General features: G+C 37.7%; 5 protein-coding genes and 1 long non-coding RNA gene across 7 annotated transcripts; 4 read left to right on the top strand and 2 right to left on the bottom strand.

Annotated features, from left to right (window-relative positions):
• Positions 1 to 505: 505 nt before the first annotated feature.
• LOC116181398 lies at positions 506 to 1,507 on the bottom strand. Its single transcript, XM_031501761.1, has 3 exons — positions 1,348 to 1,507; positions 1,105 to 1,298; positions 506 to 1,062 (listed from the first exon to the last, which is right to left on the bottom strand). Exons 1-3 carry the CDS (start codon positions 1,409 to 1,411, stop codon positions 778 to 780), a joined length of 543 nt encoding a protein of 180 aa, XP_031357621.1. The 5' UTR covers positions 1,412 to 1,507; the 3' UTR covers positions 506 to 777.
• A 26,372-nt stretch (positions 1,508 to 27,879) lies between these two features.
• Positions 27,880 to 29,992, bottom strand: LOC116181181 (probable cytochrome P450 6a14). The gene is made up of 3 exons (XM_031501462.1): positions 28,843 to 29,992; positions 28,556 to 28,801; positions 27,880 to 28,506 (listed from the first exon to the last, which is right to left on the bottom strand). Exons 1-3 carry the CDS (start codon positions 29,927 to 29,929, stop codon positions 28,343 to 28,345), a joined length of 1,497 nt encoding a protein of 498 aa, XP_031357322.1. The 5' UTR covers positions 29,930 to 29,992; the 3' UTR covers positions 27,880 to 28,342.
• Positions 29,993 to 34,243: 4,251 nt separating this feature from the next.
• LOC116180683 (mitochondrial import inner membrane translocase subunit Tim10) lies at positions 34,244 to 34,744 on the top strand. The gene has a single exon (XM_031500794.1). It carries the CDS (start codon positions 34,379 to 34,381, stop codon positions 34,634 to 34,636), a length of 258 nt encoding a protein of 85 aa, XP_031356654.1. The 5' UTR covers positions 34,244 to 34,378; the 3' UTR covers positions 34,637 to 34,744.
• Positions 34,745 to 48,743: 13,999 nt separating this feature from the next.
• Positions 48,744 to 51,247, top strand: LOC116181138 (zinc finger protein 808-like). Its single transcript, XM_031501415.1, has 2 exons — positions 48,744 to 49,105; positions 49,160 to 51,247. The coding sequence occupies exons 1-2, from the start codon at positions 48,868 to 48,870 to the stop codon at positions 50,998 to 51,000; spliced, it is 2,079 nt and encodes a 692-aa protein (XP_031357275.1). The 5' UTR covers positions 48,744 to 48,867; the 3' UTR covers positions 51,001 to 51,247.
• Positions 51,248 to 52,663: 1,416 nt separating this feature from the next.
• Positions 52,664 to 55,128, top strand: LOC116181394 (zinc finger autosomal protein-like). 2 transcript variants are annotated; one of them, XM_031501752.1, is made up of 2 exons: positions 52,664 to 53,352; positions 53,410 to 55,128. In XM_031501752.1, the coding sequence occupies exon 2, from the start codon at positions 53,418 to 53,420 to the stop codon at positions 54,948 to 54,950; it is 1,533 nt and encodes a 510-aa protein (XP_031357612.1). In that variant the 5' UTR covers positions 52,664 to 53,352; positions 53,410 to 53,417; the 3' UTR covers positions 54,951 to 55,128. The 2 variants fall into 2 exon arrangements, with proteins under 2 accessions (XP_031357612.1, XP_031357613.1); XM_031501753.1 differs by having other exon boundaries at positions 53,335 to 53,364.
• Positions 55,129 to 56,328: 1,200 nt separating this feature from the next.
• LOC116181281 lies at positions 56,329 to 57,229 on the top strand. The gene is made up of 3 exons (XR_004147228.1): positions 56,329 to 56,812; positions 56,858 to 57,124; positions 57,170 to 57,229. It is a non-coding gene; the product is annotated as an uncharacterized LOC116181281 (long non-coding RNA).
• The last annotated feature ends 4,264 nt before the right edge of the window (positions 57,230 to 61,493 follow it).

Here is a 61,493-nt window from a genome sequence, read left to right as displayed (position 1 = left end):
TAACCCTCAAAGTTCGAGGATCAAAACGCAAGACTCAAGGTTTCAGGTACATTTTTATGGTTCAGTGTTTTCAAAACGCAATTCCTAAGGTTTAAGGTGCAATCTCGGGTGCAATGCTGACATTTTATGGGTCAAGACACGCACAACTGTGATTAAGAATCAGGGTTTAAGGCCCAAAGCACATTATTTAATTATTAGAATGATTCAATCAGTTTCGGCTGGTCAAGAATAGAAACCCACAATTCAAGGTTTAAGAAGAAGGGTTCAATGTAAGCAAGCCTTACAGTTAAAATAAAATAAAATAGAAAAGTCGCAGTTCAATCCACCTGTACCCCTTATGAAACTTTATTTTTTTGAATTTTTTTAAGTTGAATTTCGTTAGGGTAGGGCTGCTTATTTTTTTAATGCAACAAACTACAGATTTTCACAGGGAAACCATCGATTGAAAAAAACGACACAATTAAGGTAAAGTAATTTTTTGATTTGTATAAAAAATAACGATCGGTTCTTTTTGAGAATTTTATAGAAATTAATCAGAAAAATTCTTATTGTAGATTGACTTAATGGCACAAACTAACTATGAAATCAATTACAAAGTTTTGCATTTTTTGGCTTTTGAAATTGTATTATCAGTTTAAAAGAGAATATTCCTATAAAAGTGTCCAATTCTGTTAGGTATAAGAGAATGCTCTTTGATGTAACATTGTAATTGAAGTATTTTAGATAAATTTGTACTAGTTGGAGTGGTTGGGAAATTGCGGATATTCTTAAATTGCGTTAAACAATGTCGTTCGTCGTATCCAAATTAAAGGATAGCACTTCGAACTTTGTGCTATGATGCGTCGCCTGATTTTTAGTCACATATAAACCAGCGTGAACGGGTAAATTGTCGGCGAGCGCCTTTCCCACCAGCACTTCTCCATCCTTTCTAATCCTCCCTATATAAGTGGTACATCCAGGTTCATACCCGCCCTTCACCAGGTATTTGCCAGTGATGCTATTGATCGCTTCGTTACTCGTACTGATCCATTCGAAGAGTTCCGGATGTTCCGTACACAGGATCTGCAAGGTGACCGTTATACAAGGCCAATCCAATGCCATTACCTTAATGTTTTGTTTTACGCCGTACTCTTTACCGCCATATTCGTAGTAGGCCGTGTTGTCGTTATAGTAAAGTTTGGCAGGAATCAAGAATCTATCGTATACTTGCGCGATGTATATCGGTCTGCTGTTGATGTCTATGCCACCGGCGTAGGCGTCTGGCGGAATGCTTCCATCGAAATCTCTCCAGTAATACCCTGAAACAGAACCGTTTGGTGAAGAGTATTGGGAGCAAGATTCGATTACCAGGAGAAGCCCCTTGCGCCACAAAAGTGCTAACGCACAGAAGAACGGCTGTTACGAGGAGCATGGTTGTAGAGTAAGGATAAACGACTGCTACTAAAGTAGTTTTGGTTTGACCTTTACGTATTTATGCATATCTGTTTGTTTATACCGTACTAGCAGATAAGGTTATAAAGCAATATGTGTCTCATTATTAATGTGACCTTATATAGTCAGAAGTAGTGTATTTGACGTCATAGCGACATACTCTGCGGTGATCTTTTCGGTTTGGATAGATCTGACTCAAACGGATCTTCAAAAGGGCTGTTTGAATCGCTCGGAAGATTCCTTTTAATGAAAGTTAGTCAGGGGCGACGTGTTCTGGTAGAGATTGGTTTGAATCAGCAGTGATTTGGTGGCCCAAGTACCTCGTTGCAGTTCTCGAGGTACCCTTTTTTTTTAGTCGATGAGAGTTTGCCGTCTTGTTAGGATTGCCACTAGAGCTAAACCCTTTGATTCAGTTGGTCAGCTTTGCTTCGACTTTCTGGGCAATGGTAATGACTACCAGTAACGGTATGGCGGCAGTCGGAATGGGGTGGTATAGCGAAGCCGAATGTGATAGGCCGTTGGAGCGATTGTAGAGGGTGCGCCACCATCTATGAAGGTGCAGGCGAATATGATCAGTAGTCGGAGCCAGAGACCTGCTGGGAATCCTTGGTGGTTGTTGGTCAGTCGAAGGGATCTGGTGTCTTTGTGAAGAGTGACCACTAGTTCGGTCGTCGTGTTGATGACGACGAATGCTGCGGACGGTGGCGTAGAAAGTGGTACGTCGATCGGGGCGTTTGTCGTTCTTGTTGTAAGGAAAATCTATAACGTAAACACCTGTAATAAGTGTTCCTACGTTAGATGTCTCATAAAGTGAACTTTTTTTATATCCCCTCTATTTTGTGTTCCTCCTTGTCTCTTATAAATGACTGAATTTGTATTTCACCGAAACACTTTTTCCCGAGGTTACTAACCGACCAGCAACTCGCCAGATCTATTAATTTTGAGGTACTATCCGTCCATTCTGGTAGGTTAAATAAACCTGCGGTTTCCACGGTGAATAGTGCTCTGGGGTTTGTGCTTTAGGTCGGTGGACCTGATGCAAGCACAACAATTGTCATCGTCCTCCGTTGGGATTCAACTGGCTCCCTAATACCGGGTTGTTTGAGGTATGAGTAGAATTCTTTTATGAGCGTGTGGCAGGACAATGATAGCCGGTTTTATTTAGAAACAGGGCTCTTTTCATGGTAAACCAGAGATGTAACAAACCCGACGACGCAACCAGCCATCATAGTCATGAACCGCGGATGCAACTAACGTTGCCTATATTGTCGTATATTCCTAAATAATTAAACTACTTATAAGTATTACATCTAATGACCTCTGACCGGCCAGCTTGAGTTTCCCTGGAGGCAATACCGCAAGCACACCTTACAAATGGCGCCCGAGCTAGTTATTTTTGTTTCTTTTTATTTTATCCTCTGAAAGAATCTCTGTTAGTTATAGAGTTGTTCGTACGCTACTTTCCGTGAGTTCCACCGACATAACATTAGGACCTAGTGACACCGAAGTCCGAATAGGATGAGTGTACTAGCTGAAAAAATCAGAACTTACAACGTCATTAAAATAGTTGAAATTAGACAGTGAGATCAACTTACACGACTTACTCTGCTGTAAATGAGCGTAAGTCTATTGCCGAGAACAAGAGGAACAAATAAATAAATACATAAATACATAAATACATAAATACATAAATACATAAATACATAAATACATAAATACATAAATACATAAATACATAAATACATAAATGCATAAATACATAAATACATAAATATATAAATACGTAAATACGTAAATACGTAAATAAATAAATAAATAAATAAATGACGATTTAAACACAAATCTCTGGAAGATCTTTTTAGAGTAATGGCGATCTTTAAAAACAGTTAAAGGCTCTTAAAGGATTAGCTCTGAGAGATACTTCAAGGACAATAAAAGCATCATATGGATAACATTTAAAAGGATGCGGAGGTTACGCCCAGACCTGTCAATTTTTATTTAGTTTATCTGACTGAAACACAATTTTCACAGCCCTCCGTCACTGCCGAAAGGTTCAAATGGATCTTCAAAAAGGTTGTTTGGATCGCTCGGAAGATTCCTTTGAGGGAAAGCTGCCAAGTAAATCCTAGGCTACGTTGGAAAACCAGAAGGGCATTATAACAGTAGTCGCGCAGCCAGTTACTCAACCCCAACACGCAGGCCTGGTATTGTGCTGAGGGCGGCGACGTGTTCCGGTAGGCTGGTTTCAATCGGCGGTGATTTGGTGGCCTGTCATTGTAGTTCTCAAGGTACACTTTCCGGTGGTCCTAATGTACCACAATGTCGTCTGATTGATCCGAGCAACAGCTGGATCATCAACTTCTGGAAGATCGCCGGGGCGTTCCTTAATCCAAACGGCATAGCTCGAATTTTGTAGTTCGCTCCGTCGGAAGTAAAGAAAACGGTGAGTGCTTTTGACTCCGGCAAAACCGGCAACAGACTGTGTGGGCTTCAAATCCACGGTCAAAAACACCGTTCCGAACTCACGAGCCCTGTAAAATGTCGTTCGTGTCGTCTCGGACTCTTTGGAGAGTGACGACTAGTTCGTCCATCGTGTTGATGACGACGAAAGCTGCGGTGGCGTGGAAAGTGGTACGTCGATCGGCGCTACGACGTTTATCGTTCCGGTTGTAAGAAAAATCTATAACGCCGACCTGCGTAGCTCAGATGAGTTTATTAGTAGCTCTAACTTTGGCTACAAGGCTCCTGGGCTCGAATCCTAGGAAGGCATGGTTGTATGTAATTGTATAGCGGGTTGAGTGGGAAGAGTAGCTAATTAGGCAACACTCCGCCCACTATAAAATAAAATTTAAAAACATAAATACCTGTAATAAGTGTTCCTACGTTAGATATCGCATGCTACCGTCCCATAAAGTGAAAGTGACATCCCTTGACACACATACAATAATTGTCATCGTCCTCCGTAGTTACTGAGGTATTCAACTGGCTCCCGGTAGCTCAGTGATACTCCCCTGGGTCGGAAAAATAAGCTAACGTGAAAGCATCCTTGTATTCCCATCCATCTAGAGTGTACGGTAAATATTTATTTAATTACAGCCGATTACTTGGGCAACCCCACCATGCTCAACCCTATAAGCTTAAATCACCAGAAAAATAAAGCCCGTGAACGGCTTATATTATTTAACTGCTACATTATCCGTCCTTTACGTCTTTTAACCTTTGACCAGCCGGCTTGAGTTTTCCCGAAGGCAATACCAAAAACACACCTTACAAATGGCGCCCGAGCTCTCTATTTAATTGTTAGAATTCATTTTATTCTGTTTATTTTAGCAACTGAAAGAATTTCTTTTAGTATAGTTATTCGTGGGAATGGTATCCGTAGATGAGATTTGGGACAGTTATAAAATGGGGCATGCTAACGATCCTATGGCTTCCCTAAAAGAGTAGACAAACTGCGAGAATGAAATGAGTTACGGGGACTGATGTGCGAGTGGTGGTGTTTGATGTAGACAAAAGTATTCGCTTGACACACTCAACTAGCTTGCTGTAACTCAAGCATTCTACTTTACCTACCATCATAAACTGACGAAGATTTTTACAACCCTTTAATTTGAAATGTTTTCAAGACTACATAGTTTATGAAGTTTATGAAACCTCATTGGATACAACACTGGAATCCATAGCAAGAGTCCTATCAGCTGTTTTGTTTCAAGATCTTGTGGTAGAGGTTTCCGTGTCAGATCTGGCAAGGTGTGGTTTTCCTATTATCATGTAGTATCTAAAAAGGAAGCAAGTTGTTAAAAATTAAGTCAACGTAATTACCTTCTCTTCAACTGCTTCCATACGTTGCGCTTAAACACAAACAAGAAAAAAATCAACACTCCATACACGGCGTTGCAAAAATCCGTTAAGTACCAAACGGACGGTGGTACATGAGCCACTTGCCAGTTGACTAACCACGACACAAATTCTGTGGTCCAATTCACTCCCATTGCCAGCATTAGTTTTAGAAACAAGTGGAATCTACAAACGACACCTAATAACAATCTCCCAACCGCTGGAAGTGAAAACAAACTTTTGTTTATCATTTTCGTAGCTCTTGTCCTCTTTCCTCAACACGGCCGTGTCCCTTTGGACACGTTTAATTTTGAAAGCAGTGACTGCGAACAGTACAACATTGGCTATAATGATCGCCGCCAATGGCACGTAAATATATAAACATTGTGCCATCTCCCCCTTGAACCAGCACTGGTTTTTGCCAAATCCAGGGTAATACCATGCCTTTTGGTCTACGTCGCCCACTGTTAAACCGACCACTATGGAAATCAGTAGAAATGAAGCGCCGCACGCGTATCCGCAGTATAAAAAGAAATGTTTCCTTTCCGATTCTTTGCGTGAGCCGGAGAGTCTTCGCAAACCGCTGCAAATGAGATTTGTTATTTTTTTGCGTCTTTGATGTGTGCACATAAAAGCTCTTAGAAACTCTTGGCGACAACTGAAAACTGTAACAGGTGGTCACTTTAGCAAATAAATGTCAAAACGGCACAGTGTTGCCACGATCTCACAGACGTACGTACGTCGAGATTTGTATTGGTTGAGAGGGCACGCTTTCCACAAGAGTTGCGTTCAGGGAAAGGTCGGTCGTTTCGCATCCGGCGTGGTATTTAAGTAAAAATCTAGTAGGATAGCAGGATTGAAAATCTATGAAGGTCGAGTGCTACATTTTTCGATCGCGCTTTATACATATTGTGATTTTGTGTGCGCTAAATTTGAGTTCGCTGTGTGGGAGAATCGTTGACCTCGCAACAAAAAAACGGTGATTTACTTAACCTTGCCTTCAAAATAAATTGTTACTACGAAAGCGTTTGGGTCCAAGGGGCAAAACAATCCGTTGCGTTTGATTTGTGGTGGCAAGTTACGTAAAACCAGACTAATTTATTAATCAAGTCCAACTTGTTTATAAAAGGTGTGAACGGCTACCGGTAAAAATGTTAAAGACAATTAATGAAAGTTTTTCTGTTAAAACCCTAAATTACAAGAGTACAACGGTAATTTATCAATGTGAATAACTCAAAGCTCAACTACTTATTCTCAACGGCCAAAACAAAAAATTTCGCTTTACTTACACGTTAGCTACATCCATTAGTGTTGTTTGCTTACCTAAACGTCCACCATATATCAATTGCTATGGCATTCATCCAAAAAAAAGATGTCATCAAAAAGTAGTAACAGCTTATGCCTAAAATGAATATTACCAGGACTAATTTTAGATTATCCACTTTCAAGATAGACCAAATGCCAGCAACCAATCTCGATCGTTTTCGTAGGGACAAGTTTTCGTCTATCTTGAAACGAAATGCACACCTATTTTATGTACAGGTAGGAAACTTACCAATTGTTGCGCAAGAAGCGTCCTCGATGAGACTTGAATTGAATTGTATAAATAATAATGACGCATATCCTAGGCCCAATGTGATGACGTAACACATGAGACATTTTGCGTGCAGAGTCAGATCAGGTAAGACGGCATAGACCAGAAACGTAGCGAATAGAAACGGCAATGAAATCATCATACCTAAAAAACTAAGGGTAGCCGCTTCATTGTGAAAAACATTACTGTTCAATTAGTATTTTGATTTCTGAACTGATTTTCTTAAAGGAAACTCCGCCTGGAATCCCCCCTCGCTCCCTTCTTCTTCGTAGGTACCACTTTTTTCCACGGTAACGTGTCATATTAAAGACCGATTATCCCTACGTTGTAACGGGCTACGTTTTATTTAAAGTAATTCGTTTTCCTCCTAGTTTAGAGGAAAACTTGTGTATAGGTAAAAAAATTCATATTGTATTATTAACGTGCTAATTTATCATGACGTGTGCTAGGTCGATGAACACACACGTATTTGTATCATGTGATAGTGAGTAACACTTCACATATAGCGGCTAGAGATCGATTCGAAGATCGAATTGAGTTTCACCATAAATTAAAACTTTCCATTTGTTAATGGCCACCAATAGGAATGCAGCGTATTGTCCATAATCCGACTTTCCAACATAGATACCTGAACGTAATTGGAAAGAAATAAAAGATTACAAATTAGACATCAGAGTAGGTCCACCATCTGGCCAGCAGGGACATTTTTTTAGCTTATGTAGCAATTAGGTTTTGTCCTTCTAGACTGGCTGTAAGAATTGGTTTCTTTCCAATATTTATTATTTCAATATTGGTCTCACATTTTGCATACGCATGCCTTTAGTCGTGCCAAGTCAAACTTTGGAGGGGGGAGGGGGGGTACACAGGCTCTACCCTTCTATTCTAATGAAAGGTCTCTTTGAAATGAATTGGTTTCCACAAACTATAACTTTCCCGCGCGACTCTTTCGAAATCAGTGGATGAAGGGGCGAGACAGGGAGGGGAGGGGGGGAGGTGTGGTTAAAAATTAATTTGATCTTTCATGGTAGGGGGGGTCTCAACGAGAGGAATTCATTTCTACCAACCACAGTCCTCCTCCTCGATCTCTTATCGTGATCTGATATACTCCCTTATATATCCACATCGGATTGTCGGAAGAGGGTACTCACAAAGGGCGCTTGGGACATCTGGAAGAACAATATCCATTGGTGATGTGAAAAGTTTAAGAGCGAAAACGGTTTGTCGGAGGAAAGTACTCTCAAAAGGCAAAATGAATCGACTGGACGAGACATACCTATATATTGGTGAAGTCGACGCAAATATCTTGACAACGAAATGTCGGAAGAAGGTACTCATAAAAGGCAAGTGGAACGTCAAAGCTTTCAGTGCAAATATCTGCAGAATGGAGGATTTTGAGTGTATGCCACGCGACCTTTAAACGTTTATGTGTAAAGAGCCTCCTCCCCATTGATTGGTGTGAACTGATTTTTGTAAATCAACCTTTGCCCCCCCCCCCCCTACTTCTGGCTCACTAAAACAGCATGTGTTATTGATGATGGTTTCTACTTCAAATTAAAAGTAGTATGATGCTTCATTGCGCATACGTAGGCACAACTTTTTAGCGCATTTTTTAAAAATTAAAAAAATTTGCTATTGTTTGCGTTTTGTCCGTCCGTCCGTCCGGACCCACTTCTGCCCTTTCGAATTACTACTAGGGGAATGGTCCTAGAGTAGTAGCCTTACCTATACCGTGAAGGTGTGCCAGACGGCCATCAAATTTCGCTGTCTAAAAGGCCTCCTCCCCCACGCCAAGTTAAACTTTAGAAGAGAGGGGGGGGGGGCACATGTTCTACCCTTCATGCTATTCTAATGAAAAGTCTCATCGAAATAAATTGGTTTGTACAAAGTATAACTTTCCCGTGTCTCTTTTTCGAGATCAGTGAGCGACGGGACCTAGGGGAGGGGGGGGGATTAATTTGAGCTCATTGTATTATAAGTAAATGTTGCAACGAAAGGAACCGTTTTCTACCAACTACTGCCCTTCTTTCTGTCTTCTAATCCACGTATGGGGCGGAGGGGGAGGGGGGAGTGGAACTAGTTTTATCCTTCATGGTACTCTAATGAAAGGTCTCAACGAAAGGAATTAATTTCTACCAATCATAGCCCCCCCTCCTCGACCACTTATCGTGATCGGGTATATTCTCAAGAACGGATTGTCAGGAGAGGGTACTGCACAAGAATTGTGCACGATTTATACTTGTTTCTATGGGAACTGATTTTTGTAAAGTAAGCTCTATCTACCCCCCCCCCCCCCCTTACCTACTAGGTAGCATGAGGCTATAACAGCTATAAAAGCAAATTGAACGCACGTGCCAACATTTTACTGGCAGCAGTCCTTCCTTTCTAGGCTAGAGTGGAATATTGAAGGGCGACTGACCCTATATCGATCTCAGCAAGAAGCTAAATACGTCCCTGCGAAATTTCGACGCGTTGAACGAATATATCAAACATTTCATTGTGCATGCGCAAAAACAGTTTTTTAATTTCTGAATGAATGAGAGAGTGAGAGTTAGAGGGACTGAGAATGACAGTGAGAGTGACAGTGAGAGTGAGAGTGAGAGTGATGGTGAGAGTGAGAGTGGGGGTGAGAATGAGACTGAGAGTGAGAGTGAGAGCGAGAGGGAGAGCGAGAATGAGAGTGAGAGTGAAGGTGAGGGTGAAGGCGTCAGAGAGGGCAAGGCCGAGTTCGAGGGCACAGGGCGAGGGGAAGGCGAGGGCGTGGACGTGAGCGAAGGCGAGGACGGAGGCGAGGGCGAGAGCGAAGGCGAGGGCGAGTTCGAGGGCACAGGGCGGGGGCGAGGGCGAGGGCAAAAGAGAGTGAGACTTCTAAACAAGAGCAACATTACAAGTACATACCAAATGCAGATATTGTCAAAGCGATAACATCCTCCAAACGCTCTGAAAAACAGAGGAGCGCCGATATTTCATTACCACCCATGTTTTCCAAGCAAAATTCTTCAAAACCTAACCATTCGCCTGTATTTGGCATCCATAAGCTACCATTCGTTTGCAGATAATACGCGTCATCTTCATAAACATTCGGTTCCAGTTTATAAAAACCATGGTCGCAATTAATGAAACCGACGAGGTACTCGACGATTACTTGCCCAGTCACCTCTGTCGCTTCATAAACGGGAATGTTCAAATCAGTGTCATTCCTTAAGATGCACGTTTTCTCGCGCATAACGTAATCGACATCGCAACATTTTCTGATGCACGTCAGATTCTGCGCACACTGCGTACTCGAATTGTAGATTTTATCCTGTACAGAGTAGGACACCACGGACTTTTCGCAGAAAACCGCAGTTTTTAACACAAAAATTAGTAGTGCTGCACAATTTAATCCGCCCATGCCGAAATGATTTACACGCGTTTGTCATGATTCCTAATTTTCCCCTGCGGTTGAAGTAAACAGGATCTCGCCTAATTAGATTACACTATCTAGAGTGTGGTATAGATGTAAATTAACACGTGAACCGCCATGTTGTTTTCTACTACCATAGTATCTTTAGATACCAACATCGACATATCACTTATCAATGATAAGCGCGGATGCTGCAGGTCAGCGAGAAGGGAAAACTAAGAGGGCAAGCGGTCTCTTACGGTTACGCATCTGATTGGTTCCTTCAATTTAATTTGAATGCGATCGCTATCACTTCTGTTGAAAGGGCCAATCAGATGCGTAACCTTAAGAGACAGCTTGCCCTTCTCTCTCACTTGCAGTTTTATGGATCTTTATTCTCTTGTGATAGATTTCTTTGAATCGTTCGTTCGAGGTCGCGTACTCTTTGTACCTCGATCATTACTTGCAAGACGATCCACGCCATTGCTTACTTTACAATTTTGTCGACCATTTTTCGGATATACCTGCGCTGTATTAAATTGAGCGAATTTTTCTCTCGTTATTCTACTTCCAAGCTTCGCTGACGCTATTTGCGGATTTGTCTTACAAGTTTTAAGGCCGTTTTGCGGTCTGTAACAGCAATTACGCATTCACTTTTAGTTTGAATAATCATTTTTAGACTTTTTTTTTGTACTTCTTTTGATTTGCGGTTTACTCCATTATTACTTAGCGGATTGTGCTTTCGACATCGATATTTCGGAGTGGAAAGGCTGAATTTTGGATTTTCTCAATATTGCGCGAGAAAATTAATTTGTGAAGGTCCACTTAGAGATTAGAAAGACACTCGCAGATATTTCTACCTACCCGCCATTTTAAAGGTAACCAAACAGCTGAGTTGTACAGAGTGAGTCAACGATTGCGCGGAGTAACTTAATGCCTTGAAGATAAGATTTTTCGATGGAGTGCTTTTGTATTATGGTATGGTTGAATATTCTGTACAAAGTAGGGCGCCCAAATGGTACATATGGTTCATATCTCATCCTGGGTTAAGTGAAAGTCAAATAAATACATCTACTATAAAACATTAAAAATATAGCTTACATGGTGTTTTTTTTTGGTAGGTCCAAAGTTGCAAAACTTCATATTAAAAAATCTCACTTTTTTAAACACCCTGTATATTTTTCTGTCATCATTTAGCTCCTGCAAAAACCTTCATCTTTTGATAATAATGTCCTATACCTATCTCTGATAGTTTTCGAAATATCTTGGTTTTTCTCTCTTCAAAAAAAGGCAATTTTTATCTATCTCGCCCAAAACGAAAACCATATCGATTAATTTATTTTTCAAACAATTTATTTTAAGTCCAAAAACTGGAGTATAAGTAAAAACATTTGACTACAACGCAAATTTAATTTAACTCCTAATGTCATCCAGTCAGTGATAATAGTTTCATTTTTTTAGCGCATTTTTTAAGAATGAAAAAAAAATTATTTTTTTAAATTAATTTTATCTCTCATTGTGTTCTAATTAAAGGTCTCAACGAAAGGAACCGTTTTCTACCAACTACTGCCCTTCTTTCTGTCTTCTTAACAAAGTACGGGGGGAAGGGGAGGGGGGAGTGGAACTACTTTTATCCTTCATGGTACTCTAATGAAAGGTCTCAACGAAAGGAATTAATTTCTCCCAACCATATCTCTTCTACTCGACCTCTCGTGATCGAGTATATTCCCTTATACCTCAAGAACGGATTGTCGGAAGAGGGTACTCACAAAGGGTGATTGAGACATCTGCAAGAAATATATCCTTGGTGATGTCAAAATAAAAGCTATTTCGGTTTAAAAAAATGCGCTTTATCTGCACAAGAGTTGTGCACAATTTACACTTGTTTCATATTCACCTCGTTATTGTGTAAATTAGAACTGATTTCAGATTAAAATATAAAAAGTAGAAAAACCAAGATATTTGTTCATGTTTTTAGTATCAAATTTATTCTCCAGATTTTACAGACTTAAATGAATTATTAGAAAAATGAATATGATTTTAGCTTTGAACGAGGCAGATAAAAATTGCCTTTTTTTGCATGTCCACGTCACTATTATGTAAATTGCATATATCTTATTTAAGATAAGAATATAAAAACCAGGAAAACCAAGATATTTCGAAAACTATCAGAGATAGGTATAGGACATTATTATCAAAAGTTGAAGGTTTTTGGAGGAGCTAAAAGATGACAGAAAAATATACAGGGTGTTCCATTTAAAAAAGTGAGATTTTTTAATATGTAGTTTTGCAACTTTGGACCTACCAAAAAAACACCCTGTAAGTTATCTTTTTAATGTTTCATAATAGATGTATTTATTTGACTTTTACTTAACCCAGGATAAGATATAAAACCAGGAATCAAAATTTAAGTAATAATTTTGACAATATATACTGACGCTTGCAAATGCCCAATTTTTCTTGAAAATCGAATTATCTTTAAAACTACTAGTTTTTCGGATATTAACCATATTATAAAAAAGACGTACAATTAGACGTAGAATTCAAAAATGCATTCAAATATAGGGAGTCCTATTTAAAAAATGTACCATTTGGGCGCCCTACTTTGTGGGCGCACCCTGTATATTTCAAAATATTTTTAAAATGCCAACCATATCATGTCACTTACCCTACTTGCTTCGTTACGAAGGATATACCGTCCGACAAGTAAATTTGTTGCCGATCCCTTTTGTCACTACGTTATTCATTTCTGTTAGTTTTATTGCATTATATCCTTCCGATTAGATGTGTTATTTGAGATATTAGATACCGTTCCTTTGTAAACACGTTTTAAAGTTAACAATACTTGGTTCGAGACCGGAACCAGCGATTTTTCAGTCACGGATACGGATTACGGATTGAGTCATTTTAAGTATTAATTGCAGTTCTCAGTATACGATTAGCCTCAGTGTTAGATGTTACATTGCTATACGCGATATTTTCTGCAGGGCGATCATTACCCCTCTTGTTGTTTGTTGTGTTTTGCCTGTGTACAGATTTGCAGTATACGCGCCCTTCTTGAGCTCAACAAGTCCGTTGCGACCTGTAGTTCAAAAGGTAATTTTTGTTATCTTATCCGATTTCCTCTACTTTAAAATTTGATTACATATTGGTTTTCGATACCATCGAATTGTAATTGTTACTTGAGATTCACTTAACGATTATAGTTCCGTTGTTTTTGCGGAAGCTATTTGGATAAATATTTTCTCCGACTACGTGTCGGCCCCTTTTTTTCTAAAATTCATTTAAATTCAAAGATTGCCATAATCCATCTAATTACCAGACCCGAGTACAAAGTATATGCAAGGCCAAGTAACTTAAATAAGAATAGTTATTTACATAATAAGTCATGAAAGTGGTCGTTTACATGACGCGGAGGCTTATTGAAAAGTACGAGGACGCGCAGCGTCCGAGTATCTCTTTAATGCCTTCAAGTCAGGTGGACTCACTTTCATGACGTATTATGTATAAAATTTTACCTGAAACTGCAACATGTAGATAACTTTTACAAATTAAATTATTCATGTGTGAAATTTTGATACCTAATCACGCACGCTAAAATGACATTAGGTAATTGTTTCCATAGAGATTTCAAAATAATTAAAACAATCAGTGTCATTTTTAATGCAGTTTGCAGTTCATGCTTTGTACTTTTCAACTATACAGTCTTTATTAAACTAGGTGCAAAAGCAGGTATCAGTGAAGAAGAGTACCTACGCGAGACGTTGTTATAATGTAGCCGAAGCTGCGGCCGCCGTAGTGCAATATTCGCTCCCCACAAAGTCAAGAAAGAGGTACGAAAAGGCCTACAAACCTTTTAGTGACTGGCGCAAAACTAAAGGGGTTACGTTGCGCTAATAAGCCCCCCAGGTATGATCGTGAAATTGATAGAGGACACCTTAATTACACGTTATCAGTTAAAAAATTTGCGGAAGAAGCCTTACATTTTCCACAATCTTCATTCAAAGTTCACTTCATTTCGTCGTAAGTGAGGTTATATTATTCAAATTACATTGTTGATTTTAAATTGGTTATAGTATTTTTAAAATTCCTCAGTGCCAACTTTAATTTCTTAAGAGGTTATGTTATTTTTTCACGATATAATAAACATTCTCGAATGCTACCCCATCACGTCGACGAATTCCTTTGGAGGAAAGAGTTTAATGATAGGCAATTTACCAACATTTTGAATCACCTTTTAGAAAAGTACCCTCAATAAATGGTAAATATTGCATTCAAAATAACTGTACTCCTCTCGACCGTATGAGGCGGCGGATACTAAGCGGCGATTGATACGAAAAAGGCGTTCCAAGTTAAGCGGCGATCGCTAACGTAGCTGCGATCCATGGAAAATGCGAGAGATGTTCCTTCCTCTCTCGACCGTATTAGGCGGTGGATGCTAAGTGGCGATTGATACGAAGAAGGCGTTCCAAGTTAATCAGTAGTCGATACGAACCAGGTGGTATTTATGAAACATGTAGGAAGTGCCACATGCAACCTTCTCTACGACATTCCTCTTCCCTAATGCATTCAAGTTTAGACTGTATACACTTCAAAAAGTGGTGTCATTAAAATGTCAGTCACATGGAAGTGTCGCTTATTTGGTGTTTAAGTCGAACAAAACCTAAAATTGTATTGTATATTATACCTGTTGTACTACTTTTATTACATTCTATTAATATACACGTTAAATCCAGCATATTTCATTTTAGTAGACGAAGTAGTTAACATAACCTCCTACAAAAATTTACTGTCACCTTTGTTAAAAAGTGAAAATGAAAGCTGCCACATAAAATTTTCAGTTTTGCCGACTTAAGAATGACAAAATATACGTAAAATAACCAGATTTTCAGAAAATGAAGTGAACTTTTAATTAAGATTGTGGAAAATTTAGGCCCTCTTCCGCAAATTTTTTTATTCTAAACGTGTTATTAAGGTGTCCTCTATCCATTTCTATAAATTTCATGATCATACCTGGGGAGCTTATTAGCGCAACGTAACCCCTTTAGTTTTGCGCCAGTCACTAAAAGGTTTGTAGGCCTTTTCGTACCTCTTTCTTGACTTTGTGGGGAGCGAATATTGCACTACGGCGGCCGCAGCTTCGGCTACATTATAACAACGTCTCGCGTAGGTACTCTTCTTCACTGATACCTGCTTTTGTACCTAGTTATAAAACTGTATAGTTGAAAAGTACAAATTCATAAACTACTGCATTAAAAATGACACTGATTGTAATTATTTTGAAATCTCTATGGAAACAATTACCTAATGTCATTTTAGCATGCGTGATTAGGTATCAAAATTTCAACATATGAATAATTTAATTTGGAAAAGTTATCTACATGTTGCGGTTTCAGGTAAAATTTTATACATAATACGTCATGAAAGTGAGTCCACCTGACTGGGAGGCATTAAAGAGATACTCGGACGCTGCGCGTCCTCGTACTTTTCAATAAGCCTCCGCGTCATGTAAACGACCACTTTCATGACTTATTATGTAAATAACTATTCTTATTTAAGTTACTTGGCCTTGCATATACTTTGTACTCGGGTCTGGTAATTAGATGGATTATGGCAATCTTTGAATTTAAATGAATTTTAGAAAAAAAGGGGCCGACACGTAGTCGGAGAAAATATTTATCCAAATAGCTTCCGCAAAAACAACGGAACTATAATCGTTAAGTGAATCTCAAGTAACAATTACAATTCGATGGTATCGAAAACCAATATGTAATCAAATTTTAAAGTAGAGGAAATCGGATAAGATAACAAAAATTACCTTTTGAACTACAGGTCGCAACGGACTTGTTGAGCTCAAGAAGGGCGCGTATACTGCAAATCTGTACACAGGCAAAACACAACAAACAACAAGAGGGGTAATGATCGCCCTGCAGAAAATATCGCGTATAGCAATGTAACATCTAACACTGAGGCTAATCGTATACTGAGAACTGCAATTAATACTTAAAATGACTCAATCCGTAATCCGTATCCGTGACTGAAAAATCGCTGGTTCCGGTCTCGAACCAAGTATTGTTAACTTTAAAACGTGTTTACAAAGGAACGGTATCTAATATCTCAAATAACACATCTAATCGGAAGGATATAATGCAATAAAACTAACAGAAATGAATAACGTAGTGACAAAAGGGATCGGCAACAAATTTACTTGTCGGACGGTATATCCTTCGTAACGAAGCAAGTAGGGTAAGTGACATGATATGGTTGGCATTTTAAAAATATTTTGAAATATACAGGGTGCGCCCACAAAGTAGGGCGCCCAAATGGTACATTTTTTAAATAGGACTCCCTATATTTGAATGCATTTTTGAATTCTACGTCTAATTGTACGTCTTTTTTATAATATGGTTAATATCCGAAAAACTAGTAGTTTTAAAGATAATTCGATTTTCAAGAAAAATTGGGCATTTGCAAGCGTCAGTATATATTGTCAAAATTATTACTTAAATTTTGATTCCTGGTTTTATATCTTATCCTGGGTTAAGTAAAAGTCAAATAAATACATCTATTATGAAACATTAAAAAGATAACTTACAGGGTGTTTTTTTGGTAGGTCCAAAGTTGCAAAACTACATATTAAAAAATCTCACTTTTTTAAATGGAACACCCTGTATATTTTTCTGTCATCTTTTAGCTCCTCCAAAAACCTTCAACTTTTGATAATAATGTCCTATACCTATCTCTGATAGTTTTCGAAATATCTTGGTTTTCCTGGTTTTTATATTCTTATCTTAAATAAGATATATGCAATTTACATAATAGTGACGTGGACATGCAAAAAAAGGCAATTTTTATCTGCCTCGTTCAAAGCTAAAATCATATTCATTTTTCTAATAATTCATTTAAGTCTGTAAAATCTGGAGAATAAATTTGATACTAAAAACATGAACAAATATCTTGGTTTTTCTACTTTTTATATTTTAATCTGAAATCAGTTCTAATTTACACAATAACGAGGTGAATATGAAACAAGTGTAAATTGTGCACAACTCTTGTGCAGATAAAGCGCATTTTTTTAAACCGAAATAGCTTTTATTTTGACATCACCAAGGATATATTTCTTGCAGATGTCTCAATCACCCTTTGTGAGTACCCTCTTCCGACAATCCGTTCTTGAGGTATAAGGGAATATACTCGATCACGAGAGGTCGAGCAGAAGAGATATGGTTGGGAGAAATTAATTCCTTTCGTTGAGACCTTTCATTAGAGTACCATGAAGGATAAAAGTAGTTCCACTCCCCCCTCCCCTTCCCCCCGTACTTTGTTAAGAAGACAGAAAGAAGGGCAGTAGTTGGTAGAAAACGGTTCCTTTCGTTGAGACCTTTAATTAGAATACAATGAGAGATAAAATTAATTTAAAAAAATAAATTTTTTTTCATTCTTAAAAAATGCGCTAAAAAAATGAAACTATTATCACTGACTGGATGACATTAGGAGTTAAATTAAATTTGCGTTGTAGTCAAATGTTTTTACTTATACTCCAGTTTTTGGACTTAAAATAAATTGTTTGAAAAATAAATTAATCGATATGGTTTTCGTTTTGGGCGAGATAGATAAAAATTGCCTTTTTTTGAAGAGAGAAAAACCAAGATATTTCGAAAACTATCAGAGATAGGTATAGGACATTATTATCAAAAGATGAAGGTTTTTGCAGGAGCTAAATGATGACAGAAAAATATACAGGGTGTTTAAAAAAGTGAGATTTTTTAATATGAAGTTTTGCAACTTTGGACCTACCAAAAAAAAACACCATGTAAGCTATATTTTTAATGTTTTATAGTAGATGTATTTATTTGACTTTCACTTAACCCAGGATGAGATATGAACCATATGTACCATTTGGGCGCCCTACTTTGTACAGAATATTCAACCATACCATAATACAAAAGCACTCCATCGAAAAATCTTATCTTCAAGGCATTAAGTTACTCCGCGCAATCGTTGACTCACTCTGTACAACTCAGCTGTTTGGTTACCTTTAAAATGGCGGGTAGGTAGAAATATCTGCGAGTGTCTTTCTAATCTCTAAGTGGACCTTCACAAATTAATTTTCTCGCGCAATATTGAGAAAATCCAAAATTCAGCCTTTCCACTCCGAAATATCGATGTCGAAAGCACAATCCGCTAAGTAATAATGGAGTAAACCGCAAATCAAAAGAAGTACAAAAAAAAAGTCTAAAAATGATTATTCAAACTAAAAGTGAATGCGTAATTGCTGTTACAGACCGCAAAACGGCCTTAAAACTTGTAAGACAAATCCGCAAATAGCGTCAGCGAAGCTTGGAAGTAGAATAACGAGAGAAAAATTCGCTCAATTTAATACAGCGCAGGTATATCCGAAAAATGGTCGACAAAATTGTAAAGTAAGCAATGGCGTGGATCGTCTTGCAAGTAATGATCGAGGTACAAAGAGTACGCGACCTCGAACGAACGATTCAAAGAAATCTATCACAAGAGAATAAAGATCCATAAAACTGCAAGTGAGAGAGAAGGGCAAGCTGTCTCTTAAGGTTACGCATCTGATTGGCCCTTTCAACAGAAGTGATAGCGATCGCATTCAAATTAAATTGAAGGAACCAATCAGATGCGTAACCGTAAGAGACCGCTTGCCCTCTTAGTTTTCCCTTCTCGCTGACCTGCAGCATCCGCGCTTATCATTGATAAGTGATATGTCGATGTTGGTATCTAAAGATACTATGGTAGTAGAAAACAACATGGCGGTTCACGTGTTAATTTACATCTATACCACACTCTAGATAGTGTAATCTAATTAGGCGAGATCCTGTTTACTTCAACCGCAGGGGAAAATTAGGAATCATGACAAACGCGTGTAAATCATTTCGGCATGGGCGGATTAAATTGTGCAGCACTACTAATTTTTGTGTTAAAAACTGCGGTTTTCTGCGAAAAGTCCGTGGTGTCCTACTCTGTACAGGATAAAATCTACAATTCGAGTACGCAGTGTGCGCAGAATCTGACGTGCATCAGAAAATGTTGCGATGTCGATTACGTTATGCGCGAGAAAACGTGCATCTTAAGGAATGACACTGATTTGAACATTCCCGTTTATGAAGCGACAGAGGTGACTGGGCAAGTAATCGTCGAGTACATCGTCGGTTTCATTAATTGCGACCATGGTTTTTATAAACTGGAACCGAATGTTTATGAAGATGACGCGCATTATCTGCAAACGAATGGTAGCTTATGGATGCCAAATACAGGCGAATGGTTAGGTTTTGAAGAATTTTGCTTGGAAAACATGGGTGGTAATGAAATATCGGCGCTCCTCTGTTTTTCAGAGCGTTTGGAGGATGTTATCGCTTTGACAATATCTGCATTTGGTATGTACTTGTAATGTTGCTCTTGTTTAGAAGTCTCACTCTCTTTTGCTCTCGCCCTCTCCCCCGTCCTGTGCCCTCGAACTCGCCCTCGCCCTCGCCTTCGCTCTCGTCTTCGCTCTCGCCCTCGCCTCCGTCCTCGCCTTCGCTCACGTCCACGCCCTCACCCTCCCCTCGCCCTGTGCCCTCGAACTCGCCCTTGCCCTCTCTCACGCCTTCACCCTCACCCTCACTCTCACTCTCATTCTCGCTCTCCCTCTCGCTCTCACTCTCACTCTCAGTCTCATTCTCATTCTCACCCCCACTCTCACTCTCACCATCACTCTCACTGTCACTCTCACTGTCATTCTCAGTCCCTCCAACTCTCACTCTCTCATTCATTCAGAAATTAAAAAACTGTTTTTGCGCATGCACAATGAAATGTTTGATATATTCGTTCAACGCGTCGAAATTTCGCAGGGACGTATTTAGCTTCTTGCTGAGATCGATATAGGGTCAGTCGCCCTTCAATATTCCACTCTAGCCTAGAGAGGAAGGACTGCTGCCAGTAAAATGTTGGCACGTGCGTTCAATTTGCGTTTATAGCTGTTATAGCCTCATGCTACCTAGGTAAGGGGGGGGGGGGGGGGTAGATAGAGCTTACTTTACAAAAATCAGTTCCCATAGAAACAAGTATAAATCGTGCACAACTCTTGTGCAGTACCCTCTCCTGACAATCCGTTCTTGAGAATATACCCGATCACGATAAGTGGTCGAGGAGGGGGGGCTATGATTGGTAGAAATTAATTCCTTTCGTTGAGACCTTTCATTAGAGTACCATGAAGGATAAAACTAGTTCCACTCCCCCCTCCCCCTCCGCCCCATACGTGGATTAGAAGACAGAAAGAAGGGCAGTAGTTGGTAGAAAACGGTTCCTTTCGTTGCAACATTTACTTATAATACAATGAGCTCAAATTAATCCCCCCCCCTCCCCTAGGTCCCGTCGCTCACTGATCTCGAAAAAGAGACACGGGAAAGTTATACTTTGTACAAACCAATTTATTTCGATGAGACTTTTCATTAGAATAGCATGAAGGGTAGAACATGTGCCCCCCCCCCCTCTCTTCTAAAGTTTAACTTGGCGTGGGGGAGGAGGCCTTTTAGACAGCGAAATTTGATGGCCGTCTGGCACACCTTCACGGTATAGGTAAGGCTACTACTCTAGGACCATTCCCCTAGTAGTAATTCGAAAGGGCAGAAGTGGGTCCGGACGGACGGACGGACAAAACGCAAACAATAGCAAATTTTTTTAATTTTTAAAAAATGCGCTAAAAAGTTGTGCCTACGTATGCGCAATGAAGCATCATACTACTTTTAATTTGAAGTAGAAACCATCATCAATAACACATGCTGTTTTAGTGAGCCAGAAGTAGGGGGGGGGGGGGCAAAGGTTGATTTACAAAAATCAGTTCACACCAATCAATGGGGAGGAGGCTCTTTACACATAAACGTTTAAAGGTCGCGTGGCATACACTCAAAATCCTCCATTCTGCAGATATTTGCACTGAAAGCTTTGACGTTCCACTTGCCTTTTATGAGTACCTTCTTCCGACATTTCGTTGTCAAGATATTTGCGTCGACTTCACCAATATATAGGTATGTCTCGTCCAGTCGATTCATTTTGCCTTTTGAGAGTACTTTCCTCCGACAAACCGTTTTCGCTCTTAAACTTTTCACATCACCAATGGATATTGTTCTTCCAGATGTCCCAAGCGCCCTTTGTGAGTACCCTCTTCCGACAATCCGATGTGGATATATAAGGGAGTATATCAGATCACGATAAGAGATCGAGGAGGAGGACTGTGGTTGGTAGAAATGAATTCCTCTCGTTGAGACCCCCCCTACCATGAAAGATCAAATTAATTTTTAACCACACCTCCCCCCTCCCCTCCCTGTCTCGCCCCTTCATCCACTGATTTCGAAAGAGTCGCGCGGGAAAGTTATAGTTTGTGGAAACCAATTCATTTCAAAGAGACCTTTCATTAGAATAGAAGGGTAGAGCCTGTGTACCCCCCCTCCCCCCTCCAAAGTTTGACTTGGCACGACTAAAGGCATGCGTATGCAAAATGTGAGACCAATATTGAAATAATAAATATTGGAAAGAAACCAATTCTTACAGCCAGTCTAGAAGGACAAAACCTAATTGCTACATAAGCTAAAAAAATGTCCCTGCTGGCCAGATGGTGGACCTACTCTGATGTCTAATTTGTAATCTTTTATTTCTTTCCAATTACGTTCAGGTATCTATGTTGGAAAGTCGGATTATGGACAATACGCTGCATTCCTATTGGTGGCCATTAACAAATGGAAAGTTTTAATTTATGGTGAAACTCAATTCGATCTTCGAATCGATCTCTAGCCGCTATATGTGAAGTGTTACTCACTATCACATGATACAAATACGTGTGTGTTCATCGACCTAGCACACGTCATGATAAATTAGCACGTTAATAATACAATATGAATTTTTTTACCTATACACAAGTTTTCCTCTAAACTAGGAGGAAAACGAATTACTTTAAATAAAACGTAGCCCATTACAACGTAGGGATAATCGGTCTTTAATATGACACGTTACCGTGGAAAAAAGTGGTACCTACGAAGAAGAAGGGAGCGAGGGGGGATTCCAGGCGGAGTTTCCTTTAAGAAAATCAGTTCAGAAATCAAAATACTAATTGAACAGTAATGTTTTTCACAATGAAGCGGCTACCCTTAGTTTTTTAGGTATGACGATTTCATTGCCGTTTCTATTCGCTACGTTTCTGGTCTATGCCGTCTTACCTGATCTTACTCTGCACGCAAAATGTCTCATGTGTTACGTCATCACATTGTGCCTAGGATATGCGTCATTCTTATTTATACAATTCAATTCAAGTCTCATCGAGGACGCTTCTTGCGCAACAATTGGTAAGTTTCCTACCTGTACATAAAATAGGTGTGCATTTCGTTTCAAGATAGACGAAAACTTGTCCCTACGAAAACGATCGAGATTGGTTGCTGGCATTTGGTCTATCTTGAAAGTGGATAATCTAAAATTAGTCCTGGTAATATTCATTTTAGGCATAAGCTGTTACTACTTTTTGATGACATCTTTTTTTTGGATGAATGCCATAGCAATTGATATATGGTGGACGTTTAGGTAAGCAAACAACACTAATGGATGTAGCTAACGTGTAAGTAAAGCGAAATTTTTTGTTTTGGCCGTTGAGAATAAGTAGTTGAGCTTTGAGTTATTCACATTGATAAATTACCGTTGTACTCTTGTAATTTAGGGTTTTAACAGAAAAACTTCCATGGAAAATGCGAGAGATGTTCCTTCCTCTCTCGACCGTATTAGGCGGTGGATGCTAAGTGGCGATTGATACGAAGAAGGCGTTCCAAGTTAATCAGTAGTCGATACGAACCAGGTGGTATTTATGAAACATGTAGGAAGTGCCACATGCAACCTTCTCTACGACATTCCTCTTCCCTAATGCATTCAAGTTTAGACTGTATACACTTCAAAAAGTGGTGTCATTAAAATGTCAGTCACATGGAAGTGTCGCTTATTTGGTGTTTAAGTCGAACAAAACCTAAAATTGTATTGTATATTATACCTGTTGTACTACTTTTATTACATTCTATTAATATACACGTTAAATCCAGCATATTTCATTTTAGTAGACGAAGTAGTTAACATAACCTCCTACAAAAATTTACTGTCACCTTTGTTAAAAAGTGAAAATGAAAGCTGCCACATAAAATTTTCAGTTTTGCCGACTTAAGAATGACAAAATATACGTAAAATAACCAGATTTTCAGAAAATGAAGTGAACTTTTAATTAAGATTGTGGAAAATTTAGGCCCTCTTCCGCAAATTTTTTTATTCTAAACGTGTTATTAAGGTGTCCTCTATCCATTTCTATAAATTTCATGATCATACCTGGGGAGCTTATTAGCGCAACGCACCCGTCTGCATTATAATTATCCAATCGTTGATTGAATAACTTATTCAATGTACGATTTAATTGTTATTTTGCATGTACTAGAACTGTAATGGGAGTCAGGCAAAAATATTACAGTACTAGTCAGGTAAAGATCAACTTTCCAATGTCAAAATAGCCCTGAAATTGGGTCCGTTAACTTGCCCCCCCCCCCCCCCCACTGAGAGATTTCATAGTCGTATTATTTTGAAATGAATGCGCTTGTTATGCGCTCATATGCGCCACCGATAATAACTCTTGCGCCATTATCGTTTTTTAGAAATCCGAAAAAACATTTGGGGGGGCCAAGTGAACGTAGCCCCCCCCCCCAGTACGTATTTTGTCCCTTGTAACTAGGTCACCTGATACATTTGGTTATGCGCTCAATTGCGCCACTTGAATTAAAGCTAGCGCCATTACGGTTAAGCCGTGACAAATTTTCAAAAAGCGGGGGGGTCAACTTAACGTTTTTAAAAGTTACTTTTTTTTAACATCTTTTCATACGAAATTGTACTCTCAGGTATGCGCTGAAATGCGCCGTAAAAAGATATATTTGCGCCATTATTGTTTTTTTGTTATCCTTAAATATATTTGGGGGGGCCAAGTGAACGAATCCCCCATAACGCATTTTTGCTACCGGTGATTATGGCCCCTTGATACATCTGGTTATTGAGCTACAATTGCGCCACTTGAATTAAAGCTAGCGCCATTACGGTAAGCCATAAAAAAAATTTAAAAAGTGGGAAGGGCGTCTAAACTCTTAGCGTTTTCAAAAGTTAGTTTTTAACATTTCACTTCGCTTATTCCCAAATGTAAGATTCCTGTAAAGTTGATTGTTGAGAGAATATAAAATATCATTGGCCAATATTCTTCTTCTTGACCTTTTCCTTCTTCTATGAAGGGTCGCTGTCCCTGAATCCTCCTCCACTCACACCTGTCCCATGATTAGCGACTTCAGTACTTTGTGTATGATTCTGCCTTTTTTTTAATGTCTTGTAACTGTTTCGTCCTTGCAGAGTTAAATGCCGGAGTGCTAAAAGTACTTAGTCTTAGGTTACCGTATCCAGGACCTTCAGATACTTTCTGGACTGAAGAAGGTTCGGCTAATTATCAATACATTTCATGCACTTTATGTAAAAGACTTCGCAATGTTATTTTTCACAAATGGGAAAGTAGTGAAGTCGCTTTGAGATCCATTTGTACTGACCATTCTTTGACACAAAATGTTGTTAAAGAAGTTAAAGACCTTTAAAAATCAAAAAATGAGTTTTGCCAGTTTGTTTGCAACACCGAGTTTTTCCCAAAAAAATACATAGGTGAGATGTCTATATCCCTTTAAATACCCTGTATATTTCAACGTCGGATGCAACCGGTCAAGTAGTTGGAGATTCTGGGGACATGAGCCACCCATCACCACCTGTCGATATTTTTTTGGTAGCTTCCGGAGGATGTTTGGGGATTTTAGGGTGCTTGGCGTCAAATCATCACTTGTTGTTTGTTAAAGCTTGTTGGTGGTGGGCTTATTGTATTTTAAGTTGTATCAATAGTTTAGCTTTGTTTTTAGTGTTTGTGAGTTCAACCAATTTGGTGTCGGGTAAAGTATTTTATGTAGTTTACTCTTATGTACTTATATGAATAGTGCCATTTGTTAAATCAGATATTTTCCAACCACCATTGTGCTAATACGTAATTTACAACATGCAAGGTGTTAACTAATATCCATGTGCTTGTGGAAGTCTACAATATCTCAGGTTTAGACCACGTTTACTCAGTTACACGATGCACGGGGGTGTACCTATGTCGAACCTCGACTTCCGTGAAGTAGGGCATGCAATGCTAGGTGTATTTAGTTTAGGGTGACTCGTAACATTCGCGAATGTGTGTGCCTTGTTGTATGTAACTAATATCTTTCTACCGTGAGAGGGAGCTCGGACGCTAGAATAGAAAGGTGTTCTAGAGCTAAGGCATAAAAGGATCCGAGGGCCCTCGAAACTCCAACTTTAGGGATGAAGTGCTGTAACAAAGACCATCCTGCCCATGGGCGGCGACCCATCTCTTAACCACCTTCAGTTTTGTGTCGTTACGAGACCGATGTCCGGGGAGTGTTACGAAGCACAGGTAGTAGTTGCGGAAGTCGGGGGTTTATACCAATGTCATTATGTGGAAACTGAGTATAATTGAGGGCCCCACGAGCACATTGTGTATTGTCATAACTGCCTATTGTTACGTCACAACTTGAATAATATATCAGACTTGTTTTTACAAACTTCACACCACCGTATTCGATATACAATGATACGAATAACTAGTAAGGTGACTTATATCAATAAATGCGTGAATGTGTTGCCCCTAACAATCTTAACTGCGCTACGGGTTAATAGGCAAATATGCCGGCCCAATTCTTAACAATATAACCGTGACACAGGAGGGCAATCAAGCTAAAACGCTGGCCCTAACCTAACAAATAACCAGGTTCACCACCCAATGACTAACTAAAAAGTGAGTTACCTTCTAGCCGCGATTAAAGGAAAGTACATGACATGTTGTGACGAATACTCTACGCATACTGTTCAAACGTACCCTGCTACTTGAATTCATTAATTAATTAAGGTAGTGTTACATGTTCTGCTTAGGTGGTTGGTGTTTTAATTTGCTTGTGATTAACATAGTTTGGGTTTTATTCAAGGCCAAAGTTTTTCTCAAGTCGCGCTCTTTTTCGCCTTGGTAGTCTGCTTTTGCGAGAGTGCGGCACCTTTAGGTTTTGCTTGCTTTGCTTTTAATGTACCACATCCAAATTCCGGGTTTTTCAGAATAAGTTTATAATAAATAAACTCGCAGACATTAGTGTTTTATTTGAGTGTTCCTGCCCGACTGGGTCCCGAGTCATTGTATTAGGTTCGTGTAACGTAAGGGGGCCCTACCGTAGACGATCCAATCACGTACCATTCTTTTGTTTGAATTTTAGGCGGGAACCGTGTTTTGATACACAGATTGCAACGTTGCCACTTTTCCGTGAAATCTGTCATTTTCATTTCGAGCCTGGGGGTGGGTTAAGATTAGTACATAGGTACGGTCAATTATTTGCTATCACTTATGCTTACAGAATTAAACCACACTAACGATTTATTTAACCAACATATATGAGTAACCCACGGCCCTCTGATAAGTTTTGTCCGGCCCGCTAACATAATTCAGAGTTAATACTTCATACGGCCCGCCAAGTTACATTAAAAATTCGAATGAATTAATTAATATGGATTATAATGATTATCTATATTTAGTGACTTTAATGATTATGTTCCACGTGCAGCCTCTAGTGGACGCGATCCGAAGCTTCCAAGACGTTTGAAAGACTCTTTGAAGATTTTTGGGATTAAGCAACATTTTTAAGCCATATTTTGTAACAAATCTTAAGAGCATACATGAAAATTTTGATACAAGCTGAATATGAGGATTTATTATCCACGTCTGGTAAATTTTGTATGCAAAATCGTGTCAATTTTCAGGCATACTTATTTTTTTTAATGGTTTTCACGATAGCAAAAAATAGATCAAGGCCCATGCCTGCTGTTCGACATATTACACATTTTTATAGGGCCATTCACCTTAAATGGCAAGAGTTTAATTTCGTGCGTTAAAATTACCCCTTTATCCGCATTAAAGTAAACTCAATTTAATGAAATGTCATTTTAATGTTTATAGGTTAAAGATTCCACTATTGTTCGTATTTAATGTAATAGTTCCTAAACCGTAAATTATCTCCTGTGAATAGAGGGCACTAAACAATTTAATTCGCACTTTTTAAACCAATCGCATTTGTATTACACTCAACTTCGTTACTGTAGGTGCCCGCAATTTTCCCCGCAAGTAGTATACACTCGATTATTGGAGTTGTTCCACTAATGTATAAAACACCTTGCGATAAATTACAGGTGGTCGACTTAACTTCGCCTACTGCTTAACGCGAACGCTCTCACGGTTCGATGCCAATCACTTCGCGGTCCTCCTCCAACAAGCAACTTTTTACGACTTTTCATTTTTGAGTGACACCCATTCCGGGCCAAAAACTTTTTGTTACGAATATTTTGATGTTGATGGTTTGTAATTTGATTGTACGATCTTTCATATTTTGAGTTCATATATACAGTGTGTAAAGCGATGGGGTATACAAGAGGGAATTTTTTTTAAATATTGATTTATGAAAAAAATTTATTTTCGTTAAAAACACGTGAAAAATGCAGCACAAGTAAGCGTTTATTTTAATCTATTGTATCGCTACAAGAAAGGAAAACTCTATTCTCTAAAACCGGCGGCCTGCGGCGTGCTCATGGCGTACATCTACAGCAAAATCCCCTCTGTTGGTGTTCCTGGCTGAGTTGGTTCCTACATCGCTCACCGCAGAGTTAAATTTAGCGCCTTAAATTTAAACTTAGCGAAGTATTCTTCACATTTATTCTTCATGATATTTTTTGCTTGCTTTGAAAGTACCAATAACGTTTCGATTGTTTGTGGTTTGATAGCAATAAGCCGCCTTACATACCAAGGAGCAAGGAGGAAGGGGAAGCACTGTGTTTTGGAGAGAAAAGGAATTGGATGAAAAAGATGCGTAGAAAAGGAGTGCGTGGAGAGTCAGGAACAGAGAGAGAGAGAGAGAGAGAGAGAGAAATGATCAAGAAGAAGAAGATTAGTCAATAATACATCATATTCTCTCAACAATCAGCTTTACAGGTATCTTACATTTGGGAATAAGCGAAGTGGGCTCAAATCTAAAAGGTGGTTGGGTATCAGGATGTACATGAAATCTGAAACTCCTCAATAGTACTGTCAAGGCAAGTTTAGCCATCAGAATCCCGAGCTTTTCGCCTGAAACACAAAGCACGTGTTAGTGTAGGACGAGAAGAGGTTAACCTACCGATGCACGTGCGTGGACCACCACCGAAGGGCATAAAGGTGGTGAGAGGGCGACGACTGTCTTCATTGAAACGACTGGGATCGTACTTGTCCGGATCGCGATGGTACTCTGGATCTCTGTGTACTGCGTAGACCGGAATGACAACCGCCGTTCCTTTTCTGATTACGACGTCGGTTTCGGGAATGTGATAATCCTTTGTACAAAGGCGGGTGTTCACCGACAGCGGTGGGAATTTCCTCAAAGTTTCTAAAATCTGACTACAGACGACCGCGATCGTTCCCACTTACCCAAAACACAATTTTCCAAATACTTCATATCTGCAATTGCATCGTAACTAACCTCCCCGTCATGCGTGGCCAAGACGGAATTGATTTCATTTCGAGCATTATCCTGGTACTCTTGGTTTAGCGCTAACTCTATCAGAGTGAAGGAGATCCCCGTGGCCGGTCCCTCAAAACCAGCCAGAAGAATCAAGAAACACTGGGCGGCAATGTCCGGGAAACTCAAAAGTGTGACTCCTCCGCTGGTTCGCTGAGAGCCATCTGTGATTGCGTCGTCTTTGGCCACTTGAAGCAGAGTCTGCATGACATCCTTGCGAGCGCTACCATTTCCTTCCCGCTGCTTGGCGGTTTCCTTCACGACGTTCACCCAAAATTCCGTACATTGTTTAGAAAACACCCTCGTTTTAAATATCGTAAAGAACTGCGGAAGAATGAGGCTGAGCATGAAAAGAACCGATCTCCACGACCCGGCACAGAGTAACTCTCCCGCGTGCTTTCGAAATCGCGAATCCTCATTCTGAAGCAGCTTGCTCTCAATACCGAAACAGCAGGAAATTATGAAATCAATCGTGTACCTCTCACAGACGTCTTGGATGGCAATCGTCCCCTTGCCCTCTATTAAGTTACTTAAATTTCGTGCACATTCCGCTGAGTTCTCAAATACCAGCCTCATTCTGCTAGGAGTGAACGCTGGTGAGAGCTGCTCCCTTAGACTTCTCCAACGCTCACCCTTTAGACTAAATATATTCATAGTAATTGGATCGTTCTTCTCGTCCAAATGCGCAATATGGTCAGTGAAATACTCAAAATCGGTGATCAACATTCTTTTGATAAGCTCCAAATGGATCGGTACAAAGGTTGGGTACGCGAAAAGGTAGTAAGTCCCAAAATGTTTCCCTTCCCCTTTCAAGGACTTATAAAAATATTCCATGCTCTCAAATACGGTTTCACCATTAACAAAAACACCGGTCAGGTTTCCCAGGAATGGTACCGGGTGCAAGGAATTTACACCCCTTCGGTACCAAACTTTGAAGCTCAAATGTGAAACGATAACAACGGCCACAATTAAAATAATAATCATCGCGAGAGACATGTTTTCACTAGGTCGAATAGTAAATTCTCACTGTTGTAGTGAGTAGTTCGTACTTTTAGAGTTCAAATGTTAAAAGATAAACGTTCAAGGATCTTCTCCTCGCTACTTTTATGATGAAATCTGTTTACAATTCAGGCAGCGTACGTGCGAAAAGCGGGGAGTAGTCTGTGGTCAAAGTTCTTGTCCACGTTGGTGCAGAAAGAACGCCTGCTAACATTGTATTGGACGTATTAAAACACACATCATATTAACCGATTTTCCAAGAGTAAATCTGTAAGCATTTGGTGCAATTGAAGATTGTCCTTTCTATGTCTTTTAATATCTGTAGAGCATTGATTTCATAATGAGTTCCGCATGTCTGGAAACGAGATGTCTCTGGAGCTAGAGCCAAAGAAATGAAGAACACGAATCAACAAGTAAAGATGACCGTGTTTCATAGATCAATCAATTTTGGGGGTAGTAGTTAATGAAAAACGATAGTAGGGATCCGGGGAGATTTTGAAATGCACTCGGTCTTGGCCAACGAGATAGTTAGTGCGTCCAAGATATTAGCTTTATTTCGAGCACTAAACGCGAGGTTAGTTAGGTTACCTTAACAACCATTACGTTGTAAAAAAAAGATAACTAATTTTCAGAGAAGTTTAAAAAGAAACAAGTGGTGTTACTTATTTTTTATTTATTTTATGTTACAGTTAAAAGAGAAAAAACTTTCATTTACACAGAAAACATACAGATTATCACGACATTAAGAGGAAGTAATAAACAGTTATCGTGATCGCGTTTCTGTAGCATAAAGCGTAAACGTAATCAAGGACGAGCTAATTATGCACGCCAGAATAATTTGGTTACCATAAATAGCTATTGTTAAGAGTTCAGAGTAGTTGTCTGTTGTTCTTGAAACCAAAGAAGGGATCTTCGTAGTAGGAATAAATGTAAAATTGTTACGTAGTGAAAATCTCGCCTGTCTGGGATAATATAAAAAACGTTTCGATTTCCTGTAACACTGTGTTGATAAAATTGTGGCCCGTAACTCTTAAATTCCAGGATTCATCGCTAAAAAACTACGTCCAGATAAACATTTGCATCATTTGAAAATGTTTACTTAACCTGTTTCGATCGATCGCCTAGTCGATGGTGGTTCCGAGGATTAGAGAGATTAGAGAGGATCAATGGGAACCAAGGGTAATGGTTCTAGGGGTCTATCAAGCCGACACTGAAAAACGTTGACTTACCCTATACTTACCGTTGGCAACTCTGGGAAAAAAACTACGAACAGAGCCACCTACCTTTCAAGTCGAAACGATAGATGTTTCGCGGAACCTTTGAATTTGGATGGCAGTCGGCTTGGTATGGGTGCCACCGGGCACGAATGAACTCCTTCGTTGTGTAATCGGTTCTTGTATGTGTTGGGACGTGAGACATAATTGGGAAGGGAATTAAATAAACGGCAAAACTTTTGTGCGTACGAAATGGCAAGAACACAACAAACCCATGCCAGGGAAACCTTCTACAGGACAAAAACCCCGGCATAGGCCACCACAAATACATGAATTAAATCACGTAGAGTAATAAAATGCAAGAGAAAATACACATAAGTAAAACATCTTAAATTGTACTCGTATGATAAAAATCAGATATTCAAATCAAATGCAATTAAACAAGTTCATAAAAACAAAATACACAAGACATCATAAATGCAGTGGAAAACCTGATAAATCAATTCAGTACAAAAACGCATCAAAATATCTGTACGATCAATTGAGGTAACACAACCCGTAAAATAATAAATTGCATGTACATAGGAAACATGGAAATGGTGTGGCTCTACTCCAGCCTTCAGTTAACATAAATTAATTTCACACGAAAAGTACATGTGAGAATACCAATAGCAAGTATTCATGTGAAAATCGATTATCGCCCAAGCAGAACATATTTTAAATAGAGGAAATGTTAATGAGAGGGCCCTTAAATATCTCGCATTGCTAAGATGCCAAGAACTGCAATCCGCACGAGACGAGTAGGCAACAGATACAGCGAACGGTCGAACTGTATTAGGTACCTACTCCACGGAGACAGGTTGAACCACTCGCACACAGAAACATCAAATAAGTGAGCCCCCCTTTTCGTATAGCTAACGCACAAGAACTGTGGCGCGCCACGAATAAGAAAGTAACGGATACAGCGAACAGTCAAACTGCATTAGGTATTTCCCTCACGGAATACTATACGATCAAAAATGAGTTGCTGTCGAGTCACCTTTGGAATTTTTGTTTACATGGGAAATCGTATTGAACTTGAACTTCTATAGGCGACACGACAGCAACTAATTGTTGATCGCCCATTAGTTACTATTCAATGGATCATAGCAACATCACACTGTAAACACCTGTAAATACACCTTAAAAACACCACCACCAAAATAATCAAGAATTAAAAACCTTTCGGCGACCCCGTCGCCATCTTTTTCATTCTCCCCTTGCTTCGTTACGAAAATCCCCTAGTGTTCGGCATCTGCGCAAAACGGCCGATTGGTTATATACACAGCATTTCATATTTTTGTTTCAGATGTAAAGGTGTGTTGCCTAACCCTAAGGGTGGATTATCACACAAGGAATCAGAAAGACTATTGCGATCAGCGTTCAATACAATTAGGAGGATCATAGGGTCAGAGAGGTAAAAGAGGTCAACTAGACCAGAGCGATAAAAAGGATCAGAGAACTCAGAAAGAATCGTGGATCAGAGAGATCAGAGGAATCGGGTGAATCACGGAATCAGAAGAGTCGCAGAGATTGAAAAGATCAGAAAATAAAAAAAACAAATGCATCATCAGTCAGGTCAGAAGGCTAAAAGGGACCATAGGGATCATAGGGAGGGATAAACGGATCGACGGATCAATGGATCAAAGGTACAAAGAGATCAAAGGGATCATAGAGTTTAGGGAAAAGGTCCAGAAGGATCAAAATGATCAAATGGCAGAAACAAACGGAAGGGTCAAAAGAATCAGAACGATCAAAATGATAAAGGACTCAGAAATATTGCTATCATCGATCGATCGATCGATCATCGGAATCAGAGGGTTTGGAGGGGTTAAGAGGAATCAGAGGAACCATAGGGTCAGAAGGCCTAAAGGGTTCAGAGGATAAAGAGATCAGAGGGATCAGAGAGATAAAAAGATCAAAAGTTTAATAAGACCAAATTGATCAATAGCACCACAGGGATAAGGGAATCAAATTCGTCAGAAAGATCAGTTCGGTCAGAGGGATCAGAGGAATAAAAAAAAACGAAAAGATTATATGTATCAAGAAGACTAAGGGGAATAGAAGGTTGAAAGGATCCATAAGGATCAAAGGATTAACGAAATTAGATGCATCATAGATATCAGGGGATCATAACGTTTAGGGAGATCAAATAGATCATAAAAATAAGAAGAATCACAAAAGATAGAAGAAAAGAACTATACGGATTAGAATTACCAGAGAGATAAGAAGGATCAAAATGATCAAAAGAGAGATAAGAAATATCAGAGGGGTCGATTAAAATATTTAATGAATCAAGTGGATCGAAGAAATCATGGGGATTAGGGGGTTACAAGGATTAGAAAAACCAGATATATCAGGGAGATCGATGAGAACAAATGAACCAGAAACATTACTGCGATCAGCGGGATCAAACGGGTTAGGGAAATGAAACAGATCATAAAGGTCAGAGGGATAAAAGCAGAAGGGTTAGACAAATCAGAAAGATAAGGAGGATCACATCAGAACCAGAAAAATATGAAGAACATGAAGGATACGAATTATGTGAAGAATTTGAAAATACCTGAAGACGAGAAAGATATAAAGGACATAAAGGATATGTTATGACATTTAGATCACGAAGGACATCAAACACATGAAAAACAAAGGTTATGAAGAATATAAAGGACGTGAAGAATCTGAAGGATCCAATGAATCTGTTTCTGCGAGATAGGCAACCCACAATACTGAACTCGGCAAAACAAGCAAAAAGTATACACACAACCTCTTAAAAGTTCAAAATCAATTCGATCCTTCTATTATTGTTGTTGATGAAAAGTTAACGCTGGTTTTGTTTCGCTCTACAACTCAATTGGCAAGCGGAATTATTGCACCCTGTATAGTAAAATATTGTGTCGCCCTCTACTACATTTTTCTGTAAAATGACCGATAAGAAAACCTAACCTCAAAATGAAAGTATGAAATTCGCCAAGCTGAGTATTGTGGGAAAACTAGGAATTGCTTGGTAAGTCAACGTAAACGAATCCGTTTCGTTACACCCCAATTCCCGCAGGACTGTCGTAGTTGTCGCCGGCATATACGGATTTTATCTATCGAAACGAAGCATCGTAGCGAACCGGTACGAGCATATGAAAATAAGGGAACGCATGTACACCTCGAACACGCTCGCAAACCGACAGCAATCAAACGAATAATGGCGCAGACCGAACAGCAAAAGATGCAGCTGATTCAGGATCTCGAGATCGAAATGATGGCCGACATGTACAACCGGCTGACGTCGGCATGTCACAAGAAGTGCATCCCGCCCGTCTACTCGGACGCCGAGATCGCGAAGGGCGAGGCCGTCTGCCTCGATCGGTGCGTCGCCAAGTTTTTGGATATTCATGAACGTATCGGGAAGAAATTAGGACAATTGTCGATGCAGGACGAGGAATTGTTAAAAAAGAAATGAGTGTTGATGCATTTGTTGATTTTTGTAGTTTTTTAATTAGAATTGTTTAGTTCTAGTGATCAGGTGCCGTTATGTAAATCGATTTAATAAAAATTATGATGTCCCTGACTGGTTTCTAGAGTCGCTTTAGATCATTGAAGAACCTAACATCTATTGTGGGGTTTAATTCCCCTATTACATCCTCCACTGTTTCAACTTTCTGCCCACTGAGTCGACATGCAACAACCTCGGCTGTCTTGTATGGGTGATATTTTACTCATAAAGAGTCCTTCGCTTTCTGTATCAAGGCCTTGTTAAATCGCTGGCCAGTGGGTATGTTCTATTGGGAAACTGCTTATCTCCACCCACTAATTTGACTTGCTTTATGTAGCCTTTCTATATGCCATAATAGGGAATCTGCCTTTTTCTAATTTTGTTGTGAATGTACATCAGAATGTGTGACAAACGTCACTTTTCATTAGGTGCTGGTGCCGTCCAGCCAAGTGTATAATGGCAGTAGGGATTGATATAGCTCCAAACAGTCGTAGATCGCGTTGGGATTTGGCCATTTTGGGTTTTTATCAGAACCGGATTTCAATTAAAAAGATAGATTTCAATTCTTCAGTGAGCGCGGCAGAGTTTCGATTTTAGCCGAAATTAAACGACGAGGCCGTTTCTGGTACGGTGGTTCCCTTGTGCAACAAATTGAGAGGTCCCACCCTGTATATACAACTTACGACGAAACAGAGTTGGCAACCATGCAATTTCTACGTGGGAAAAAGTTTTTTAATGCAGATAGTAATCTTTGCATTTCTTTATATCGTATTTGTGTTTTGTATGCCACATTTTATATTTTTTGTTTTTGAAATTTACTTGGTTTACCGCAAAGCATAATCACATATGTGATACCGTTATGCTATTGTTTGTAATTGTTTACGTTTTTGGTGTAATACTAACTTAATTTATGTTTATTGATGTTGATTACTTGGTCTTGCCCCTGAAGTATCATTCATATAAGTTTTGATCATTTTATTTTAGTATGTGGAAATTACAGATTCGTTTGATGTATGTACTGACTTGTTGTTTGTAACTAACAATTTTCTCCGTGAATGAAGCAGTTACGGGGGTGGTAAAAACTGTAGTCAAAATTGAGCTAGGACACCTAATTCGAACTGTAGCTTCGAAACCCCGAAACCAGGGGCGAGTTACCTATCTTGCAGGAGCGGGATTGCGCTAATCAAAGCTCTTCAGTTCAGAATCTATGTGCGATAAATGAGTGGCGATTCAATAATTTCCACATATTTTGTTTTTTGTTAAATTTGCCTACAAAGCCATGTAATTTTCCATCTTGCTTTTAACAAAATGACTTTATTGCACCAAAGATGAGTCACATCCTGTGTATTTCACCCTTTCTAAGAATCTTGGTACTTGCTTACCTGACCCATAATTCCCAAAACTTGTTTTTAATCTATAGGTTACCTCTTGAAGTTTACCTGCTACTTTTTGTGATGTTATAATTTTATGTTACGCATTCACATCATTACAAACAATTAATTTTACAACACAATTTGATATTAATTTGAGGACTGGTTTTTTTATTGGTAAGTTCTTTTTTCCCAGCCTATTTCTATTTTGATTCAGTGAACTACCATTTTCAAAGTTTATTTTTGCAATGTAATTTATTTCGACTTAAATTTCCGAGCTTTCACAATCTTAATAATTGCGATCATTATTAAACAAACTTTTCACAATTTCAGTATTTTATTTTACGTTCCTTCCCTACTGTGCTTCAGGTCAAAGCGCTCTTACAACTAACGTAAGGGGGCGCTGCTCCAGCCTTCAGTTAACATAAATTAATTTAACACAAAAGGTACATGTGAGAATGTGCAAATCGACTATCGCTCAAGCAGAACATATTTTAAATAGAGGAAATGTTAATGAGAGAGCCCCTAAATATCTCGCATTGCTAAGATGCTAAGAACTGCAACCAAGGTTGTAGACGGGGAAGCACTATGCTCACTTAGAATGAGTAACCACTTTTATGTCAATAGTCACACATCTACCATATTTTAAGGTTTACATAACAAAATAGGATTAGAAAACGGATGTTATTAAAGCCGCTTTACATTAGGCAATTTTAGTGCAATGCAAGGCTTGCGCTATGCAATCTAAAATTGCCTTGCATTGCTTTTACGGTTTTACATTTATGCAATTGTGTTGCAACTTTTGTGCAAGTTTAGAAAAGTGTTGCAGTACTGACAACATATTTTTCAAAAATTGAAACTTTTCAGTTTGTTTACACAGAAGGTTATTCATGAAACTTAATAAAATTGACCATTATAGGTATGAGCAAACAAAAGGAAATTAAGCTGGCTACAGCTTGTTATGTGGTGGCGCTTGCTATTAAAAAAACACACACAAAATAACACACGCGAAACCAAATAAATTGTGGTATTGACAAAATTACTAGAAAAGTTACTAGAACTTGCGCCAAACTTGCAAGTGAAATAGAACTTTCTCTATTTATTTTTCTTGCACCTGAATTGCGTATGAACATGCGCAGTAACGTATCTCTAACTTGCATTGCTCTTGCATTGCACGAAAATTGCCTAATGTAAAGCGGTTTTTAGTTACATACTTATCTGATTGGGAATACAGGTTAAAATAAAACCCATCGCTCCGCCACTGGAAGTAAGACGCTGTGAACCTGAGCCTTACCTTACCGGTACTTGAGCTACAGCCAGGGGTTTACGTTTTACTGCTTGCAGTTAAAGCTACTAATTGTTTGTTTAATATAAATTATTGATAAACAAAAACATTTCTTGATAACGTTATTGAATGGACGGAAATGATGACATACCACTAATTAAAATCGAACTAAAACAAGAAGAAGAAATCCATTCCGATATTCAAGAAAACAATTTAGTAAGCAACGAAGCATTGGTTACAATAAAGGACGAAGTTACCATTACTGGACAGTGCTTCAAATCGCACGATAATAAAGAAGTACAACAAACTGACTGTGGATGGAGTATTAAGACTGAAATTTCCAACAATTTTGAGAGTAACTTCGGTCAACACACAGGCAATTGTGATTATGGAACAAAGAATACGCAACGGCTTCAACGACGCTTTGTAACACACAAACGTAATGCTCTACAATGTTCTAATTGTGATTACAAGGTAAGTAACAAATACCAGTTTAAACGGCACCTTTTAACACATTCCAATTCTAAAGTTTTTAAATGTACTAATTGTGATTACCAGACAAATCGGAAAAACAGTCTTAAACGACACCGTTTAACACATATTGATTCTAAAGATTTTAAATGTGATCATTGTGATTATGAGACAAATTACAAATACTGCTTTAAACAACACCTTTTAAAACATGCCGATTCTAACGATTTTAAATGTGCTAATTGTGATTTTGAGACAAATCAGAAAAACAGTCTCAGACAACACCTTTTAACTCATACGGATTCGAAAGTTTTAAAATGTGGTAATTGTGATTATGAGACAAATAACAAATACTACTTGAAACGACACGTTTTAATACATACCGATTCCAAAGATTTTAAATGTACTCATTGCGAATACAAAACAAGTAACAAATACCACTTTAAGCGGCACCTTCTAATACATACCGACTCTAACGATTTTAAATGTGGTCATTGTGATTACGAGACAAATGTGCACAATAACTTTAAACAACACCTTTTAAATCATACTGTTTCTAAAGCTTTTAAATGCGCCAATTGTGATTACGAGACAAATAACAAATACTACTTCAAAAGACACTTTTTAACACATACTGATTCAAAAGATTTTAAATGTGATAATTGTGCTTACGAGACTAATCATAAAAACCATTTTAAACGGCACCTTTTAAAACATGTCGATTCTAAAGACTTTAAATGTGCTAATTGTGATTACGAAACGAATAACAAATACTACTTTAAACAACACGTTTTAATGCATACCGATTTTAAAGATTTTAAATGTGCTCATTGTGATTACAAGACAAATAACAAATACTGCTTTAAACGACACCTTTTAACGCATACCGATTCTAAACATTTAAAATGTGCTCATTGTGAGTATGTAACAAATAATAAACGATATCTTAAAGGACACATTTTAACACACAAACTTTCAAGTAATGCAAATGTGCTGAAATGTGCTAATTGTAATTACGAGACAAATATCAAACGCTATTTTAAACGACACATTTTAAAACATAGTTTTTAAAGGAATATGCTCATTGTGATTGTGAGACACGGTTACACAACACCTTTTTAAGGAACCGTTTTTACAAGGAACAAATTTCTTGTGTCGTTTCTCGCTAAGTTAAATTAATCTTAATTCTGCATCCAAATGTTTGTGGATGTGGAAACATTTAAGTATCAATTATCTCGGAGTAAGACATAAAGATACAGATGCGTTGGGGGGCCCGTTCAAAACATGTCAACATATTTTTGTTTATAAATGTTGAAGTCCCACTTCATGAGATCCAATTATCATTATCTGTTTCTCAGAGATTTTTTTAATTTTCTTGTAGCTGTTAGAAAATATTAGAATTAGAAATAGACATTTGCTAAGATTCTGGAAACTTATGTTGATTTAAAGTACCTAATTTTTTAAAGATTAAGAAAGTGAAAGCGCTTTTTATGCCCGCAAACGTACAAAAAAACGCTTGTTGACGTATTGTTAGTTAAGTCCTGTTAAGCCGTAATTGTCGATTTGCATTTTTGAGAAGTATGTTGTTGAGAGTGAAGCAGAAATGAAATGAAGCTGGTATGCCGAATTGTTGTGTAAAAGCGACTTTATTTAAAAAAATATATGAAACAGAATATACTTCCCAGACAGCACAAGATTGTACAGTGGATGCCCAGTGGACGAATGATTTTGAGCCATTAGACGTACACTGAATGTCCACATTTGGTGCTACTTTTGTCCAAATTACAAGTATATATCTTTGTTGTTACCAATTCTATTCATATACCTTCAAAAAATTGACAGATAAATATTTTTGAGGGGAACTTAAAGATGTTACAGAATGGTTCCATAAAAATGCCCGAAAGAGCCAAACGCGTCGAATGGGCTGCATAGATTACAATACAATATGTTGAAAATGAAAGGATACTGTACTGATCTTAACCCACCCCAGGCTCGAAGTGAAGATGACAGATTTCACGGCAAAGTGGCAACGTTGCAATGCCAGTATCAAAACACGGTTCCCGCTCAAATTTCAAACAAAAGAATGGCACGTGATTGGATCGTCTAAGGTAGGGCCCCGCCTTACGTTACACGAAGCTAATACAATGACTCGGGACCCAGTCGGGCAGGAACACTCAAATAAAACGCTGTAATGTCTGCGAGTTTATTTATTATAAACTTATTCTTAAAACCCGGGAATTTGGATGTGGTACATTAAAAGCAAAGCGAGCAAAACCTAAAGGTGCCGCACTCTCGCAAAAGCAGACTACCAAGGAGAAAAAGAGCGCGACTTGAGAAAAAAACCTTGGCCTTGAATAAAACCCAAACTATGCTAATCACAAGCAAATTAAAACACCAACCACCTCAGCAGAACATGTAACACTACCTTAATTAATTAATGAATTCAAGTAACAGGGTACGTTTGAACAATATGCGTAGAGTATTTGAGATACCCCCACCTTAGCAACGTCCTGTGAATATGATTATCGATACGAAGCACCCTATACATCATGTAGGTTACACAAGCTGCCAACAGAAATCTGGTGGGATTACAGAAAAGGGAAAGAGAGCGAAGATGAGACGGATGGAATTTCTTAGAAGACCACATCTGTTTACAATTTCAACAGGCAGTCCACTTTTTTTCTTAGAAATGCGTGAAATGCAGGGAATGGGCGATTTTGGGGTGGTTTAGGGGTATTAGCAGATCAAATTACCGCGTGGCTTGGGTTGGTCAAATAAATAGGATTTAACATGTGTGGTCATGGTCTTTGTCTCGTAACCGGCTGAAGTGTAAAGTACGGCTTGTCTTGAAATATTTTGTGATACCTTAATCATTGCTGTGTGCTTTTGCTTTGTTATATAAGGTGAGGTATTTGCTTTATTCAGTTAATCTATAAATGTGTGTAACTTGAATGCAGATTGTAACCCTTTATTTATGTACTTACTGAATTCAATCACTTGTACCTTTAATGTGTAACCTTTGTTGGTATTGGCAATCATGTTTCATTGTCGGTAGGGCTGTATCTGTGCTTTACATACTTGCATGTGTACATATTTAATTTGTGTATTGTGCTTTTTAGTCACTCTCGATTATTCCATTGCATTTCATTATATTTGCTTATTTGGGACTGTGAGTAATCAAGAGGGAGGTGTGCTAACACTAACATTTTCGCTCGTTCCGAACCCAACAACTTTAGCCCATGACTACAGGGTCTCCACTGGTCTTGGGTACTCCTCCCGCCCGGCGAGGTATATTTGACATCTCTTAGTTTTGTCTGATGTATGTGTTGTAATATCTGGGGAATGGCTCGATCCCATTTTGGTTACTCATAGCGTGTTTGTAGTAGTCACCCCGGTTTCGAGAGGGCTCAAAAGTGCGGTACATTGGATGTTGCTCATTATAGGACTACTCCGAATTAGGTTTTCCTGCAGTTTTCCTAATTCGTAAGGTAAATGCCGGAGTCGTATAGAACCACTTAAGACCCTCTGCAGGGGCACCGTTTTGGTATTAGCTGCAATATAAAAATCAACTATTGCTTTTGGTGTTCCTTACCCATAAAACGCCCTCAGTGCCTGCTGAGAACCCAGTTATTACACAACGTAGATGTCCTACATGATGATCACGATCTTAGTGCACTCGGAGTGGCCCCAGAGTGACAGATTCTCGCGGGAAATGTAAGCGAGAATATTCAAATAGGCAGCCATGTTAGTTTGGCATTCCCGCTACTACCGAATGTGGTCCAATATTCCAGTGTGACTTGAAGTTGGCGTTAGCCACCAAGATAGTAGGAGGCTAAGATCATCACAGTACATAAGAGTAAACTACATAAAATACTTTACCCGACACCAAAGTGGTTGAATCTTACGCACAAACACCAAAAACAAAGCTAAACTCCATGAATACAACTCAAAACACAATAAAGCTACCACCAACAAGTTTTAACAACCGACCAGTGACGCCAAGCACGCCAATCCCAAACATCCTCCGGAAATTACGAAAAAAACAACGACAGGTGGTGATGGCGGTGGCTCAGGTCCCCAGAATCTCCAAATACTAGACCGGTTGCATCCGACGTTGAAATATACAGGGTATTTAAAGGGATATAGACATCTCAATACGCACCTTAATAATAATATCAATGGCATACGCTTAGGGAAAATTATAAGGTTAATTCCTCTTTTCCCAGTTTTCTGGCTTTGATTGTGCGTTGATCTAAATGTCTTTATCATAACCTCACATCGTGGATATTATAAATAAATCGGGTACACACAAAATCTACCATATTTTGAAGTATATGTAGAGTAGAATTAGCAATATTTTATTAGTTGATTCGAATACGCTAAGTATATACGTCGGATAATGGATGTATGTGGATTCGCTTTTACTTACTTAATCTAATAGGGGATAGTTAAAACAAAAACCATTACTCCGCCACTGGAAGTGAGACGCTATCAATCTGAATTTGCCCCGGTACGTGAGCTACGGCCAGAGCTTTCAGAGGTATGAGAGCAATGACGAGAAAATTTGTTTATTATTTTTGTTTAACAAAAACGTAATCCAACACATTTCTTGAGATATGGACGAAAATCCACTAATTAAAATCGAACCAAAACAAGAAGAAGAAATCCACTCCGATCTTCAAGAAAACAATTTAGTAAGCAACGAAGCATTGGTTACAATAAAGGACGAAGTTACCATTACTGGACAGTGCTCCAAATCGCACGATAATAAAGAAGTACAACAACAAACTGACCTTGGATGGAGTATTAAGACTGAAATTTCCAACGATTTTGGGAGTAACTTCGGTCAACACACAGGCAATTGTGATTATGGAACAAAGAATACGCAACAGCGTCAACGACGCAATGTAAAACACAAACGTAATGCTCTACAATGTTCTAATTGTGATTACAAGATAAGTAACAAATACCAGTTTAAACGGCACCTTTTAACACATACCGATTCTAAAATTTTTAAATGTACTAATTGTGATTACCATACAAATTGGAAAAACAGTCTTAAACGACACTGTTTAACACATATTGATTCTAAAGATTTTAAATGTGCTCATTGTGATTATGAGATAAATAACAAATACTGCTTCAAAAGGCACCTTTTAAAACATGCCAATTCTAACGATTTTAAATGTGCTAATTGTGATTACGAGACAAGTCAGAAAAACAGTCTCAGACAACACCTTTTAACTCATACGGATTCGAAAGTTTTAAAATGTGGTGATTGTGATTATGAGACAAATAATAAATACTACTTGAAACGACACCTTTTAAAACATACCGATTCTAAAGATTTTACATGTGCTCATTGTGATTACAAAACAAATAACAAATACCACTTTAAACAACACCTTCTAAGACATTCCACCTCTAAAAATTTTAAATGTGCCAATTGTGATTACGAGACAAATGTGCACTATAACTTTAAACAACACCTTTTAAATCATACTGTTTCTAAAGCTTTTAAATGCGCCAATTGTGTTTACGAGACAAGTAACAAATACTGCTTCAAAACACACCTTTTAACACATACTGATTCAAAAGATTTTAAATGTGCTAATTGTGCTTACGAGACTAATCAAAAAAACTATTTTAAACGGCACCTTTTAAAACATGCCGATTCTAAAGACTTTAAATGTGCTACATGTAATTATGAGACAAGTTATAAATACTACTTTAAACAACACGTTTTAATGCATACCGATTCTTTTAAATGTGCTCATTGTGATTACAAGACAAATAACAAATACTGCTTTAAACGACACCTTTTAACGCATACCAATTCTAAACATTTAAAATGTGCTCATTGTGAGTATGTAACAAATAATAAACGATATCTTAAAGGGCACATTTTAACACACAAACTTTCAAGTAATGCAAATGTGCTGAAATGTGCTAATTGTAATTACGAGACAAATATTAAACGCTATTTTAAACGACACGTTTTAAAACATAGTTTCTAAAGAAATTGTGATTGTGAGACACAGTTAAACAACACCTTTTTAAGGAACCGTTTTTTACAAGGAGCAAATTTCTTGTTTCGTTAAGTTAAATTAATATTAATTCTGCATCTAAATATTTATGGTTGTGGAAACATTTAAGTATCAATTATCTCAGAGTAAGACATAAAGATACAGATGCTTGGGCCTGTTCAAAGCGTGTCAACATATTTTTGTTTATAAATATTGAAGTCCCATTTCTGAGATCCAATTATCTTTATCTCTTTCTCTGGGATTTTTTTAATTTTCTTGTAGCTGTTAGAAAATATTACAATTAGAAATAGACATTTGTTTAGATTCTGAAAACTCATGTTGATTTATACCACTCAAAAATCGGCAACTACATATTTTTGAAGGGTTTAAAGATGTTACAGAATGGTTCATAAAAATGCCCCGGAAGAGCCAATCGCGTCGCGTGGGCTGCAAAGATTACAATCATTGAGGTAGAAAACTAATGGAGGGAATATAATGGTAGAGGGGGTAAGAATTTTTGTAGACGGAAGTTGCCACAGATAGAGGCCACTCGCGTGGATCGGTTCCCGTGAAGGTACATTTTGGCCGACATTATTTGACATATGAAAACGCGGGTCCTGTCACTGTCAGTTTTCCACCAAATTCAAATTTTATTAAATTTGCCATTTTACAGTACCTAATAATTTCGGATCGGTTTGTGCTCTGGTTTATATAAATAACTAACTGCCGCATAGTGTTTTTATCACACGCAATTTTGTGAATTGAGAAAGATTAGCTGCGTATCATGCAAAATTTCTCATAAAGGGAAGAAACAGGGCATTTCCTTTCATCGGTAAGACATGTCATTTATCATGTTGTAGGTACCTAGTTTATGTTTCTTAGTTTTCCAAACGAACCAGTACTTCGAGCAAAATGGATACCTAACATTTGTAAATATATCTCGAGAACTGCTCTCAAAATTTACTTTTGTGCTCACAACGCTTCATTGCTGTGATTTCGACCAAAGGTTGCACCGGAAAATGTTCATCAAGTATCTCGTCAAATATGCAGTAGGTACTATCAAAACTTGTAATGAAGCTGAGACCAACCAGAAATTGTAGCTATTGATCAACAAAATTTAATGGGAGTTGTCAAGTTGTAGTGGCTATAGTATAAAACTGGCCTTAATTATACTACTGGAACACATCGATGTATATTTAGATTTGTAATCAATGATTATATTAAATCTGCATACTTTCCCATCCTTGTCTATTTTGTTTACTTTACCACGAGCATGTATTTTACTCCTTCTATACGTTTTTTTTGTTATTATTCCTATTAGTGGAAAGAAAATTATATCTCTACGCCACTGAAGTGAGACGCTAATGATAACGGAAGTGGTGTGGTACTTTAATCACAGTTAGAGGCCACTTTTGGTTCCCGTGGTCTACGTCTGGCGAAGCATTTGATTCCCTCCATTTGTTTTCTAACTCAATGATTACAATACATTTTGTTGCAAATGAATGAATACACACCTTAATGATAATAATAATAGCAATGGCATACGCTTAGGGAAAATTATAAGGTTAACTCCTCTTTCCCCATTTTTCTGGTTTTGATTGCGCGTTGATCTACATGTTATCATAACCTCACATTGTGGATATTATAAAGAAATCGGAACCACACATATCTTGAAGTATATATAAAAAAGTAGGAAGAGCAAAAGATGTTAGTTGAATTGAATACGCTAAGTATATATGTTGGATAATTGATGCATGTGGATTCGCTTTTACGTACTTAATCTAATAGGGGATACAGTCTAAAACAAAAACCATTACTCCGCCACTGGAAATGAGACGCTATCAATCTGAATTTACCCCGGTACGTGAGCTACGGCCAGAGGTATGAGAGCAATGGCAAGAAATTTGTTTGTTAAAATAGTCAACTTAAATTTTTAACAAAAACGTAATTCAACACATTTCTTGAGATATGGACGGAAAACCACTAATTAAAATTGAACCAAAACAAGAAGAAGAAATCCATTCCGATCTTCAAGATAACGTTTTAGTAAGCAATGAAGCATTGGTTACACTAAAGGAGGAAGTTACCATTACTCCACAGTGCTCCAAATTACTCGATGAAGAAGTACAACAGCAAACTGATTATGGATGGAGTATTAAAACTGAAGCTTCCAACGATTTTGAGAGTAACTTCAGTCAACACGCAACGAATAGTAAGCTGCAACAACTTTTCAAGCAAAATGTTTCAGAAGGCTTTAGCTGCGCTCATTGTAATTATGGAACAAAGAGTAAGCAACTGTTTCAACGACACATTTTAACACACAAACGTAATGCTCTGCAATGTTCTATTTGTGATTACAAGACAAGTAATAAATATCACTTTAAACGACACCTTTTAACACATACCGACTGCAAAGATTTTAAATGTGGCGTTTGTGATTACGAGACGAATGATAAATACTGTTTTAAACGACACCTTTTAAAACATACCGATTCTAAAGATTTTAATTGTGGTATTTGTGATTATGAGACAAATCAGAAGAACAGCCTTAAACGACACCTTTTAACACATACCAATGCTAAAGATTTTAAATGTGCCAATTGTGATTACGGGACAAATAACAAATACTGCTTTAAACAACATCTTTTAAAGCATACCACATCTAAAGATTTGAAATGTAATAATTGTGATTACGAGACAAATAACAAATATTGCTTTAAACAACACCTTCTAAAACACACAGTTTCTAAAGTTTTTAATTGTGCCAATTGTAATTATCAGACAAATCAGAAAAACAACTTTAACAGACACCTTTTAACACATACCACTTCCAAAGTATTTAAATGTGCTAATTGTGATTATGAGACAAATAACAAATATTGCTATAAACAACATCTTTTAAAACATACTGATTCTAAAGATTTTAAATGCGCTAATTGTAATTATGAGACAAAAAACAAATACTACTTTAAACGACATCTTTTAACACATATCGATTTGAAAGATTTTAAATGTGCTCATTGTGATTACAAGACTAATAACAAATACCACTTTAAACGGCACCTTTTAATACATAACGATTCAAAAGATTTCAAATGTGCTCATTGTAATTACAAGACAAATGTGAAAAACAACTTTACACAACACCTTTTAAATCATGCCATTTCTAAAGATATTAAATGTGCTAATTGTGATTACGAAACAAATAACAAATATTATTTTAAACGACACCTTTTAACACATACCATTGCTAAACATTTTAAATGTGCTAATTGTGTTTACGAGACAAACCAGAAAAACAATTTTAAACGACATCTGTTAAAACATACCAATTCTAAAGATTTTAAATGTGCTAATTGTGATTACGAGACAAATAACAAATACTACTTTAAACGACATCTATTAACACATACTGACTCCAAAGATTTTAACTGTGCTCATTGTGATTACAAAACAAATAGCAGATACTGCTTTAAACGACACCTTTTAAATCACACCGGTTTGAAAGAGTTTAAATGTGCTCATTGTGATTATGGAACAAACAATAAACAATATCTTAAAGGACACATTTTAACACACAAACTTTCGGCTAATGTAAATGTGGCAAAATGTGCTAATTGCAATTACGAAACAAGTATCAAACGCTACTTTAAACAACACATTTTAAAACATAAAGTTTCTAAACTTTTTAAATGTGCTCATTGTGATTATGAGACACATAACAAATCCTGTGTTAAACAACACCTTTTAAAGCACAAAAAACAAAGTTAAATATTAATTCTTTAGTGTGTGGCTTCATGATACGTGTCCTAACTTACGTTATGTTGGCGGTCCGTGTGGCGTAGTTCAGTCTGAACTGTGGTTCTAACGGTCCCTGGTTCACATCCGGGTTAGGCGTGAGTATTTGTAAATGTACAGTGGGTTGGGTTGGTAGAGCAACCTTGCCTGAAACATTTAAAATTTTGACTAAATATTTGTAGATGTGGAAAAATCAAATATCTCAGTGCGACATCGTTTTGTTCACGAGATCTCACATAACATACAGTACATAATCTATGTACATTCTCCAACTTTCAGCTGTTCGAAGATATTAGAAATAGGCATTTATTTGCTTAATTTTAGAAACTCATGTCGATTTAATTTAAAGGATATAAGAAATAATAAATTTTTTCATTTACAAATTTTGAATTCAATTGTGTTAAAAAAAGACTACATAGGTATTTTACATCACATCTACAATATACAAAAATGAACAATCCGAGGAAGTAGCCCTTGATATTGAATAATTTAAATTTGACGTTAATTTGATACAAAAATTATGATAAGCTAAAGAATGACCATCCCAAGCAAATTTAAAAGCAACTTCAAACCTTTCCCATTTGTGAAGCGTAAGAGTGTAAGACTCCGAAGTCTCTTATATAAAGTACATGAAATGCATTGTTAATTAGCCGACCCTCCTCCAGTCCGGAAGGTATCTGAAGATTCTGGATAAGGTAACCTTAGACTAAAGTTGTAATTAATGTCGCTAAGCATCTTAATCACTTCGGCATCTACCTCTACACGGACGAAACAGTTAATTACACTCAAAAAAGGCAGATTCGTACACAAAGAATTGAAGTCGCTAATCAATCTAAATGAAAATTAATAACTGGTCAATCTCAAACAAATCAGTAGGGTGCAGTGAAACTTGCTGCTTTGAAACAACCTAAAAAAAAGGCAGACCAAGAATCCGATGCAGACAAACACTGTTAAAACAGGCTTCTACTGCCTTTCCGATAGAATTCAAGGGTGGTGCTTGCAGAATCGCTAAATAATAAAAAAGCGCAGGAAGATCTAGTTTTTCAATATAATTACGAACAAAAAAATTGATTCCCCTTGTGTATGAAGTATGTCGTAGTAAACGTGGCAACGCTGCGCGAACTTTAACCTAAACAAAATTTGTTTGTCATTTTCTTCCTATTTATCCAAAGAATACTATTGTAGTGGTTTTCTGAGGCAGGAGAGTTTGCATAGAGTTAAAGAAAGTACGGGAACTCATTGATAACCATGTCTGCGGATGACTGCACTTCCTTCGTTCCCATTGAACCGAAACAGGAAGAGGAAATCACCGAGTCCATGCAGGAGGACGATTTTATAAGCAATGAAGTTTTGCAAAATATAAAGGAGGAAAGTACGGACAATGGTAACGAGGAGGAGGGCGAACTTTTCTTGAACGGTAAGCAAATCCTGGTGGTATGTGACGAATTAGTCGAAGAGGACGACTCGACGGTGATGTGCCATTGTGGTAATTGCCCGTACTCAACGCCATGCGAGAAAAGCATCAAAGGACATTTTTTAGAGTGCGTTAATTCGAAAGAATCCCCAAGTGGACCATATTATTACACTGCGTTGGTGAAGAATGGACGAAGTACTTCGAAAATGTATCATTGCAGTCTGTGCTCTTATTCAACAAAATTCAAAGCAAATCAGACTAAAAAACATGGTTTGACACACACATCAACAAGAGCCCCGAAATGTGATCATTGCAATTACTCGACGAATAATCGGCACAATTTAAACCAGCACCTTCCGACTCATGGAATTTTTAAAGAATTCATTTGCTCCGTTTGCAATTACAAAGCGAAGAACGCCAAAGATCTAAAACGGCACGTCTCAGACACTAAAGGTGCAAGGGAATTCAAGTGTTTCCATTGCTGCTACGTCACAAAAATTAGGCACCGTCTTGCACGCCATCTTCTGACTCATCGAACAAACCTGACTTTTAAATGTGAACAGTGTAGTTATGCAACAAGTAACAAGGACCAATTCGTGCAGCATGTCGCATCGCACCAAAGCTCCGGAAAGACGAAATGTCCTCACTGCGATTATGTAACCTACAAGCAGCCTCATTTAAAAAGACACCTTTTAAATCACAAAGCGTCTGTGGATTTCAAATGTTCTCAATGTAAGTATACCACAAATATCGAGACCAATTTCAAAACTCACCTTAAAACGCATTCTGCTAAAAACTTGAAATGTGAATTGTGCGATTATGTAACAAACGTTAAAGGGCAGTTGAGACGACACCACAAACAACACCATCAAACTTTCAAGGACTACGAGTGTCCCCATTGTGATTATTCGACAAATCTTAAGCATCATATCACACAGCACGTCAAAATACACACCGTAACTTCGAAAAGTTTAAAATGTGATCAGTGCGATTATGCCACGAATAATAAGGGACATTTAAAGCGACACGGGCTAAGACACTCCAGCTCCAAGGACTTTAAATGCACCCATTGTAATTACGAGACGAATAACAAGGAGTATTTAACTCGTCACTTACGACATCACAAAGCTTCAATCGATTTCAGATGTGCACATTGCGATTATGCCACGAATATTAAACAGTGCTTTAGGCAGCATGTCTCGACGCACAACGTTGCGGAAGATCTATACTGCGACAAGTGCAGTTATAAGACGACGAATTGGAGATACCTAAAGAACCATCTTCGACGTCACACCCGTTCTGACATCTTAAAATGTGCTCGGTGCGATTTCACGACAGTTATCGAAGAGCGTCTGAAACGTCACATCTTAATACACGACACTTCGAAATCGTGGCACTGTGAACTTTGCAGTTATAAAACGAACGTCGAGTCGTACTTTAACAAACATCTGCTAAACCATAAAAGCATATTCAAATGTTCCCATTGCTATTACAGGACCCACTTGGAAAAGTATTTAAAACGGCATCTTCAAAATCACGCCGCGCATTCCAGGAATTTCAGTTGTCTGCATTGCGATTACTCGACGCCAGTGAAACACTCTCTGATAAAACACATCGTCAATCATAGGGGGATGGAAGATGTTAAATGTGACAAGTGTGATTACGTAACGCATAACAAAGGCAGTTTGAAACGCCACATCCTAAAAAATCACACTGATTCAAAGCACTTTCGCTGTTTTCATTGTGATTATATCACGAAGAGTAGATACTATCTCATAAGTCATCTCCCGAGCCACAAGTCCAAAGAATTTAAATGTGAACAGTGCAATTATCAAACGTATAACAAGAGAAATTTGCAGAGTCATGTCTTGAAACACACAAATAAAAATGTGTTTAAATGTGATCATTGTGATTATACTACATCATGGAAGAGGCATTTACCAAGACATCTACTAAAGCACCAGTGAGGGTTTGGAACATGTCTTCCACTGGTTATCCCACACGCAAGTACATAGCTTTATTTTATTTGTGAGTGGACGGGGTTTCAGCCAAGGCTGCTGTACCAACCCAACCCACTATAAGTATGCCAGGACCCGGATTCGAACCAGGGATCCCTAGTACCACAGTCCAGCTTCAACTGAACTGCGCCACACGGGCCGGCCTTCCATATCTATATTTCTTACTTATAAATATAAATAAACATAAATGGCTTCAGTTATGATATACCTACAAGAAATGTCATCTCGATTTAAATTTCTAAAATGTGATATCCAACTCCTTATTTTCTTCAGACAAATTTATATTGAGTATGTGTATTTGTCACTGGAAAAGAATCAAATTGGTAGAAATGGCAAACACTGTATGTAGATTATGACCTAATTAGCATAAATCTAACGTATTCATTATAAGTTTGTAAACATCTATTGTGTTTTCAGAAGAAATTTATTTCATGTATCTTTATTAGTGAACAGACAGAAGGTGTTTTGTATCTGTTCAAATAACATCAGAAAAAAATGAAAGCGAAATCGGCAAATCTTCGGAAGTAATCGGAATTTTCCGGTTTTCTTTAAAGCGTGATAATAACACTAATCGCGCATCGTCGTATCTTCTATAGTTTCGGAGATCCTCACGATAAACATACATCGATTTGTACGGACAATTCGCGGTCGAGTATTAATTACGGTTTTAGTATACCATTTATCTTAGTGTCAGACGTTAGACTTTGCTAACCGCAATATTTTTGTGCAGCGCTATTCACTATCCCTCTTGTTGGTTTGTTGTAATCTGTTACAGATAAGGCAGAAAGCGCACTTCTGAGCTCAAAAGGCTGTTACAACCTCGATATAACGTTTGATTACATACTGGTTTTCCATACAATCGAATTGTAAATACTACAATTGTTTGATAGTCATTTAACAATTACAGCTCCGTTGTTTTCTGGGAAACTGGATATTGCCCCTGACTAACGTGTTGGTCCCTTTTTTTTTGTTGCTAAAAATTGATTTAAATTTAAACATCGGCAATTCAGATCTAGATATTATAGTGTCCTATTGAGATCATTTATTGAATTACCCTCGATTGTAACATCAATTCTTGTTTACGTTCTATTCCTGTCCTTAGAATTTCCTCCCATTTCGTCATATTTCTCAAGAATTTATTCGTCACACAATTTTGTTCTCGAAGCAGCTTTCATTTAAGGATTTCTAAATCTTTCGCCATGATTCCTTAGTAGATTCGTATTTCCTCTAAACCCTTTCTTATTTCCTCAAAATTTCCTCTACATAATAATAATATACAATAATTTTTTTTACCCCTAAGTCATATGACGAACGGTTCTCGAGATATGGCCGAGGAACAGTCTTATTGGGTCACCCGATACATTAATGCATTTACCACCTTACTAATAATTCATATCATTCGCATTAGGGACAATAAAGAAATCATTGTATACCGAACAGAGTGACGTAAAGATTGTAAAGACAAGTCTGATCTATTATTGTTGTGACGTAACAATGTGCAGTTATGGCAATAAATGTGCTCGTGGAGCCCCCAATTAAGCTCAGTTTCCACATAATGACATTTGTATAATAACTGTGTGCCTAGTAACACTCCTCCCCTGACATTGATCACTTGAAGACACGGCACTGAAGACAATTAAGAGATGGGTCGCCGCATATGAATAAGGCGGTCCTCGGTTGCGGATGCTACACCCCTAAAGTAGAAGGTTCGAGGGTCCTCGGATCCTTTTGTACCTTAGCTCTAGAATTCTAGCATCCGAGTTCCCTCTCACGGTAGGAAGATATTAGTTACGTACAGCAAGGCACACACATTCGTGAGTGTTACGAGTCACCCTAACCTAAATACACAAAGCATTATATGCCCTACTTCACGGAAGACAAGGTTCAACATTTATGTGCACCATATAACTCGGATAAACGTGGCATAAAATAAACCTGAGATATCGAAATGCGATATTACCGCTACCAGAAACAAGTGACGCCAAACCAAACATCCAGCGGCAATTACAAAAAATATATCAACGGATGGTGACGGCGGTGGCTCATATCCCCACAATCTACTTAACTGGTCTGGTTCCATCCGATGATGAAGTATACACGGTATTTGGAGGATATTGACATCTCAATGCTTGAAGAATGGCTAAATAATAAACAACGCGCAAGGAAAATTTAAGTTATTCAACATACGAAAAACAATCATCTTGTGTATGACGTACCAAAAGTGGCAACGCTGCGTGAACGTAACCTCAAAAAATTTGTTTTTTTTTCTTCATTTGTGCATTCAGTGGCGTTAGGATTTGCGTAAGACCAAATGTAAGTAGTTAATAAGTTTTTGTACTCATTGTAAATTCTTCGTAGCTGTAACCATGTCTGAGGAAGACTGCTTTGTTTTTCTTGAACCGAAACAAGAAAAAGAAATCAATGAATCCATAGACGAGGATGATTTTGTAACCAATGAGATCTTGGCGAATATAAAAAAGGAATGGACGGAGAATGGTAACAAGCAGGAGGCTGAACTTTACTTGCATTCTGCGCAACCCCTTGCATTTATAGAAGAGAAAATCGGTGACAATGCAACAGTGATGTGCCATTGTGGTAGTTGCCCGTACGTGACTGCATGCAAGAAGAGCATCAAAGGGCATTTTTTACAGTGTGCCAATTCCAAAGAGTCCCCGAGTGGACCATATTATTACACTGCATCGCTGAAGAATCAACAGAACATTTCTAAAGTGCTTCATTGCGGTCTGTGCTCGTATTCAACAAAATACAAAACTAATCAACGAAAGCATGGTTTCACACACAAATCGAGAACACTGAAATGTGATCACTGTAGTTACTCAACGAATAATCAGCAATATTTAAATCAGCACCTTCAGAAACACGGCATATTTAAGGAGTTCATTTGCTCCCTTTGCAATTACAAGGCGAAGAATGCCAAAGACCTAAAACAACACGTCTCATACACTAAAGATCCAAGGGAATTCAGGTGTTTTCATTGCGATTACGTCACTAAAATGAAACACTGCCTGACACGTCATCTCTTAACACATCAGAAAATCAGACAGCTGGATTTCAAATGTGAACAATGCAGCTACGCAACGGATGACAGGACAGTTTTAAAACGACATCGACTAACGCACTCCTCCAAGGACTTTAAATGCACCCACTGCAATTATGAGACGAATATCAAGATTTATTTATCTCGACACCTACTAAATCATAAAACCTCGATCGATTTCAGATGTGCACACTGCGATTATGCCACGAATATTAAACAGTGCCTTAAGCTGCACGTCTTGACACACAAAGTTGCCAAAGATCTATACTGTGACAAGTGCAGTTATAAGACGACGAACAAGATGTACCTAAGAAAACACCTCGTACGTCACACGCTATCCGAAGTCTTCAAATGTGTTCTGTGCGATTTCGCAACGGGTGTTAAACAACGTCTGGAACGTCACCTCTTAATTCACGACACCTCGAAATTGTGGCAATGCGAGATTTGCAATTATAAGACAAACGTTGAGCCGTACTTTAATAAACATCTCTTAATACATAAAAGCATATTCAGATGCTCCCATTGTCATTTTAAAACGCACCTGGAGAAATATCTACGACGACATCTCCTACATGGCGATCACAAGGTGACGAAAGATTTCAAATGTGATGAGTGCGATTATGTGACGCATCACAGGGGTACTTTCAACTATCACCTAAAAATTCACAATAAATCCCAACAATTTAAATGTGAACAGTGCGATTATCAAACACATAACAAGAAAAATCTGAAGAATCATGCCGTCAGACACACAAACTCGAGTGTGTTTAAATGTGACCATTGTGATTTTTCGACGTCTTGGAAGAAGTATTTACCGCAACATCTGCTGAGGCACAAGTGAGGAAGTTGCTTCGTGTCTGACACTACATAGGTCAATGAGTTCTCTTGTTTTGAATTGGACAGAAACCAAGAACTGTAGTAGAGCTGTATCCGTCACGTCTATAATATTTTATTTGTTATTCACTTATAAATAACAGTGAACAAATATTGTGAAAGTAGGACAAAGGATTAAGCTCAAATTTCTGTTTTTACTCATCTATTTGTCACCAGAAATAAGAAAAATCTGCATGTTATGTTCAATTACGTCTACAAAAACCTGCCTCCAATCATGCGCCTCGCGTGACGACTATTGGTACTACGCGACGGACGACCATGCTATACCGGTACTTGAGCTACAGCCAGGGCTATGCGAGATCATGTCATCTACGGTGTGTCCCAGATAAAACGCACTATGGACAAACAGAATTATTGTATTTTTTCGCGAATGATCCGCGAAGCTTTTGATATTGCAGTGTACTTAACCCCCAGGTTCTACGCTAACTTCACACTACAAGAACACGGAAATAAAGTCAACCCGGCAACGCTTAAAAATGGCCACTCGATTGACTATTCCCTCCAAAACTAAACAAGATCACTCTTAAATTTGAAAAGTGGCACGTAATCAAACATCTAAAGCAGGACGTTAGTTGTAGACAACGCTTTGACCTGAAGCACAGTAGGGAAGGAACGTAAAATAAAACCCTCAAATTGTGAAAAGTTTGTGTTTAATAATGATCGCAATTATTAAGATTGTTAACGCTCGGAAATTTTGAGTCGAAATAAATTACATTGCAAAAATAAACTTTTGAAAATGGTAGTTCACAGAATCAAAATAGAAATAGGCTGGGAAAAAAAAGAACTTACCAATAAAAAAACCAGCCGTCAAATTAATATCAAATTGTGTTGTAAAATTAATTGTTTGTAAAGATGTGAATGCGTAACATAAAATTATAACATCACAAAAAGTAGCAGGTAAACTTCAAGAGGTAACATATATAGGTCCAAAACAAGTTTTGGGAATAATGGGTGTGGCTCATCTTTGGTGCAACAAAGTCCTTTTGTTAAAAGCAAGATGGGAAATTACGCGGGCTTGTAGGCAAATTTAACTAAAAACACGATATGTGGAAATTACGAATCGTAACTCATTTATTGCACATAGATTCTAAACTGAAGAGCTTTGATTAGCGTAATCCCGCTCCGGAAAGATAGGTCCCCGCCCCTGGTTTCGAGCCTACAGTTGAATGTCGAAGACAATCACGGAATTAGGTGTCGTAGCTCAATTTTGACTACAGTTCTTACCACCACCGTGACTGCTTCATTCACGGAGAAAATGTTAGTTACAAACAACAAGTCAGTACATACATCAAACAGATCGGTAATGTCTTGTTTGAAATTTTCGAATATCCTGTCCTCAACCGTTAATCCGATAGTTGCCATTGCCAGCTCATTTTTCGACTAGAACTTGTGTGGTTTACACCCAAAAGCCTACCTTAATTGAATTACGTTGGCATTTTTTTACAAGCTCGGAGCAGGAAGCACATAGACGGACGGACATCGAAGGCGAAGCGTAAATACAAAAAAAAACGGATTGAGGAAAGTAAAAACTCAGGAGATAAAATTAATCGTTTTTATCTTTACTTAGCATGGTCGTTCTGACAAATTAACGAAAAAAATTTTAATCAAAATTTTCCTGACGCTCTTCTTTTGTTTACTATAGATGCAAGATTTATTCGCAATTGAGGGGAAAACCAGAGTTAGAGAATGAGGTATAAAATAAAACCCAGCGATACGCCACTGGAATATTATTGAGAACTTGACCTTTATCGGTACCAGAGCCACAGCCGGAGTTTTAGCGACGTCTGTACCCTAGACAAGCTGACACAGGTAACAAATTTTGATAATAAAAAACGATACTGTTATTGATTGTAGATATGGACGGAAATGATGTCGTACCATTCATTAAAATTGAACCAAAACAAGAAGAAATTCATTCCGATATTGAAGGAAACATTTCAGTAAGTAAGGAAGCCTTGGTTACAATAAAGGACGAAATTATAAAGGATGAAATTACCAATACTGCACAATGTTCCAAATCGCTCGATAATGAAGAAGTACAACAAACTGATTGTGGATGGATTACTAAAACTGAAATTTCCAAGGATTTTGAATGTGACTTCGGTCAACACACAACAAATAGTAAGCTGCAAGTTAAACAACAATTTTTAAAGCAAAATGTTTCAGAAGGATTTAACTGTGCCCATTGTGATTATGGAACAAATAATAAATCCTACTTTAAACGACATCTTTTAAAACATACAGATTGCAAAGAATTTAAATGTGCTAATTGCGATTATGAGACAAGCAACAAATACCACTTTAAACAACATCTTTTAATACATACAGATTCTAAAGATTTTAGATGTGCTAATTGCGATTACAAGACAAATAACAAATACTACTTTAAAAAACACCTTTTAAATCACACCGGTTGTAAAGTTTTGAAATGTGTACATTGTGATTATGAGACAAATCACAACAGCAACTTTAAACAACACCTTTTAAATCATACCGATTTTAGAGAATATAAATGTGCTAATTGTGATTACCAGACAAATAACAAATTCCACTTAAAACAACACTGTTTAAATCACACAGATTCTAAAGATTTGAAATGTGCCAAATGTGATTATGAAACAAATAACAAAAGCAACTTTAAACAACACCTTTTAAATCATACTGATTCTAAAGAATTTAAATGTGCTAATTGCGATTACATGACGAGTAACAAATACTACTTTAAACAACATCTTTTAAAACATAATGATTCTAAAAATTTGAAATGTGTTAATTGTAATTACGAGACAAATAACAAAAGCAGCTTTAAACAACACCTTTTAAATCATATCGATTCTAAAGAATTTAGATGTGCTAATTGTTATTACCAGACAAATAACAAATACCACTTTAAACAACACGTTTTAAATCATACCGATTCTAAAGACTTTAAGTGTGCTAATTGTGGATATGAGACCAATAACAAATACTACTTTAAACGACATCTTTCAAATCACACCGATTCCAAAGATTTGAAATGTGCTCATTGTGATTACGAGACAAATAAGAAAAACAACTATGAACGACATCTTTTAACACATATCGATTCTAAAGATTTTAAATGTACCAATTGTGAGTACCAGACAAATAACAAATACCACTTTAAACAACACCTTTTAAATCATACCGATTCTAAAGATTTTAAATGCGCTAATTGTGATTACAAGACGAGTAACAAATTCTACCTCAAACAACATCTCATAAATCACACTGATTCCAAAGATTTTAAATGTGCCAGTTGTGATTACAAGACAAATAATAAACGCTACTTTAATCGACATATTAAAAAACATAAAGTTTCTAAAGATTTTAAATGTACCCACTGCGACTATGAGACACATAACAAATTCTGTTTGAAACAACACCTTGTAAGGCACAATTAATTTATTAATATTTATTCTGTAGCATATGGTCTACATGTCCTAACTTATTTTAATAAGATTTAAAATGTTGTCTTTATGTTTGTTTATGTGGTAATGTAGCGATTATCTCAGAACAAGACATAAAAATAGAGATGCCTTGGGCCCGTTCAAAGCGTGTCAATATCTCATTATTGAAGGCAGCATGCGGAAGGTCGACTGCAGTATTGAGGGCACTGGCAACTTATCACTTAATTTTCTCGTTTAAAACGTATTTGATTGGTTCATAATATATTGGAGTCTTGAAATAGAGAAGAGGCGCATTATTTGTATTACTCATCGAAGTATTATCTTTAATCAATCCTGAACTTTGAAAACATAAATCTTATGGCCCTTTAATAGGTACTTATTACGCTTATTTATATAAACGAGGTCCTATGCTACCGACCGAAGCTCCTCCGCCTATCGCAGTGTGTGCTTACGTTAATGTTCGCGTATGAGTCCTCCATTTTTACTTGCTCTGAGATTTTAACAAGATTTGTCTAGTTTTAGTTGTTAAGAGGATGTTAGAATTAGAACTAGATTTGCTTGTAGATATTCATGTTAATTTAAAACGTTTTTTAAAGATAAAGAAATAATAAACGTGTAAATAAATGTAGGAATCGAGCTCCCGGATATGGCTACAGCATGCGCAAAACCAAATTTTGAACCTTTGCTTTTATTCCAAGTGCATATGTATTAAATGTCATTTAAATTCTTTCATAAATAATAATGTTGGCATTGCGCGTGCGCAAAACGCAATTTTGAAACTGGTGTGGCAAATTGGGGTGAATCACCTCGTGGAAGTGGGGGGAAAAAGGAATCCGTGGAGAAAGCAAACTAGCGATTCTAAAATATTCAAACACTTATTTAAACCCAAAAACGCCAATGTTTTGTTCGCCATAGACAAAAGAAAACCGGAGGGGATACAGTATAAAATAAATCTCATCGGTACGCCAATGGAGTAATAGGCTAGTGAGCTGTGAACCAGACCAGTACCTGAGCTACAGACAAAGTTGTGCTATGTCAGAGCTTATCACGTCTTGTTATGTAGAGGAGCAAGAAGCTAGACATGGATGGAAAAGATGTCGTACCACTCATTAAAATAGAACCAAAACATGAAGAAGAAATCCATTCGGAACTTCAAGATAACATTTTAATAAGCAACGAAGCATTGGTTGCAATCAAGGACGAAACTGCACAGTACCCCAAGTCGCTTGATACTGAAGAAGTACAACAACAAGCTGATTGTGGATGGAATTTTAAAACTCAAATTTCCAATGATTTCGAGTGTTACTTCGGTCAACACACAACAAATAGTAAGCTGCCAGTTAAACAATATCGTTTAAACGACAAAGTTTCAGAAGGCTTTAGCTGTGCTCATTGTGATTATGGAACAAAGAATAAACGATATCTTAGACGACACGTTTTAAAGCATACCGATTCTAAAGATTTTAAATGTGCCAATTGTGATTACCAGACAAATTACAAATTCTGCTTTAAACAACACCTTTTAAGTCACACTGATTCAAAAGATTTTAAATGTGCTGATTGTGATTACAAGACAAATAACAACAGCAACTTTAAACGACACCTTTTCCAGCATACCAAATTTAAAGATTTGAAATGTAGTAATTGTGGTTACAAGACGAGTAACAAATACTGTTTCAAACAACACCTTTTAATTCACTCCGATTCCAAAGTTTTCAAATGTGCTAGTTGTGATTACGAGACGAATAAAAAAAGCAACTTTCAACAACACCTTTTAAATCATATCGATTCTAAAGATTTTAAATGTGCCAATTGTGATTACCAAACAAACAACAAATACTGCTTTAAACAACACCTTTTAAAACATACCGATTCTAAAGGTTTGAAATGTGCTCATTGTGATTACAAGACAAATCAGAAAAACAACTTAAAACGACATCTTTTAACACATACCGATTTTAAAGGTTTTAAATGTGTTCATTGTGATTATGCCACAAATCAGAAACACAACTTTAAACATCACCTTTTAAAACATGAAGTTTCTAAAGATTTTAAATGTCCTAATTGTGATTACAAGACGGGTAACAAATACTACTTTAAACAACACCTTTCCAACCACACAGATTCTAAAGATTTTAAATGTGCTCATTGTAATTACAAGACAAATAATAAGCGCTACTTTAAACGTCACCTTTTAAGACATAAAGTTTCTAAGGATTTTAAATGTGCTCATTGCAGTTATGAGACACATAAGAAATTTTGTCTTTTACAACACATTGTAAGGCACGCAAACCGCATTTTTCGATAAGTTCTGTATATTTAATTCTATAGTGTGTGGCATCATAAGATGTTTGTGTATGTGGTAGCATTTAAGTAGTCCCCCAAAGACGTTCTTGTTTATATTTAAGTTTGGTATTGTTAGTTTTAGGAATGTTTTGGGTTGCCTTTGAAAGAGAATAGAAAAAATTAATATCAGGTCGAGACGTTCCACCCTGTATATACAACTTCGTCGATACATACGTTTTTGACAGTTGGCAATCATGCAATTTCTAGGTGGGGAAAACCTGCCTGCGCCATCTAGAAAGCACGAACGGGGGTTACGTTTGGCATCTTGCTTGTCTTGAATGGCGGTCGTGTACACGTCGCTCCATAAATGTTTTGTGTTATTCAATGCAGGTAGTAATTTTTGCATTTATTTATATCGTATTTGTGTTTTGTATGCCGCATTTTATATTTTTTGTGTTTCAATCTTTGTTTTTGAAATTTACTTGATTTAACCGCAATGCAGAATCACATACATATGTGATACCGTTATGCTATTGTTTGTAATTGTTTACGTTTATGGTGTAATGCTTGCTTAATTTATGTTTATTGATGTTGATTACTTGGTCTTGTCCCTGAAATAACATTCATATATGTTTTGATCATTTTATTTTAATATGTGGAAATTACCGATTCGTTTGATGTATATACTGACTTGTTTGTAACTAACCAATTTCTCCGTGAAGAAAGCAGTCACGGGGGTGCTAAAAACTGTAGTCAAAATTGAGTTACGACACCTA

The sequence above is a fragment of the Photinus pyralis genome, unplaced genomic scaffold (genome assembly GCF_008802855.1).
Source record: "Photinus pyralis isolate 1611_PpyrPB1 unplaced genomic scaffold, Ppyr1.3 Ppyr1.4_LG9, whole genome shotgun sequence".
NCBI lineage: Eukaryota > Metazoa > Arthropoda > Insecta > Coleoptera > Lampyridae > Photinus > Photinus pyralis.
This window is presented reverse-complemented; position numbering and strand designations above follow the sequence as displayed.

Excerpts from the sequence above, each read along its gene's own strand:
- LOC116181398 (XM_031501761.1), bottom strand. The coding sequence starts at position 1,411 with ATGCTCCTCGTAACAGCCGTTCTTCTGTGCGTTAGCACTTTTGTGGCG. Across the intron at positions 1,299-1,347 it reads GGCGCAAGGGGCTTCTCCTG|GGTATTACTGGAGAGATTTC; the intron begins GTAATCGAATCT and ends GTTCTGTTTCAG. Across the intron at positions 1,063-1,104 it reads GCGTAAAACAAAACATTAAG|ATCCTGTGTACGGAACATCC; the intron begins GTAATGGCATTG and ends GTCACCTTGCAG.
- LOC116181181 (XM_031501462.1), bottom strand. The coding sequence starts at position 29,929 with ATGTCTCTCGCGATGATTATTATTTTAATTGTGGCCGTTGTTATCGTT. Across the intron at positions 28,802-28,842 it reads TTTGGAAAATTGTGTTTTGG|AAACTTTGAGGAAATTCCCA; the intron begins GTAAGTGGGAAC and ends GTCAGATTTTAG. Across the intron at positions 28,507-28,555 it reads TGGTCCACGCACGTGCATCG|GCGAAAAGCTCGGGATTCTG; the intron begins GTAGGTTAACCT and ends TTTGTGTTTCAG.
- LOC116180683 (XM_031500794.1), top strand. The coding sequence starts at position 34,379 with ATGGCGCAGACCGAACAGCAAAAGATGCAGCTGATTCAGGATCTCGAG.
- LOC116181138 (XM_031501415.1), top strand. The coding sequence starts at position 48,868 with ATGTCTGCGGATGACTGCACTTCCTTCGTTCCCATTGAACCGAAACAG. Across the intron at positions 49,106-49,159 it reads GACGGTGATGTGCCATTGTG|AGTGCGTTAATTCGAAAGAA; the intron begins GTAATTGCCCGT and ends GACATTTTTTAG.
- LOC116181394 (XM_031501752.1), top strand. The coding sequence starts at position 53,418 with ATGTCTGAGGAAGACTGCTTTGTTTTTCTTGAACCGAAACAAGAAAAA.